The sequence below is a fragment of the Quercus suber genome, unplaced genomic scaffold (genome assembly GCF_002906115.3).
Source record: "Quercus suber isolate HL8 unplaced genomic scaffold, Cork oak 2.0 scaffold_149, whole genome shotgun sequence".
NCBI lineage: Eukaryota > Viridiplantae > Streptophyta > Magnoliopsida > Fagales > Fagaceae > Quercus > Quercus suber.
Genome location: NW_027069610.1, coordinates 442,279 through 512,815, shown reverse-complemented (window position 1 = coordinate 512,815; position 70,537 = coordinate 442,279). Strand labels below are relative to the sequence as shown.

General features: G+C 35.1%; 1 protein-coding gene and 1 long non-coding RNA gene across 3 annotated transcripts; both read left to right on the top strand.

Moving 5' to 3' along the window:
* Window positions 1–25,563: 25,563 nt before the first annotated feature.
* On the top strand, window positions 25,564–42,547 carry LOC112009977 (uncharacterized). 2 transcript variants are annotated; one of them, XM_024042337.2, is made up of 10 exons: window positions 25,565–25,994; window positions 27,056–27,215; window positions 31,225–31,286; window positions 32,458–32,617; window positions 32,718–32,838; window positions 40,523–40,604; window positions 40,712–40,815; window positions 42,038–42,116; window positions 42,203–42,253; window positions 42,343–42,547. In XM_024042337.2, exons 1-10 carry the CDS (start codon window positions 25,686–25,688, stop codon window positions 42,424–42,426), a joined length of 1,212 nt encoding a protein of 403 aa, XP_023898105.1. In that variant the 5' UTR covers window positions 25,565–25,685; the 3' UTR covers window positions 42,427–42,547. The 2 variants fall into 2 exon arrangements, with proteins under 2 accessions (XP_065633220.1, XP_023898105.1); XM_065777148.1 differs by lacking the exons at window positions 42,203–42,253; window positions 42,343–42,547 and having other exon boundaries at window positions 25,564–25,994; window positions 40,712–40,882.
* Window positions 42,548–57,608: 15,061 nt separating this feature from the next.
* LOC111986141 (uncharacterized) lies at window positions 57,609–59,428 on the top strand. The gene is made up of 2 exons (XR_002880123.2): window positions 57,609–57,967; window positions 59,268–59,428. It is a non-coding gene; the product is annotated as an uncharacterized LOC111986141 (long non-coding RNA).
* Window positions 59,429–70,537: the final 11,109 nt, after the last annotated feature.

Below are 70,537 nucleotides of genomic sequence, written 5' to 3'. Positions count from 1 at the left end.
AACCTTATTACACTTGAACCTTGAACCTTTTGTCTCTCACAACATGGCAGTCAATCTCTATGTGTTTTGTGCGCTCGTGGAACACTGGATTGGCTGCAATGTGGAGAGCAGATTGACTATCACTGAATAGTAAGCAGCCTTAGAGTGATCAACTTGTATATCTCTTAGTAAACTAAGAATCCACACAATCTCACACACTGCTACTGCCATAGAACGATATTCAGCCTCTGCAGATGACCTATTACTGTGTTCTGCTTCTTAGACTTCCAAGAAACTAATGAATCTCCAGAACATGCAATAACCAGTCACTGACCTCTCTCGTATCAAGGCAAGCAGCCCAATCTAAATCAACAAAGCCTTTAAGATGTAATTCAGATGCACTCGAGAATAATAATCCTTGTTCTGGACTACCTTTGAGGTACTGCAACACCCTATTGCTGCAGCCTGATGTGGTTTCCGGGCTTTGACATAAATTGACTCAATTTATGAACAACAAAGTTATATCAGGTCTTGTGATTGTAAGATACAAGAGTCTACTCACAAATCTTCTATAAGAGCTTGGATTTTCAACAATTCACCTTAACCCCTTTTTTAGAAAAGCCTGATTTGGGCAAGCAGCACCAGAACGAAGGTTATCTGCCTCGAGGGGCGACTCATCCAATCAAAATAAGAAAATCCCTTCACCCGGATTGAATATTATCGGAGTTAGAGACTGCAAATAAAAGCGTCTAGTTCAACCAGTGAAGGCAATCTTAGGAAATAACCGATATGTACTGATCTTACTGGTCAAACCGAGCATTTATGGGGAGCCGCAAGATACGGCCAAAAAGCAACGAGCGAAGTCGCTGTAGCCGTAGTTTATCTTTAAATCCGTTGTTGCCTATAGTGGAGATTGAATTGAACGAAAAGACTGGGAATTAAGCAATCAATTGAGCTTATGGGAATAAATCCATCTCTTTATGTAGCCCCCCGGGAATACACAGGAAATCAAGCTTCTTCCTTTCGCTTCTCCCTCGAGGTCTCAATCAAATAAGGTATGTGGTCCTAAAACAATTCTCATTGCCTCTCTTGCCTCATTGAAATAAAGGGTTTCACTACCTCTGAAGAGGCCCCCCCTTCCGTACTACTCCGCATGGTCCCTTCCTCCTTTTAGTTGAGTTAAGTACCCTTCCTCTACTGTAGGAAAGAAAAAGTGGGCATTTCCTTTCCCTTCGAAAATACTTTCATTAGATGTACGTTACCTCATGTGACATCTTGCACCTCAAGTGTAAAGAGTAATGGGCTAAATCACTACTCATTCCCCGATGGTACTAATTTCCCACTACCTCTTCGCCGAATGGTCCTGATTCTCTGAAAACAGCCGATTTTCCATTTCTTTCGGATGACTACTCCCCCCTTAACTCCTACCCTGTAGCGATATCTCTTTAATCCCCACAAGGGCTACCATTCAAGGGGAGACGGATTACTTCCTTTCTTTCTTAAATCTCCACCCTAGGTAAGATCCCCTTTAAGGCCCTACGGGGCACTTTCTATGAGATAGGAATAATTCCTTTATCCATCCCCTCCTGCGGTCCAATTTGAACCCTCGGAAGGGTATGACTCAGCAGCAGCCGTTGGAGACTTTGATAACATAATAAGTCTCTAGAATTAGCATCTGAAATGAAAGATCATAGGGGTACTGGAGGATTTGAGGGTCGTTTAGTCAGTAGTGTAATCCATGATTCTTCTACCTTTTACTTTTTATAATTGTCATCCATGGTTAATGGTATTGGTTTAGCTTTAGTACTTCAATACTTTCTATGGTTTTTTTTTTATTTAATTTTTTTTTATGATCGGTTTGTTTTCACATTAATTTTTTTAAAAAAATTGATTGATTTTTTAAAGTATATTTTTTAAAAAAATTATCTCATTTTCCATATTTAGTAGTAGGCTCAAAGTGAGAGAGAGTAGATTTTTATTTTATTTTTTATTTTTATTTTTGATACAAGATATAAATTCTACTTTAACTAAATCTAAGTGTATATGTTTGTGAAAACTCCCTCCTGGAAACTTTAACTCTAACCTTTACTATCTACACTCCACTAGCACTTATATTTATGGAGTGACCATTATACCAAGGGTGTGCGGTGATCAGAGTAGTTATTAATAATTTACATATTTCTTCTTAACTTTCTTTATATAGCGTGACATTAAATAGAGTTGTTTTTTTTGAAAATAATCTCTAAAAATAAGTTATATTTTTAGTAGAATTTTTTGTTGACCAATAATAATTTTCTTTTGATTTATTTTTTCTAATGCTAAAAAAAAAAAAAAAAAAAAAATGTTGACCAATAATAATTTTCTTTTGATTTATTTTTTCTAATGCTAAAAAAAAAAAAAAAAAAAAAACACACAGAAAACTATCTTCATAATAGGTTTTCATCGGAACAAATGAAGTGTAAACATATATAACTATTCCCTTATTAATGGTAGAAATGCACCTTTGGTCCCTACATTTTGAATCAATTCTAATTTTGATCCCTACTTTTTGAAACACCTATTTTAGTCCCTAAAAAATGAATACTATTACCATTTTAGTCCATGTCATCATCTCAGTAATGGAAAATCCTATGTGGCAGACGAAGTGCCCTGCTTGCTAACATAACCCTGACGTGGCCGTTAAAATAATATTAAAAAAAATTATTTGGGTATTTAAAAATGCCACATCAGGATTTTATTAATGAAAAATCTATGTAAAAAAAAATAATAATAACATAATTCTAAACTTCTGATTTTTTAACAAATAAAATAAAATAATTAAATTAGAAAAAAAATATTTTCATTATTATTTTGGAAGATTTCATATTCTTCCCCAACATGACTTTTCATTGTTCACGTTCTTCTAAAGAACTTTATTGTTCATGTTCTTATCCAAATAACATGTTTGGTTGCCTAGAAAATTTAAAAATCAAGATTTTCTTTTTTATTCTTGCATTTTCTTAGTAACCAAACCCATCAAATGACCAAAACACTGAAACCCAAAAAAACCGGGCAATCTAAAACCTCCAGCAAATTAAAACAAATCCTCAAGCAAATCAAACCCAAGAAATAAACCCATAAACCTAGGAAACCAAAACATTGAAACCCAGAAAAGACTTTGCAATCCAAAACCTCTATCAAATTAAACCAAAGCTTGATGCAAATTGAACCTAACAAATAAACCCATAAACCCAACAAGGAAACACATAGAACATGCACAAGTACAAAGATCTTCAACAAATTTACAAATAAAAAATTCAAAGCATAAAGGTCTTCAACAATACACACTTTCAATCTCCCTATACAAATCAATTCTTTCAAATGAAATCCAAAGTCCATCCGATTCTTTCAATTTCTTGATATAAACATAATGAAATGAAAACCCAACCAATTCTTTCAATTTCTCGGTACAAACATATCCAACTGAGAAGCCAAACCCACATGAACAGATCAAAGCACCCATCACCAGAAACCTCAAAGTCATGGTAGACAGTCCACCACCACCGATCGGTCACCAATGGACACATCAAGCTACCGCAACCCACACCAACAACAAACCCAACCAACAATCGACCCTCACCCTCCACTGGACTGACCACCGCTTCACAACCACTACCACCGATCTCAGCCTCTCTCTCTCTCTCTATCTCTATCTCTCAAACCTGATCAAAGCCATATCCTAAAAGCCTATCCCAACAAGAAGTGAGAGAAAGTTGAAAGATAGAGATTTTGATATGAGAGAGAGACTATGAAGCACGTGTGCGTTTCCTGATTTGGGTGTAGGTACAAGACTCGACAATTTTTGAAAAAGTAGGGTGCGGGTGCGGCAATTAAAAAATTATTTAAAATATTTTTATTTATATTTTCTATATATTATTAAGCATACTTTTTCATATAATTGTAAATATATATCAATTTAAGAGTAATAGTAGATAATAACTAAAAGATGATATTCATAAATTAGAATACAACCCACAAGTTCATTTTTATTATTATTTTTTACATGTATTTCGGCCATGATTTTGGCCAATTTCGGCCAGTTTCAGTAAATTTCGGCTGGAATTAGCGTTGAATCGACTGGTTTCTTTTGATTACGAACGGAATCGGAGTTGAATCGGTCGGAATCAATGCGAATCGGCTCGAATTGGCGCATGTTGGCGTGAATTGAAAAAAAAAAGGGGCAAATTGGTGCGTCGGACGCGGGATGGCGCCCATTTTGCCACGTTGGTGCATCATAGGAGAGAGAAAGCTTTAGACGAGAGAGATGGAGAGATAGGAAAATGAAAACTAACTAAAGTATGGCACTATGACTATAATGACTAAAATGTGTAGCATTATGGCTATTGATAAATTTAAAGGTTGATCACTTTAATTTTTGTGATGTTGTGTTTGATTTCTAAAAGCTCGAATTTGTGTGAAAATAGAAGAGCTGTTTAGACCCTTAAATTAAAATTACGGCTCGGTTGATTTTATTCTAACTTAAACTAAGTACGGAATAGAGTAAATGCGAGCGGATAAACAATATAACTACTCTAAGCCATATTCATCAAATCACAGCAGTAAAATGAAAGCTAAAAGAGTAGCAAAGAAGAATGCAAACACAAGATAACATGCCGATGTGTTATCGAAGAGGAAATCGAAGAACTCAGTGAAAAACCTCTCCGGCCCTCCAAGCAGTAAATCAATTCACTAGAGAATAAGTTAGAGTACATGAATAACAAAAGACTCTCCGAACCTAGTCTACCCCATGTACTCGAGCCCTCCAAGCTCCTGCTACCAACTGACTTAACGAAGTCTTGTCTTTTCTAGCTTTCCGGATCACGTAATTTAGCCCGATTGCATCCACCAAACAAATGGCTTCTTCCAATACTTCCCACCAGCACCAAAACTTCACTTTACACTCAGGATGGATGTGGTAAGTGTTTGGACTATCAACCTCTCAAGGATTTGGAAATGGAAAGGTAGGAGTTGAGGAAAACCATAATAGATTGTGTAAAAGAGTGTGGGTATGACAATCTTTCACTCTCAAGGCTAATGGATAGGGTTTTCTCTTTGAAAAAACACTTCTCTCAATATGTGGGTAATGTGGGTATATATAGTGTGGGTAAAGACTTGGTGTATTAGATATGACAAATTGGCAAAATAGAATGTTTCACGGGAATCTCACGGGAAAGCTTTACTTGTGAGACACTCGCGAAAACTAGCTGTCACCATCTGTTATGACTCTTCACATTCCAGTCATGTGCTGAGCACATGCTTCACTTTGCGGGAGGGCTTCTTACGAGCTACCCACGAAAACTTCTTTGATCTTCAATTTTTCTTGAGTCTTCATACTCTCTCTCACACACACAATCCTTACAATGAAATCCCATATAAAATACAGGGTACAGAAGATTGAACAAAATTACAATCAAATTTAGTACGGAATTAAAACCAATACAAAATAGTTGAGAAAGTTAGTACAAATTTTTTTCTCAATCTTTAAAATTGAAAAAGTAATTTATTTATTTATTTTTCAATTAAAATTAAAATTGAGGAATTAATTTTTTTTAATTAAAATGCTGATGTGGCACTTTTAAATGGCTAGATAATTTTTTTTAATAATATTTTAATAGTCACGTCAACGTTATGTCAATAAGCAAGACACTCTGTTTGTCATGTAGGATATTTTTGTTACCGAGATAATAGCATAGAGCAAATTGGTAACAATTTTCAATTTTTTCAGGGACAAAAATAGGTTACCTCAAAATAGTAGGGACCAAAATGAGAAATAACCCAAAATGTTGGGATCAAAAGAGTATTTTCGCCTTTATTAATTTAGCCTTGTATTATTACTTTGTTACCTTAATGATTGTAGTTATTACTGGGCACTTTTTTGTTTATTTATACTCAGATTACTTACATGATATCATTTTTATTTAAAAAAAAAATAATTACATGATGTATTTTTGATGCTGTAATACTTCATTATTTCTCATACGTTTGTTCTAATTAATCTTATTAAGAATTTATAGAAGAAATTATAATTTTTTCGCTCTAAACTATACCTCATTTTACATTTTATCCTTTGAACTATCAAAATCAGTAGCGAAGCCAAGATTTTAGTTTAGAGGAGGGGCAAGGTTATGATCAAAAACAAAATTAATCTAAAAAATATTAGTCCATATTAATAAAAATATATATAATAAATAAAGATAATCAATTCATATTAAATAAAAATTAATTGAAGAGATTAATCAAAGTATTTGTGGGGACATTTTTGCCTCAAGACCAAGAGTTACACTTTGTAATCTTTTTTGGCTTCAAGTCCCACACGGAAAAGAAATGCTTCCTCTTCATGCCATATAAGGGATGACTAAGTGGATGAAGAGTACTACTATTTTGGTTACAATTCAAGAAATTACTCAATGTACTTAAAATAAACTGTGAGATTAACTCAATATAAAAGTGTCAAAAATATAACAATATATTTGAAATGTTATATAACGACTCATTGGGCCATCGACTATAGGCCTACTGCTTTAAGCTGAAGTGGTGAGAAATTTTAAACTTGTTTTAGTAGAAGATTATAAAAAAGACTTAATTAAGAAATGAAGTGATATGAGAAAAATCAATTTCAATTATTGTGAAAGATCATGTATTGTGACTTGTGAGTCAATTTTTATGTATCTATTATCTTATATACATAAAACACTTTATAAATTTTTAATAGATAATAGTATATTTTTTTAATCTGAAAATTTTTCCTTCAATAATAATGGTACAATAAGAGCGCTAGCAGTTGTTATCTTACAACCAAAACCTCAAAAACATGCTTTATCAGGGTATGACTTTCTATAATTTTTTACAACATGTGAACAGTTGGTTCTTGGATATAGAACCAATGTAGCAGGAGATGTAAACACAAAAAATATTATTTTAATTTAAAATATCTGATGTTTCTCTCTCTTTCAATCACACATGTAAAGTTGTAATTTACAACTATATGTTTTGTTGACTTTTATTTTGTGCCAAATTTGATTGTAATTGTTTTTAATCTTTTATGCCCTGTATTATTTGTGGGATTTCATTGTAAGGGTTGAGAGAGAGAGAGAGAGAGAGAGAGAGAGAGAGAGAGAGAGTTTGTGTGTGTGTGTGTGTGAAGACTCAAGGCATGAAGACTAAAGCTGTTTTTGTGGGTAGCTTGCGACTAAGCATCTCGCGAAGTAAAGCACATGCCTTGCACATGACTGGAATGCGAAGAGTCAGTACATGATGGAGATAGCTATGTTTTGCGAGTAGCTCACAGGTAAGGCCTTCACGCAAGACACCCGCGAAACATTCTGTTTTGCCAGACTATCATTTCTGATACACATTTTCTGTGCCTACACTATTTATACCCACATTACCCACAGATGTTGAAGAGTGCTTTTGAGAGAAAACCTAGCCACAAACCTTGAAAGTTAGAGATTGTTATACCCACATTTCTCTACACAATTGCTTGTGAATTTTCCTCAACTCCTACCTCTCCATTTCAATACCATTGAGAGGTTGATAGCCTAAACACTTACCACACCCTTTTAGAGTGTTTAGTGAGGTTTTGGTGTTGCTGGGAAGCATTAGAAGAAGCCAGGCTTTGGCAGATGCAATCGGGCGTATTATGGGATCCAGAGAATTAGATAAGACACGATTCCTAGAAGCCTTGTTAGAGTAGGAGCTTGGAGGGCTTAGGTACATCGAGTAGATTAGGCTTTGAGGGTCTTTTACTAACCCATGTATCCCAACTGATTGTCTAGTGGATTGATTACCGCTTGGAGGGTGGTAGAGAGATTTTTTGCCGAGTTCTTCAGTTTCCTCTTCGATAAAGTGTTATCTTGTATTTGCATTCTTCTTTCCTACTCTTTTACCTTTCATTTTACTGTTACGTTATAATGATTTAGGTTAGAGTAGCTTGTTTGTTTATCCACTCGCATTTACTTTATTCCGCCCTTAGTATTAAGTTAGAGTAAAATCTATCGAGCCGTAACTTTAATTTGGGAGTCTAAATAGCTCTTGTGTTTTCAACGCATTTTCGAGCATTCAATTGGTATCAGAGTGGGTGCACTAGCTGTGGTTTAATTACCTTAGTGCGATTCTTAACCCCGTTTGAGATAGACCGGTCTCAATCTTTAAATGTTCTACCATAGTTTGATGGTAGCAACTATGACTTTTGGAAAGTCCGGATGAGGGCTTTCTTGTGTTCAATTGATGATATTTTTTGGGATGCAGTAGAAGTAGGATGGACTAGGCCGGAGGCTGCTAAATCCATTTGGGATAAGGCAGCACTTGCGGCAGCTAACGCTAGCAATAAAGTTTTGAATGCAATTTTTTGTGGTGTTTTTCCAGATGAGTTTCACAGGATTTCACACATAACAGTTGCTAAGGAAGTGTAGGAGATATTGGAGACCACCTGTGAAGGCACGAAGAAGGTGAAGGATACTAAGTTGCAGATGCTAACCACTCGATTTAAAGAGTTGAAAATGAGTGAAGACGAGTCATTCGACTAATTCCATAATAAGTTGAATGAGGTGGTTATTGGCAAGTTCAACTTGGGTGAAAAGACGGAGGACTCAAAGATAGTGAGGAAAATCCTTCAATCATTTCCAGAGAGCTTTTGAGCAAGTCACAATTATAGAGGAAAGTAAAGATTTGAATGAGATCAAAATCCAAGAGCTCATTGGATCTCTTTAAACATATGAGTTGGGATTGCCTTCTCATAAGTCGAGCAAATCTCTTACTCTTAAAACCATCATCGAGAGAATGGATGATTTCTCCGAAGAAGATAATGTGGAAAAGGAGGTAGCATTCTTGGCAAAGAACTTCTGAAAATTTCTGAAGATAAAGAACAGTGGGAAATCGTTCAGCAGAGAGAAGTATTCATCCTCCAAAGGTGATAGGAAGGAGTTTAAGAAGAAAGATGGGAAGAATTCTCAATCCCCTCAAGGCATTGTGTGTTATGAATGTAATGACCATGAACATCTCAAGAAGGAGTGTCCCAACTATCTAAGAGGGAAGGGCAAGGTGTATGCCATTACTCTTAGTGATTCAGACTCCTCTAATTCAGATTTAGATGAAAGCTGTGACAGAGAGGGAAACTTATCTGCATTCATGACTATTGCTTCTGTGGAATCTTTAGATGATTTGAGTGTGCTAGTGGAAGAACTTGGTGGGCACATTGAATTGAAGTCAATAGGGATAGTAGAGGAATCTGATGATGAGGAAGATGAAGGAATAGTGGGACTGCAAGAGACCTACAATTCACTCCTTGAGAAGACCGGTAAATATGTAAAAGTGGCTAACGCAGACATTAAAAAGATGAAGAGGGCAGAGGAAGATTATAGAAATCTTCTAGTGCGATACAAGGAGACCAAATGTGAAATGGAGACGCTGAATAAAAAACTGACCAAAGCTTACTCAAAGATAAAATTTCTTGAGCTTGAGGTGCTTCAAGCCAATGCTAAAGTAGAGCGAGTTTCCTCCAAGAAGCTTGATGAAGTCCTTTCTCATCAAACACCTTTCTTTGACAGAATCGGATTGGGATATACTAGAGGGAGTAGTTCAACTGTCAATATCTCCAAGGAAGTTAAGTTTGTGAAAGCCAAAAAACTGAAAGTAGTTGCCACTACTGCTAAGAAAGTAAAGGTGGAGAAGAATAGAAATGTGGTTGACCAACAGGTGTTGAATAAGCCTTGTAACCAATCAGTGGTCTAATTTGACCCTAAAGGGAAATCACTCCCAAAGTCACAAAGAGGTCCAAGAACTCAACATTTTTGCCATCATTGTGGACTTCAAGGAGACACCAAACCAAATTGTCATAAGCTTAGAGCATTGAAGAATGCAAGTGATTAGAGGTCAAGATGACCAAGAAATGACAAAAGGAATTGAGCTGTTGAGCAATCAAGAGGTCTAGATAGTGATTCCGGAGTGATGGATGTGATAAAGATGATCGATGCATTTACCACTTGTTTGACAAGCTTCTTTAGAAGGTTTGAAAGTCACAACACTCGTACCCAATCCTATAGAGATATCACCCTAAACGCACATGATGTATGGGTGAAGAAGGGTACTCATGCATAAGCATTACAACATATCCATGCATTAATACTTCTGATGTTTAGGGTCATAGGTTCATGCATTATGACATGCATAATTCAATTTGTGTCAATTGCTTCTAGTTTATAGCATGTTTTTTTTTTTACAAGTTTTGGTTTGTACCTATTTTTGTTGATCTAACTTATTCTGTTTTTTAGTATGTTCAAAAAATTCAAAAACCCATAAAAATTGAAAATTTTTTAAAAAGTTTGATCGCCTGTGTTATGTATATCACATATGAGTTTGATCTAGTATCTTTGTACTAATGGCGTAGTGCATTTACAAGCTTAGCTTGTTATGTATGCACATATATCTTTATGGGAGAAATCTTAAAAACTATGTGTGATTATTGGAAATAGATCTTCAAGTTTGTCATGGATGATTGGTCAATAGTCTTAATGGTCTTGATACTTGCATAGACTTGTGCCTATATATCTTTCCACTTTACTTTTATGTTTTTGCTTAAAGAGCTCACCAAATGTAGATCTCAAAATGAAAAAGAGATAATGAGTTGCAAAAGCTTGTCGCACATACTAGTATTTGACTAGGAAAAATTGAAAACAACTTTTGTATTGAAATGTATGGTGCTCAAAAAGCCAAAGGCTAACTCTCAACGTTGAAATATCAAAAATTTCAAGCACTGATCTCAAAAAGAGATGTATTATCCAAAAAGGATCAAATGTTATGATTTATGCAAAAGCCAAATGAAAAGCTTCTAAGTTTTGTAATCATTCTCTTGTGAGAAGTCATATATGTTCATTTCTATATTGAGATAGTCCATTTGACTCAGTACCAATTGTATATGACTTGATTGAATTGATCATTAAAGCTTCATTTTGGTTTAAGGACTATTCCACATTTGATACTCACCCACAATACACAAGACTTTGATTCAACTAATACTTATCTTCTTTGTGTGATTGTACATGTTTAAATGTGATGTGCATGCTCAATTACTTGTCGATCAAACTCAAAAATATTTTTGAGTGTTTTATACATTTTTGGAAAGTGATTTTATACTTTTGTGCTTTTAGTTTTTGTTCAAAATTTTTTTGTGCGTTTTTCTTCAAAAACTAGTTCAAAAGCTGTTTCATGAGAAGCTCGCGACTTAGAGCTTGCGACTTAAAGCTTTCCGCGAAATATGCTTAAGGGAAATTAAAAAGTCACATTTTCATACAGAGAGTGTCGCTACTACCTCACGAGTATTTCGTGACTAAACTCTTCTCGTGAAATGTTTTTAGGAAAAAAATTGGAAAATTTTCAATTTCATGCAAAGGCTATCGCGACTGTCTTGCGATTGTTTTGCTACTAAATGCTTCTCATGAAAGCTTAGTGTGTCTCGCGACTAATATCGCGATTGCAAACCCGCGAAAAACATGTTTCCAGTTTTTATGTAGTAGATGTGACATTTTTTCAAAATCACTTCACTTCCCTTGCACTGCCTCTCTTAAACCCCCTTCAACCTAAATCTCATTTTCTTTCAAAAACCCATCTTTTTCAAGATAATCTCTGCTCAATCACTTCAAGGTATGTGTTTTTAACACTCTTTTCATCTTTTCTACTTAGATTATGCATATTTTAGCTTAGGGTTTTGAAATTTGGGAATTTTCGAAAAAGGGGTTGGGGTTCTTATTTTTGTGAAAATTTTTCAAAATTTTGATTGGGCTGAGTCCCATTTGCTATGTTTGTATCTGTGTTGGCCCTATGAGGCATTCTAATCATGTATTGAGGCAGATTTCATCTTGTTCATGCATTATTCATAGGTGTTGCTCACTGTTGCATGTTAGGTGTTTGACAGAATGTCCTAGTGACATCCTTATGTTAAATTGGACTCAAATGAGTTCCAATACTTCGGTTTACTATTGATTGAACATGTTTAACATGTTTTGGTCAATGAGTGTGTGTTTTGCACACTGTGCTCATTTTGTGCCTCATAATGCCATGCCATGCCATGCATCACCTAGGCACACACTAGGCATCCTTTAGGCACACCCCTTGCACCTCTTGCTACACTCACATGCATCAGCTCATGCACACACATGCTCAGCACATGCACAGTCACATACTTCATGCATTATGCTTATGTTTACATGTTTTTAACACTTTTAGTACGTTGTTTTGAGTTTGTTATGCTCTGTTTTAAGTATTTTTACTTTTGTTTTGGACTAACTTAGATCTAATCATGTTTTGTGTCCTGTTTTTGTGTTTTTGCATATGTTTCCTTTCTTGGTAGTCTGTGTAAATGTGCAGATGTCTCCATTTAAGACTTCAGCAGTGAAAGAGGGCAGCAACAAAGGAAAAAAGGAGCCTGTGATTGATGTTGATAACCTCACACCAAGGCCAAAGAGGACTAGATCATCGATAGAAATTTTTGATCTGAACTATTTCAGATCCTATGTTGCATTTCAAAACTTTGAGAACTACTTTATGGAAGCTCCATTGTTAGTTGAAAGGGCTATTGATCAGCCATCTCTCCTTGACACCAAGATTCCAAAATGGTTTGTCACCAAGGATTGGAACTTTCTTCTCCCCAATCTTGATGACGCATATGAGAAATTAGTGAAAGAGTTCTATGCCAATGCCATTGTTGATGAAGAGGAGCTAAAGTGTTGGGTTAGAGGAAAGAGTTTCTCAGTAACACTGATTTATCTGGCGGAGATCCTACACATTAACTGGCCAATACTCCCTACACCACCGGTATATGATGAGCTGAATCCAGATGAGGATGTTCTTAAGAAAGCTTTAGGAAACAATTTGGAGTTCGCATCAAATGGAAAGTCAATAAGCGTGGCCTCTCTATCTCCCGAATTGAGGCTGCTCATGATGATTATGTTTAGCAACCTCTATCCCTTGTCAAGCATCGGGTACATGAATCTCAGTCGAACATTATTATTGCATGATCTAATCACTAACGAGGAGATTGATGTGTGTTCTCATATTTTTCACATCTTGGCAAAAACGGCTGAACAGGCTACTTTAAGGAACTGTTTTCCTTTTTGCCGTCTTATCTCAAAGATTTTGAAGCTCAAAGGTGTGCATCTTTCAAAAGACAAGCGTCCATATCCTCGACCAAGTCCAATTAACATCCGCACACTCCATGCTAGTATGAGTCACACCAAAAAGAGTACCAAGCAAGAAAGTCATGCTACTCCAGAAAGTTCAATCTCTACCCCTCATGCCTACGATAAACAGCTAGACAATATCATGGCTGCACTTCAAGAGATTAATACCAAAATATTTGGTCTAGCTACCATCATGCACTCCCAGCACATTCACTTCGACACAAAGCTCACATCTCTCCAAACTCAGATGGACCAAATTCAAAGGAAGCTAGAAGAATATGAAAACTAGTTATTCCATGACAAAAAGGGGGAGATGGTGTCGTTGATAGGGGGAGTGTAGTGATAGGGAGAGGAGAAGCTAGAAGCTGCTGTTTGATTAGCTGCATTTTGTTTACAATTTTTACTACTTTCTTTTAAAGTTTTAGTACTCTGTTTTTAATTTTAGTTTATATTCAGTATATGTGTTTATCTCAATGCTTTGTAGCATTGTTTTAGTACTTTTAGATGTTCATTATATATCTTGAGTACCTCACTCTTGTATCCTAGTAGGATATTGTTTCCTAGATGCAAATACTTCGTGTATTTTGCATTGATTGAGTGTTGGACATGCAATTAATCCTTGTGATTGATCTTAACTGCATTGCGTGTCTGGATGAGCATCTACTAACTAAATGTTCATTGTAGTCATTCTTTAATGACTGTTCTTGTTTGATCAAGATATGCTTACATGTTTTATAGTGTTTACAAACTTGATCGCAATTTACTTGCTCATGTACATACCATGTATTCAACTTTTCATAAGCTTAATGAAAGTTCTATTTGTGTGCGAGTGTTTCAGGTTACAGGTATATACGTGCAAGTGCTTCACAGCTTCTAGAATAAGTGTGAGTGAGTTTTGCCACTGTTCCCAAACTCATGTCAAAGTCTAAAGTCTGTTTTAGTGGTTTTGTCACGGAATAGCCAAAGGGAGAGATTTTAAAGTTGTAATTTACAACTATATGTTTTGTTGGCTTTTATTCCGTGCCAAATTTGATTGTAATTATGTTCAATCTTTTATACCCTGTATTATTTGTGAGATTTCATTGTTAGGGTTGTGTGAGAGAGAGAGTGTGTGGAGACTCAAGCCATGAAGACTAAAACTATTTTCGCAGGTAGCTCGCAACTAAGCATCTCGCGAAGTGAAGCATGTGCCCTGCACATGACTGGAATGCGAAGAGTTAGGACAGGATGGAGATAGCTATGTTTCGCGAGTAGCTCGCGAGTAAGACCTTCCCGCAAGACACCTGCGAAACATTTCTGTTTCGCCAGACTGTCATTTATGATACACACTTTCTGTGCCTATACTATTTATACCCACAATACCCACACATGTTGAGGAGTGCTTCTAGAGAAAATCCTAACCATAAACCTTGAGAGTTAGAGATTGTTATACCCACATTTCTCTACACAATTACTTGTGGATTTTTCTAACTCTTGCCTCTCCATTTCCATACCATTGAGAGGTTGATAGCCCAAACACTTACCACACCCTTTTAGAGTGTTCAGTGAGGTTTTGGTGCTACTGAGAAGCATTGGAAGAATCCAGGTTTTGGCGGATGTAATTAGGCGTATTGTAGGATTCGGAGAGCTAGACAAGACATGGTTTCGAGAAGCCTTGTTGGAGTAGGAGCTTGGATGACTTAGGTATATCGGGTAGATTAGGCTTAGAGGGTCACTTACTAACCTATGCATCCCAACTGATTGTCTAGTGGATCGATTACCGTTTGGAGAGCGATAGAGAGGTTTTTCGCCAAGTTCTTTGGTTTTCTCTTCAATAACACATTGGCGTGCTATCTTGTGTTTGCATTCTTCTTCTCTACTCTTTTACCTTTCATGTTACTACTGTATTATAATGATTATAGGTTAGAGTAGCTTGTTTGTTTATCCGCTCGTATTTACTCTATTTCGCACTTAGTATTAAGTTAGAGTAAAATTTATCGAGCCGTAACTTTAATTTGGGGGTCTAAATAGCTCTTGTATTTTGAACACATTTTTGAGCATTTAACACGTACTCTTCACCTCTCAATCTCATTTCTCATCTTCCTTTCTCTCTCCCCTCTCTCTATTTCGGTGTCTTTCTTAGATTAACCTCTCTCTCAGATCGGCGTTGACGATTGGCATCGACGACGTGGTGGTGGCGAGATTGGTGTTGATGACTGGATGTTAGCCTCACTCCAATTCTCTCTCTTTCTCTCACTCAGATTGGGTTTGGGTTTTGCTTTTGCTTTGATTTGTTGTGGGTATTAGTGCATTTGCAGGTTCATGGTGGTGGCGATGGGGGTGCTATGGTGATGGTGGAGATGGTTGGGTTTACGAAGGTGGCTGGGTTTACGGAGGTGCTCATGGGGCCGTTGGTGCTTGTGGGTGGCCATGGTTTTGCTCACCGTGGGTCGCCATGGGTCTTGGGTTTGGTGGTTGTGGTAGAAAATGGATCTAATTTGGTTTTGTTTTATTTTATTTATTTATTTTTTATTTGGGTTTGTGGGTATGGATTTGGCAATGGTGGTTGTGCTGGTGTTGTTGTTGGTTGACTGTGATTGTGATTGTGGTGGCGATGGAGGTTGGTTGTGGGTTGTGGTAGAGGTGGCTAGTTTTGATGGTGGGTGTGTGGTGGCTAGTTATATTTGTGGTTGGGGTGTGGTGGTTGGCTATATTTGTGGATGTGGATGAAGAGAAAAATAGAGTGAGAGAAAAGAGAGAGAAGAATGCTTTTTATTATTTTATTAGATAACTTATATTATTTTAATGGGTTGTACGTAAAAATAAAATTGAGATATAGGGTGTATTGTAAAGTGAGTTGATATAATGATAAAGTAAGTTTTTAGATGGTAAAATAACAACCAATTCCCATCCACAGATGCTAGTGCTCTAAATGTGCATTTGACTCTAAACTAAAAAGTCAATTTATTTTACTATTTAGCTTATTTTTACTACTACTTATGGGCTCCACTACACTTTTGGTACTATTTATGGGTTTCACTGTATTATTTCAGCTAACTTTTACTTTTATTTTATGGTACTTTTAGCAAAAGATTTTCAGTTTTAGCAAAATAAGTGGTGTACTCCCATTGCAAATTTATGGTGTACTATTTATGGGTTTTAGCAAAAAATTTTAGTTTTAGTAAGAACCATTTCAACGTAGCCACATTAATCCCATTGCATGTTAACTTTGAACTAACGCGTGGTGTACTCCTTGATTGCTGGCATTACAAGTATTGGATATATATTAGCTTAAACTAAATTCATTAACCTGGGACGAATATCATCTAACAAAACCCTCTATCCAGTCCTCATCCTCACCTAATGAAAATTTGACTTGCTTAAAAAACCCTCTGTTTCTAGACCAAGAAACAGAGCATAGCTCCTAACATGAAAGGCAAAAGCACCACTTGGATAGCCATGAACGAGTGTAAAAGTTGTAAATCAACTAAAACCCTTCCTCTCTTACTCACTAACATAGCTTATATATTTGTAGGGAGACAAACTAATCTAAATATCCAATAGTAAAGAAGTTTGAAATGCCCAATTGAACCCCAAAATTAAGTTTTTTTTTTTTTTTTAGAGTTTCAACTTATGACGGCAGCACCTGATAATAGCTTTTTATTATCAGACTAAGACACCAATCAGTTTTTAGTGTAGGCAGAAATTAAACTCCCGAATTAAGGTATAACTCTGTACAATAAACCATTTTTTTTGTTTGTTCAGAGTAAATTCAAATGAAATTTAACATTAAAATACCAATTTACCCTTCCTTTAAAAGGGTCAGTACATGATAAATTAATTGACCTTTTTAACATGTAGGTCAATTTAAAAGCCAAGTTACTAAACGAAAAAGGTTGACTGACTATTTTGTGAGTTTACCAAACTCCCACCTAACCTGATTATGTCCAATGATCAAAATAAATAGTTAAAACGCTTAACAGTAATAAATGTCAGGATCAGTCAAAAAGAAAAAAAAAAAGTCAGGTACAACAAAACACAAGTTCATCTACAAATTAATTGGATAGTAATTATTAATTAATATAACCAACTAATATTTGGAAAATAACAAAATAATTAAAACTTGACATACAAACGACATTTTATTTATTATGAATCACGACTTGAAACTTGACTTACAAAAGACATTTTTTTCTCCAAAAAAACAAAAATTTAACATTCTAGTACACCACATATATGATATAACCGAGCACATAATTCAGTTTTATTTTAGTCCCGGAAGTGGAGAGGAATAAAAAAGAGTAAAGAACAAGTTTATATATAATCAACCTTTACATACCTTGTGACACATTCCACCACGACTTTAAACTTTGAAGACACAAAAATTAAGCCCACCGTGTCAGCTTCGCCGAATATATATCCTCGTAACTAATGAATTGAATGGTTTGATTAAAAAGCAAGAATGCAGCGAGACCCAGATCTCCTGTGTCCTGTAATGTAAACCCATTGGGATGTCACCAATTGGGTCAAAAAGTGAATAGCACATGATCGAGAGTAATTAAGGCCACACCCACTGCCCATAAAACCAAACCAAACCAAACCGGACTTGCATGGACAAAGCTGAAGCGAAACAATAATATGCTATCTCCGTACACAACTTTTTTTTTTCCAAAGACAAATTTCACCAATGGTGATCAATCGTGAATGATGAATAAAAAGTGGTAGATTTATAAGTGTTGGTTAGTATCCACCACCCACAGACCACAGTTGACAACTGTGAAAATTGTCACAGAAAAAGTTGTGTCCGTGGGAAGGGTTTTATTTTTATTTTTTTATTTTGGGGGGAAGAAAAGAAGGGAAAAAAAGAAAAAGAAAAGTAACGAATGCGAAGCTAGTCATCTCCATGAATATACCAGCACAATAGCATGGTGGCACAGCGCCGGAGAACGTAAATTCTGGCTCGTTGTTCCTTAACCAAGGAGGAACACTTTCTTGTGAAGCTCTTTGATGAAGGGATTCTACTTCTACTAGCCATGATCTTATTGCTTAACTGAAACTCAACCATGGTTGATAATAATAATAGAGAGGAAAATTAATTTTGAAAGTAAACCGAGAGAGCTAACTAGCTCACAACCAGCTAAGGGGAAAAAAAATTTTATGTGGGAATAAGCTAAGATCTGGTGTATTTATACAATTATTATCCAAGATTAATTAGCTGGCTTTAGAAAGTGGGGGAATGAACATGGTCAATATCAAAAATAGAGTTGTAATCAAACTTACTTTACGGAAAAAGAGAAAGGTTGGCTTGCTTTTGAAGTGAGGGACTGAACATGGCCAAGTTGAAAATCGGGTAAGACAATTTCTTGGAAATTAAGCTGTACGTAGATTCAGCACAGTTTTCTTGGGATAATTCATACTATTTTTTTTTAGGGGGAGTGCACGTGGAATTTGTTTTGTCTTACTTCATGTACAACCTTAATTAAAGTACAGTTCAATTTTTTTTAGGGGCAGTGCACGTGGAACTTTTTTTGTCCTACTTGATGTACAACCTTAATTAAACAGTTAAGCCAATTGATCGGTTTAGCCAGGTGCGTGAATTATAGGACTAATCTTTCGATGATGCTAGTGATGTTGAGTTTTACAAGAGACATAATTGTCACAATATTTTCACAACAGTTTTTATAAGTCAAAATAAAATAATAAAACACTAGATTGAATCCATCACAATAAAAAATGATAGTGTAATAAAAATGTGGTAAGATTTTGTTGTCCAAAAAATTTCTTCTGTTATGAATTATTCTGCGTAAGCCTTTCAGTCGTATTAGCATTTTTCAAACACTTTTTTTAAGGGTTTAGAGGTTCTTTTCTAACTTAATAAAAAAATGAAAATGTTATAATAAATAAAATAAAAACAAATGAAAAATAGGAAAGGGACTCACATGCGAGCAGCCCGTATTTGTTCTAGTGAATCCTCTCCTAATTTTTGTTGGTTTATCAATTATTTTGGAGTTCCACACGGAGTAACACGGAAGCAAGTGATGAATTTACATTCTCATTTGTTTGTTTGTTTGTTTGTTTGTTTGTTTGTTTTTTTTTTTTTTTTTTTTTTTTTTATTTTAATTTAATTTAAATTTTTTTTTTTTAAGTAGGAAAAATAATGAAATGGAAAACACGACAATACACTGTCTTCCTCGGACAACATTCTTATTCCAAAATTTCATTGGAAAGTTTTTTTGTGATCCAAGGAATTTAAAAAACACTTCATTTCTTTGCTTAAGAAAGACAATTAATAAAGCAGACCTTTGAATTACAAAAAGTTATTGATGTGGTAGGAATGGAATCTAGAAAGGGCCAAATAGGGTTAGCAACTTCGAAGAGACAAGAACTAGGGTTGTCCACCACCCACCTACACCCGATGCTTTTTGACCCGATAATTGCCCGATTCGAGTGGTAATTAGATAGATTGTGGATTGTTGGTGTCAGGACCCAATCCCTTTGTTTCGAGTTATGATTTGGCCGTTTAAGAAATTGACAAATCCGACTCGCCCAAAGATTGGTTCTCTCCTTGTCACAAATTGCGAATTTTGGCTATAAATTCAGTGAGCTTGAACTTTATCTCCATCGATATATAGAGATCTCGGCCAGATTTGGTAGAATCTTAGCTAGATCTAGACCAGATCTAGCTAGATTTCAACTAGATCCAACAACATATCAGCCCTTATCTGCAACTTGACTCAAATCGATACTCACCCAACACCCAATGAGACCCGACTCGATTGATTCGATGCTCCTTTCGAGTCGGCTGCTAGTTTTGATTTTCCCCATCCATTCCGAACCGACCTGTGGACACCCTTAACAAGAAATATAAGCCAAGCTCTTTAAAGTCCTTCCCTAGCACTTTGGGATTAGGTATGGAGATTTCTTGATCCTTTAAAATGAAGGTGGAATGTCTTATTTATAAGCTTAGGGAAGTAAATGGGGGTCAGTCGACAATCTGCCTAGCTAGTTGACCAAATCAACCACAAAAATGGAAAATGAGTATTTCAGGATTTTATCTCTAAATGGTGTAAGCGGACTGTTCACGAGTCAAGCTGAGTTAGGTTTGTGTCCAACTCGGACTTGACCTGAAAAATTCGGGTGGATGAAAATATCACAGTTTTAAAACCGAACCGGGGGCAAAACTGAATTTTCCTCCGGTTCTCGATTCAATCTAGTTTTGACTAGTTTTTGGGGGTTTTCCTGGACTAAACTAGTGGCTGGTTCTTGGTTCAACCGGTTGGACTTGCCAGTCCGGTTCGGTTTGGAAAACCATGAAAAATATAACCTGAAACTAGACTGGATGATCTGATCGGATCTTCTAGTTTGGGTCTCGTCGGTTTCGGGTTTTATTGGGTCAGTCTCGGGTTTTATCATCGAGCCCGATATTTGGCCGAATTTCTTGATATCTGGCCAGATCTGTCGAGATCTGGCTAAATCTGTCAAGATTTGGCCTAGATTTCATTGAACCGGTAAGATCTCACTGGATCTCGAAGAATCTGGACCAGATCTTGATAGATCTCAATGAGATTTTATCGAATTTGGTCCGGAATGCTTAATAAATCGCGAAGCTTAAGGGCAGGTCAAGTTTCACGTGTTTTGAAAGAGGAAACCCGAAACCAACCCCTGGGGGTCAAGTTAGAGAGGTTGGAACCCGCATCCGACCATCGGAGTTGTTGGATCGGGTGGCGGTAGGTCGGATGTGTGCAGGTTGGCCGAGTTGGGCAAGCCGCTTGGACACCCCTATGTAAGCCAATTATAAGATGCATACTCAAAAAGGTCTTTGGTTCTTATATATGACTTTGTTTTATATTTAGAACCAACTCAATAAAATTTGAGGCGTTAGGTTTTACAAATGAGGGTTTTTTATATTTAATTAAAAATTTTGTATCTCAAGATACAAAATTATTAATTAAGCTTTTGTATTTAAATTTTTCTAACATGTCATTTCAATCGATAATATAGCTAATTTATGGTCTATTTGGATATCGCTTATTTTGTTGAAAATTGAAAACACTGTAGCAAAATAATTCTTAATGTGTGAATAGTGCCGTGAGATCCATTTTTAATGAAAAAATTGTTGAAAAAGAGGTTTGTGGGTCTTGTGAATTGTGCATGGGATCCACATGTCTAGGCTGAAATGCGCTTTTCCACAAAAAAAAAAAAAAGGGCAAGAAAGAAGGAAATGCAAACTTGGATACCGCGAACACTCACTTAGTCAATCTTAAGTAGTATTTTATCAATTCTAATTAAAAAATAATATTATACCAAAACAATTATTAGGATGGGTCTTTTTATTGGTGTGTGAATTTTTTTAGACCAATTATTCACTCACAGTAATTGGCTTTTTTTTTTTTTTTTTTTTTATTGAGATGGGCATTTTTATTTGGGACCTTAAGTACCCAACTGGCCTAGGCCTTGAGCAGTTTATTATCTTTCCCTGGCCTCTACTTTGTGGGTTAGTGATGGCCCAGGGATGGACCTAGGTGGGGGCCCGGGCCCCCCTGGTCCAAATTAAAAAAAAATTATATACATCATTTTTGTAGTTGGACCCCTTCCAAAACCTTAGGCCCATCTCCAACTAGTAACTATCCAATTAAAAAACTTAACAAAAACAATAAAAACATTTACAATGATGATTGTATTTTAGGCAAAAAAAAAAAAAAATATTTTACTGGTGTGTGAATTTTTTTAGACCAATTATTCACTCACAATAATTGGTTTTTTTTTTTTTTTTTTTTTAATTTATTGAGATGGGCATTTTTATTTGGGACCTTAAGTCTAGACCCAGCTGGCCTAGGCCTTAAGTGGTTTATTATCTTTCCCTGGCCTCCACTTTGTGGGTTAGTGATGGTCCAGGGATGGACCTAGGTGGGGGCCCGGGCCCCCTGGTCCAAATTAAAAAAAAATATATATATATATACATCATTTTTGTAGTTGGGCCCCTTCCAAAACCTTAGGCCCATCTCCAACTAGTAACTATCCAATTAAAAAACTTAATAAAAACAATAAAAACATTCACAATGGTGATTGTATTTTAGGCAAAAAAAAAAAAAAAAACTATTTTACCACCAAAGAACCAAAATACCATGTGTTATTGGAGAAACTAAATCTAATTTTTTTTTGCAACTACAGTAAATTGGTATAAATACTAGTTGACTGTAGCAAGTTGTTAAAAATAAAATGCAATAGTTTATTAGGATTATCTCTCTACCTTCAATTAAAAACTCAAATTCTCTATCTTCCTTTATAATTTTAATGAGTTGTTTATATTATTTTAAATGAAGTGGTAAAAAAAAAAAAACTTTTGATGTTGAGTGTATTGTAAAGTGAGGTGGTAAAATAGATAAATTAGTCTTTTGAGGTGCTAAAAAGCTAATTTTTTTCGCACCACTACTATGAATGCTCTAACTTTAAAAAAAATAAAAATTCTAGCTAGCATAGTATATAAAAAAAAAATTATTTTGTTTTGTTTTTGTCTTTGTTGATAGATGATTGCATCTTAATGTATTAAAAAAAAACGATTTTGTTTATTTATAATCTGTTAATACTATATGAATATCTATTTAGAGTTTTTTTTTTTTTTTTTCCTTATACTCCAGCCCCTTTTAGCTTAAAAACCTAGGTCCGTCCCCAAGTGATGCCATTGTTATATTTTAGAGGGTGGAAGAGGAGAAAAACAGAAGTGAAATTTTATGGGTTTAGAGCTACTAAAGAGAGAGGATAGAGAAAAAGGAGGCCTTGAGAGATTCGGTAAGGTAGGGAATTTTTGTGCATATCTTTTCAAGAGGGAAGGGGGGTATTAGTACCCAAAAAAAAAAAAAAAAATGAGGGGAGTGGGATCCCCAGGGGATGTGCGCCTACTGACATAGGTAACTCCCCTTGAGGAATCCTGCTGTCACCTCAGCTTTCTTCTATAAGGCTCTCCATTCTTCCTTTTCTAGATTTTTTTTTTAATTTTTTTTAATTTTTCCTTTTTCTGACCCTATGTGAGAGGTCTTAGGGAGCTTGAATTTCTTCAAACTTGATATTTTTGAAAATTTTTAGATATCTAGTTTCCATAAGTTCTAACCTCATACAATTTGAAGCTACGGTTATCAAGATATTGTGCTCGAAAGGGATGTGATGTAGTGTAGAAATTTGTGTGGCATTTTTCTTAGAAAATTAATTCCTTTTAATTTGAAGGGGATATCACTAGTTCGCACCAGTTGTGGCTGAATTTGTATAGTTTATTGTGCGAAAATGCCCCCCAGAACAACCATTTTGCCTAAAAAATAATGACATTATTTTTATTTAGGATTTTGATGTTTTCATGATATTTCATATGTTTTAACTCCTATTTTGGCCCGTGAATTATCATTATGAAGGAAATTTTATAATGTTTAAGATGGACAAAATTTTATCTCGATCAAATGATCAAATTTTTGGTCAACTTTTTGACAAATCCCAGTTAAGGTTAGTCAACGTTGGTTAAACTTAGCAAAAAATGACAAGTTTGGAATTTTGAACTCTTGAATCATTAAAATGTTTTATCCAACATCCGATTAGAGTAAATAGAATTTTTCCATGTAATTCCTTTTTTTCTTATATTTAAAGACAAGATTTTTGTTATTTAAGACTTAAATCAGTATTTTGGCATGCTAATCAAGGATGGACAAAAAAGGGTATCAACATTGTTGGCATGGCTTAAAATGTTCTTCTCTTATTTTCCAATGCTAAATCCCCATAAACTTCTACTTCTCTCGCCCCTAGTGTGCATAGAGCTTCTAATCTTGTGATACAAGTCTCATACTTTGTCATACCTTTCGTAACTTTGAAACTTAGATTGACCGCTATTTGTATGTGAGATCCGTCAAGGGTAATAAAAATTATCCCTATGTTGTTTTCGAATTAGTTCACCACTCCATTGAAATACAACCTCCATACTCCTTGCCCTATATTCAAACATCCGTATCGGGGAACTCTTCCTTATAATACTCACCTTCCATAGGGTTTTCAACACAAAAATCTAATATAACACTTTTTTTTTACAATTTTTTTATTTTTATTTTTATGGTTTTCCTAGCCACATTTTTCAAATTGAATTAAGCTAATCAAACCAACCATCTTGACAATCTTCCACTCAGGGTGGACATTCTCAATTAAATATTTTAAGGGTTACATCCCGGTAATGACCCAACCACTAATAAAAAGATGACATCTGTTGCACATGATTTGGTTGGGTTAAATAAGAATGCACCTTACAAGGATAATTGTTATCCTTTTATTGGTGATTTTAATTGAAGGCTGCAAACATGTTTTTTTTTCTTTGCTGAATAGGCTGCAAACATGTTTGAAACCAAATTTTGTACAGAAAGAATACTATGACTGTGAGTATAAGTTAACTATTTTTTTTTTCAAAATAACACCCATTTTCAAACAATTTTGTTCATTAGCAAGGTTTACAAACTATTTAGAAAACTAACATCTTGACTCTTTTAGACTCGAGTTCACTGTAGCAACTCGAGTCTCTCAGACTTGAGTTCCATATGGAACTTGAGTCTTACAGACACAAGTTCCCTAAGAACCTTGATTTCCCTGAAGAACGAAGCAAGAAGCAAACCAGAAACTAAAGAATGAAGCAAACCAACAACCTAGAAAAACAAAAAGGGTGATGCAAGAAAAACAACGAAGCAACAGCCAACTCAAAAACAATGAAGCAACAATAACCCCAATTTTGCAACCCCCACGAACCTAGATCTCCCTAACCCAAATCCCTCAGTTTGGACTGCGGTGAAGGCTCTAGGCAGTGGTGGCGAAGGCTCCAGGTGAGGAAAATTGGCTCGAACTAAAATTCCATTCCCTCTACTCTCTTAACTTCCATGGCTGAACCTCCTTGGCCTCCGACAATCATCGCCACCATTGGCAATGGTCCGATCCTAACCTCTGCTCTCTAAGTTTCCATGGCCAAGCTTTTGGGTTTGAACATTTTTTGAATCCTTGATTTGGTCTGGAGAAAGAAAAAAAAAGAAAGAAAGGAAGAACGTGAACATAGTTTTTGCAAAACCTAGAACTCGAGTCTCTAAAACTCGAGTTCCACATGGATTTTAATCCAAACTCGAGTATTAGAGGCTCAAGTTGCTACAATGAACTCGAGTTTAATAGACACGAGATGCTAATTTTCTAAATAGTTTAGAAACATTTGTAGCTAACGAAATTATTTAAAATTATATTATTTTGAAGAAGAAAAAATCCATAAGTTAACACTATCCATTTTTAAAATAAATAAATACAGTACTCGTCTATTTGGCGAGGGATGGGCTTAACAAGGGGTTTGTGGGCAAAGATATGACACTTGGAATAATCACTCACACTCAATCCCCGCTCCACACCAAACCCCACCCAATCCAAATGGCTTCTCTAATATTTGAATGACTCTCTCTCTCTCTCTCACTCACTCTCTCTCGTTTCCATTTTCTTTCTTCCGAAACAACAAAAAAAATGCCAATAATCAGTAGTACCACAACACTAGGATCAGTCTCTGGCCTGAATTCCCTTCTCTTCACCAGCGATGCCTCCTCCTGCCACACTCCTTCTTCATTCCCTTCTCTCCTAAACTATTCCAATTTCTCAAGACATTCCCACAAATGCAAGAAAAAGTTTTACTCACCTTTTCAAACTCCCAAAGTCTCTCTCTCTGGCAATCCCAAAACCGAGCAACCAGCCTCTGCCTCTGCCTCTGCCTCTGCCAACGCCAACGCCGACGCTACCCAACTTCTTGACGACTCACCAGAATCTGTTCTTAGACGGGTGTGTGTGTGTTTTGTTTTTGTTTCTTTATATATATATATATATATATTCTCAATTGGTATTTCTAATTTTAATGACGATACATTATGGAATTATTCTTTATGTTTTTTTTTTTTTTTTTAAATTTTAAATTTTGGCTTATGAATGAGAAAAACTAGTTGATAGGATTGGTAGGTACATCACCATGTATTAAGACACTGATATAGAGAAAGCTAAATTATGATACGCAAGCTAATTTGACTAGTAAATTCATGTAAGTATCATTTGAATGTACGAAGGGATTTGAAGAACAATTGCAAGTAGAAATTGCTTGATACAAGTTTAAAAACGCATGATCATTTGGGTTATCAAGATTTTGCTCAAAATAGAAAGAATTACGGAAATCAACCTCTCCAAAAAAAAAAAAAAAAAATCAACTCTTCCAGACCTTTAAAAACTGGGAGCGATGTGCGCTGGGTGTGAGCTTTTCGAAACAATAGTGATATGATGGATTTGAAATGACATTTTATTCCTAGTCATTTCAAATCTATCCATAAATTTCATCAATAAATATTATTAAAAAAATTGTCATTTCATACTCTATTCAAGTAATTTAAATTAAAACTTGAAATCTAAATTCTTCTCTGCAAATATCTCAACCCAAACGAACCAGTTTTAAATTTCCGTATGTAAGATGCCAATAGCCTTGTCCCATATGGCACTTCCTCCTCTCACAACTGTAGTTGGAGGGCGACTTTGTTGATTTAAAACCCATTGAGTGCGCGTATAACTTATCAATCACAAAAAAATAAAAATAAAAACTGGTATGCTAGATAGTTTCAAGAAAATGTATATACCATTTATCATAGACCAACTTGAAGCCGTAGTTATGAACTAATCAATTAAGGTGGCAAGAAACTCCATTTGGCTATACATACCTGAAAACTTAGGTGTGACATAGACCTATATCGCATTAGTGAAAAAAGCTTCATTGTTTATTTATTGCATAAGTTTTGTGTCCTGATTGAGTTCACTTTACTTTGTAGTAATTAATCCCATATTTATTTTCTGCAAAGAACTAGAGATCTGCTGATTGGAAGACAGCGACAGCTTATATTGATAGTGGATTCATCTACAAAGGAAGGATTGAAGGTTCTAATGGTGGAGGTTTGCTGGTCCGGTTTTATTCTCTTGTAGGTTTTCTTCCATTCTCACAGTTGAGTCCATCACATTCTTGTGAAGGTACTATTTTTCTTGGTTTCTGGTGGTACTTTGCTCTTGAAAGTTCTTTTCATTTCCCCTTCATTCTCTCTCTCTCTCTCTCTCTCACACACACACACACACACACACACACATTTCATTTAAGATGTGAATGGTTCAAGTATGTTTCTTTTTTCCTTTAGGTAAGAGAAACCTTTTTAATGCATATACTTTGACATGACATGTACCATAAATGGGTGAACTTTCCTCCATTTTTTCTTCCAAGCTTCCACCTGTTTAATTATTGCTACTTGGATCAGATGGAAAGGAACATATGTTACTTATGGCATTGATAAATTTTTCCATTAGATTGTCTTTGCTTAGAGTAAGACTAGATCAACATGTGTTAGTAAGGTGAATGATGCTTGCTGAGGAGATAGAATTCAACGTGAAATTTTATTAGTATTATTTCTTTCCCTTAGGTTATTTTTATTTTTATTATTATAACTGATGCAATTTTATAAATCAAAGCAAAAAGAATCTTTGAGTTCACAATGATGAACACAAAGGTACAAAGGATACAAAAAATAATCATATGGAAGGTCTAAGAGAAGCTAGGATTTTGAAAGTGGAAGAACAATCAGTGAAGTTAGGAAGCACAGACGCTTTATTTGGAGTGTCATACCCATGTTAGACATGCATCAGACACTTGAAATTCCTCAGACACTTCTGCATGTGTGTCCCAACCATATCCTTTTTTTTAATTAAAAAAAATTGCAAGACACAGCCGGGACAAGACAACATGAAAAATCTAATACCCTTTCACAAAAAAAAGAGAACATTCATGCTCTGAATAGTAATAGTGCATTTGAAAATTTAATAAATATCTTTATTCTTGAATTTTATTCTAATTCCAAACATCCTCTAATAGTAAAGGATTTGCTTTATCATCCATTATTACTATTAGTTTGATATATAGATATAAATAAATAAATAAATATATATATATATACACATTATATGAAAATAAAAGATTAATAATATATAGAAATATAAATAAAAATAAATTTAATACTTATTTAATAAGCGTATCTTGCTGTACTCGTCCTATTTTTTCAAAAAATTGTTGTGTCGCTGTTTCGTACCTGTATTCGTACCCGTATCCGTGTCCGTGCTTATTAGGTGAAACCCCAACACCTTGACCAATCAAAAAGAGTTTGTTGAAACACAGATTTTTATTGATCCAAGGAGCTCTCAGTGTTTTCAAAAGAACGACAATGCTATTCCTTCCAAACAACTCACATTATGCACCACGAAATTAAGTTCCAAATATCCAATCTATGCTTCACAAGCCAATTCCTCCACATCATTTATTTCCCTTAGTTATGGAAGACATTGAACAAGTTACTGTAATCATTCATCTCACTTTAATAATTTTCTTTTGATTTCTTGTTCTGTCATTCTTATTGCCTTCTCAGTTACTTTAAATGGCCTATTAGAATTTAATACCTATATTTTATGCTTCTTATTGCTGCCAAACTTGAGAAAGGGGAAATTTTGCATTGAATCTTCTTTCAGAAGTTTCAACATCTATCAGCTCAAAGTCTCATTTATGGAGATAAAATAAAACTATTATCTCTGCCTCCAAATAATGAAAATGTACCAAAATTGTGTTATGTAAACATTTGTAGAAACCCAAAAAACCGTTTATGCAAACTCAATTGCTTGCCAGTGTAACGGTATCACTCTACTTGTTAAAAGGTAATGCTGTTTCATTGTTGTAAAATTTTTACAAATAATCAAATGTTTAATATTGGTTTTGTCTAGACATGACGCATTGTCGTTGAGGACTTTCCTACTTAAAACATCTAAGGCTTAGAGCAAGGTGATGCCATGATATTAGTTTTGATTAAAATATCAAAAAGATTTGTGTTGTATGTGATAAAATACCGTATATAATGAATTAAATATATCAGGAAATGTTCTCTCGATGGACAGAATATAATTGAACTAAAAAAATAAATAATAAATTGGCTATCAAGATGGTAATAATAACTGAAATTACATTTGAACAATTGACAAATAAAAATGATAATGCCTTGAATTTTTATGGCTGAAATACAGATTTGCAGCAGTATAACAGCTAACAGCTTCTCTCATTTTCTTATTCCCTCCCACTCCCCCCCCCCTCTCTCTCTCTCTCTCTCTCTCTCTCTCTCTCTCATTTGGTGTGAGGCATTTCCTTTAAAAAACAATTTCCCAGAATTGTATGGTATAGCTCATAATAAGGATTCTTAAGTGGCTGAACTGGCATCTTTTTCATAAAATAGTTTCAGCTAGAATATTAGATTTATTCAACCAGTTCAAGACTAGGAGTTAGAATCGGTTACCTCTTTTATGGACCTCATATATTCTGGCTCATTGAGACGAAATGGGGAGGATAAATTATGTTGGAAACTCTCTCCTTGGGGGTGTTCGAAGTCAGATTTTATTATAGAGCTCTATAACCCTCTCTAACTCTTGATCTTTTCCATGGAAGCCATTGTGGAAATCAAAAGTACCTACAAAAATTAGTTTCTTCGTTTGGACTGAAGCATTGGATAAAATTTTGTCTGTTGATATTTTGCAGAGGCTGCAAGTGGTGGTGGTGGTGGTGGATTGGTGTTGTATGTGTAAAAGGAATGGGGAGAATATTAATCACTTACTTCTACATTGCCCTGTAGCTTGTGAGTTATGAAATATAGTGTGTTCACTCTTTGGGGTGCATTGGGCCATGTTGCATGGTGCTGTGGAGCTTCTTACTAGTTGGTCAGGCAAGTTTAAAAGACAAAGCTATTGTGATTTGGAGTATGCCTCATTGCCTCTTGGGGTATTTGGATTGAAAGGAATGCATGTACTTTTGAAAGGAATGAAAGATCGATTCACAATTTTAAGCTTAAATTCTTTCACTCTATTCAAGTGGCCAAATGCTTCGAGTGTTTCTACTTTCTATTCTTTGCAAGATTTACTTGATTTTTTTTTTTTTTTTTTTTCTGTAGCTTCCTGTGTGCTTTATTTTCATTTTATTGTTCTCTTTTCTTTATCAATGAAGTTAATTACTTATCCAAAAAAAAAAAAAATTTGTGNCTCAGGAGTAATCTACTCCAAGATCTTTGCATGCTCTGTCTGTCATTAATTAAATCTGAACAATTGTTTGGAAAATATTTTGTAATTTCAAGAAGAGAAAGAAACTTGAAAAATTAAACTCTGAACATCTTTTATTTTTTTTTTTGTATGAATGAAAGAATATTTAACCAAGAGGTAACTGATTATGAATCTGACAAAAAAGCAGTACTAGCTGTAAAAGATGACTCTGACTCAAACTGAGACCTTGGCTACTAGTTAGCCAATAACTCAAACTGAGACATAGACTATGGGTTAAGCACGTCAAAAATGATAGTCTACTATGACATAATTTTCTATCCAAAGCAGATATTCTGATTTTCTTGCAACCAGTAAGCTTCAACCAGAAACCTCTATTATGTTATGGAAAATGGAGTCCTCTGTTCTATAACGACCTGAGTGAATTCTCCCATTCCTTTCGCCACTGTTCCTGGTACCAACATGTCTCATTCAATAGCCCCTCTCAAATTATTTTTTGGAAAACCATATTCCTAATACAAGCGATGTAAGCTTTCCTTGCTATCCCATAGCACTTCCATAGAAAATACAAGTATTGCGTTACCTGGTCCCTATTAGCCAATCTGTTCTGCATGATAAGCCAAGCGAAGAAGCTTTGTCTTGGAATTTTCTTAATACAATTTCATCATCTCCTTCATGCATCTGCCTTGTTTCTAGTTTTTAGTAGTAAAGTCTCCTTTAAAAGAAAAACAGATCCCTGAGACCAAATCTATTTTATTTCAAACTTTTTCAAGTTATCTCTCCCCTTCCCCCAAGTGGATATATGTTTACTGTTCATTTCAATGGATTTTGTGTTTCTAACTTACTATAGTGGCAAGTGAACTTTAAATTGCTAACATACTGTAAAATTTCTTGATGACATTTAATGTAGATCCAAGCAAAACTATACATGAGATTGCCAAGGGTTTAACTGGTTCAGATATTTCCATGAAGGTAATTAACTCATTTACCCATATTACTTGTAATTTTCTAAAATATTAATGTTTGCCTCCTATATCAATTGTCTCTAAGTATGCCTCATATATAACGAGTGATATATAATGTTTAGATTCTTATTGTCTCTTTGTGAATATTTCTATGTTCTTCAAGATGAGTGTTCATTAAGTTTTAAACCATAAAGAGGGGTAAAATCTTTGCTTACTTGTTAATTCAAAGGAGGTGGGTAGTCTTCAAAGCTGTACGATCAGTCCTCTGACCATAAAAAACAACAGGCTAAACTGTGAGGTTCTATGAAGGCAATAAAATAGCAATTAATTTTTGTCAAAATTTAAGGGGTTCCCTTTGGAATGGTAACAATATAGAATAGGTTGTGGTTTAAACAATATATACCATCTATGGACTTAGGATAGTGGTGAAATAGTTTACTTATCTGCAGATGATGTGCATATTAGACATGTAGCAAACTCATTCTTTGTGCAGATGACTTTTATTAATATTAATATCTTACGTTGATTTTGGTGCTTGCAATGTTCCAAAGGTTCTCACAGAAAAATTAGGTGTCTGTTGATCAAGATGCTCAGCTTCCAGGTTGAGTTTAGAAGTGTGCTGTTTTTTCTTTTGGTGGTTGAAATCAAGGGAGGAGAATAAAAGAGAGTATAGAATGGATAGATTGTGTTCCATTTTCAAGTGTTAATCTTTTTGGTTGACTGATAGATGCAGCATTACAGTAGCAACAAAATTTTCCAGAGTGCATCTCAACCTTATACTCTCATTATTTGGGACATTTTGTTGAAAATTTCAGATTGCTTTTGGCTCCTTAACAAAATGTGCTCTTGAGCTATGTACTTGTAATTGTGCAACCATATACTCTCATTATTTTCCCTCTCTCTAAGATAACTGGCAGTTGGTTGAGTCTTCATCTTATGTCTGCCAATCATATTTGCTGCTTTTGAATGCTCTTAATTCAATTATTTCTATTCTATTTGACCTTTCTCTCAAACATAGAAAAACGAATAAAAGAATAGGATTTTCCTTAGAAAATGTCTCTTAAGGTTGGTTATTCTCTTACAGTGATCAAAGATTTTTATCTTTCTACCTTCTTCCAGTATAGTAATTAAAGAATTGTTCTTGATATAGATACTACCTTAGTTTCTTGTTATATTAGGTAATCCAAGCGGATGAGGAGAACAAGAAACTGATATTCTCTGAAAAGGAAGCTGTCTGGTCTCAGTTTTCTGAACAAGTTAATGTAGGGGATATTTTTGAAGCAAGAGTGGGCTCTGTTGAAGATTATGGTGCCTTTATCCATTTACGATTTCCTGATGGTATATTCTATTTTGATACTTGTGTTTCTTGTTTTCCATTGTATTTCTATTGGCAAAAAAGTTGTAAGTGGCAACGTGGCATCTTAAAACTATGATGCAGGTTTGTATCATCTCACTGGCCTAGTGCATGTCTCAGAGGTTTCTTGGGATTTAGTTCAGGATGTAAGAGACATCCTAAGTGAAGGTGATGAAGTAAGGGTGAAAGTTATAAGTGTTGATAGGTTAGTTTGCAGCACTTCTTTCCTGATTTTCACCATTTTCTCGTTTAATTAATGGATATATCTATGACCAAGTCTCAAGTAATAATGCCAAATCCTAATGTACTAATGCAGATTCTTAACTTAGTTGTATTTTCTTTTATACCTAATACTTACATGCGCATTTTCAACTCCAAGTTAGGCCTCGTCATAAAAGTACACATGTAGCTTTTTTCAATTGTGAATTTGAACTAATTAATTGAGCAAGCACTTTCTTTCTCCAGCTCTCTGAGGTCTTTCTACTCTCTGTTTTTTTTCTTCTATCGGCTTCTATTTTTTTCTATTGGCTCCTCACTCTTTTTTTTTCTTCTATCGACTTCTATTTTTTTTTTTTTCCAGAAGCTCCTCACTCTTTCTATTTTTTTCACTCTTTCTTTCTCCAACTCTCTTTTCTTCTATTGGCTTCTCCCAGAGGTCATATCGGCTTCTATTTTTTTCCCTTGTTCTTGATTAGTTGTTGTTTCTGATTTTGGATTTGTTAGATCGGCTTCTATTTTTCTTGATCATTTATTATTGTTGTTCTTTTTATTTTTATTTTTTTTATTATTATTTTTTTTTCTGTTCTTGATCTGTTGTTGTTGTTGTTGTTTTGATTTTAGATTTGTAATTTAAATTATATCAGTTTTATGAGAGCAAGAATTTTTTTGCTTTTATTGTTGTGGTTTGATTAATTTTATTGCGTGAGTGAGCTTTAGGGCAAAGGGCAGAGCTGAGAGGAGATGAGAGGCCTGAGGGAGTTGGCTTGCGCAGAGTAGAGAGATGAGATGAAAAAATGCTGAGGCTATGCGCGATCTGAAGAAGAGACCTTGCCCTTTATTGAAGGGCAATTTTGGTAATTAAACTCACCCCAATGGATATATATCAAACGCCCACTCCAGCTTTTACAAAATGGACCGAAACACGTCCATAACTGAAACGCGCATTTCTTCACAAATATAAAACGCAACTTTTGTCAAAAAGTTGCATTTTATACTCACCAAACACTGAACTTGGGCTGGCTTTTTTAAAATGCCAATTTTTGGGCTCAAAACGCCCAAACAAATGGGCACTTATTCCCTTAATATCTAAGATCCCAAATATCAATGCTATCCAACTATACCCTGGGAAGATTTTTCAAACACAAAATGGGAAGGTTTTTTGGATAACAGGCAAACATTTGTACAATCATCAAACATATTGTCTGTTTCTGAATATTGCGAGAAATAGTGAAAAAAAAAAAAAAGATTTTTCTGTCTTCCTCTAAAAGAGCTTCCACTGCACATGTGAAATTTGCATGTCTCCATAAGTGCCTTCTTGACAAACATGTTCTTCAGCATTTTTCTGACTTTTGTCTTGAGTGGTCACATTTAGGAGGCTATATTGCTGGGTCATCTTTCTTGAACTTCCTGTGCTCTGATCCTTTATGCAGCTAATTGATAAATCAATAGATGGCGCAATACAGTAAGAGTGCATGATAATATAGAAGGTTTCTGAAGGTAATTTGAAATGCACTGGGTAATGGAAGAATTTAGGTTGCTTTATTAATTATTGATGTAGGAAAATTGGGGAAATTAGTCTACGTATATGATGCAAGGAAATTTCAAGTAGCTATATCCTAATTCTCATGTAAATAGTTAGTCAGTTAGTTAGATGATTGCTTAAGCATTAGCCAATAGGATTTAGACACTTGTCAACCATCTAGAGGTTGCCAATGCCAAAAACCTAGTATAAGCAGTGGAATGTATGCTCTTTGTAAATCAGTTTTGATAATTGAATAAATTGTTAGACTTTGTGTGCTATTTGGAACTGTGTGTTCTTGCAGAGGTACTTAACCACCTATCATTGTGTTCTAAGCAACTCAGCTCTTTCATTATTTCTAAACCATACACAAACAGCCCATCATATTCCCTGCATCAATTTGGTATAGTTAGGCTTTGGCCAATCACGTGGCAGCCACATGGTTAAGGGTGTCCACGAGTCGGGTTTGTGCCCAACCCACAACCAACCCGATGACATCAAGTTTCTGGTGAGAAGACCCGCTGCCAACTGCAGAAACCCACGGGTCAAGTTGGATTAGACTCGGTTGGTCAGCGGTCGGGTCGGTCAAAGCTGAGAAGATGTTGCCGAAGGTTCAAATCGGTGGCAATCTGCATTTTTTAGCCAATCTTCGTCGGATTTAAGCAAAAACCACTAGATCTGAGCAAAATAACACCGGATCTTTACCGGATTTTAGCAAAAAACTACCAAATTTTCGTTGGATTTGAGAAAAACTCACCAGATTTGTGCCGTATTTGAGCAAAACCCACTAGATTGTGGCCGGATATGAGTGAAAATGATGAGATCTGACCTAAAACCACAAGATCTTCATTGGATTTGAGCGAAAATCAGTATGTTTTTGCCGGATCGGGGGTAGATCTAGCCTCTTAGCTGATCAGATTGGGTGGCTTGGGTTTTGGAGAAGGAGATCTGCCACCCTACCCATCGACGTCGGTTTTGGACCTCTGAGACCCGCCACCCACTGCCTTTATCCTTAGATTGGACTGTTTTGGTTCGGGTGGCTCCAAGTTGGACGGGTTTTGCGGGTCAGAGGTGGGTGTGGACTGCCCTACACATGGTGGGTTCTTGTAACTAACTCAGCAGCTTGCTTATGTAACTATAAATAAGTAGGGCTGCCCTCATTGTAACTAGTTGAATTTGAATCCAAGAAATCTGCCTATGAGGTATTATTCCAAGAGCGTGTCTCTTGAAGAGCTAGTTCATTCTTTCTTTTCTCTAAGCAACTTAGCTTTCTAAATCATCTTTCCTTTTCACCATTTTTTCCTCCATCAATATGCTTGTGATATGCTTGTGGTGGGATTATAATTACAATAATTTTTGGGTCTAGGGTTTATAGTTTTAAAATGGTTATGGTTCAAATTGACTATACTTGGATAATATGGGAAATCCTGAAGCAAACAAGCTAAAATATAATTATAGACAGGACTTGTGTTTAGGAATTAAAGGGTATTTTGATGAGTTATTTGATGGCTATTTGGTAGATAAAGTATTTGGGGTTTTAAGGTTTTGATAAGTGAGAGAAAGGGCGTGATTTGGGGTGGTTAGGAATAAGGAAATGAGGGAAATTTACAGTGTAAGGGATGTGTCAACATACCCGTGAATTCTAAGAAGCGTGGAGACACGTCATGACTTTTCTTGAAAAACTAGGACCCAAAAATTAGTCAGGATTCACAATGGGTGGGGAGCCCATGGTGTATAGGAGGTGACTTTAATGTCACTAGATTTCAAAGTTAGAAAGTGGGAGCTATAAGCAGAACCTAAGCAATGTGGGACTTTTCATATTTTATTTCTGAACATTGTTTGGTGAATCTTTCTCTAGAAATGGGATTTTTCACTTGGTGAAAAACTCAAGAATCTCCGTCTCTATCCACAGGCAAGTATTCTAGTTTTGCTTCCATTGAATTCACCTATTAAATATTAATTTAACTGTTTCATGGTCTTATCTGTTCCTCTATGGTTTGGGAAAAAAGCCTTGAGCTTGGAATCTATATTTTAGTCAACATGATCTTGGAAGAGAAATTTTGTAGAGATGTAGTAGGATTTTGACTTCGCTACCAAATTGGAGAAATACATCTACACGTGCTAATGGTGGGTATTGGGTTACAACAATTTGTGCCTGGTTCAAAATGGGGGTTTCGGTATCATGATTTAGCTCTTGGGGGGTGTTGGTGTTCAAACAGAGTGCAGGGGCCTTATGGGGTAGGTATGTGGAAATATATCAGGAAAGAGTGGACATTATCCAAAAAAAAAAAAAAATTTGTGGGACTAGGGTTTAGAGTTTTAGAATTAAGGGGCATGGTTCAAAATTGATTTAATTTTGATAAGATGAGGAAAAGGATCAAGAATACTGTTTCCATAAGCAAAAATGTTGTTAGGAAATTATGGACAACAATTATGTATAGGAATTAAATGGCTTATGAGTTATTTGATGGCTACTATGGAAGGGAAATTAAAGGCCAGGGCCTCGAATACTAAATGTTCCTTATCAATCAGCTCTATCTTATTTAGGGGGCAAGCCTTGGTGCGATGGCACGTGCCTTCCACCAAAAGCATTAGGTCACGGGTTTGATTCCAAGAATCAGCCTCCAAAAAATTTTGGGGGTAAGACTACCTACCAATCACCTCTCTTAGAGCCTGCAAAAGTGGGAGTTTTCTGTACTAGGTACGACATTTTAGCTCTATATTATTTGAGTATAATAACAAACTTATATAGACTCAAAATCTAGACTTTTACTATAGAACTAAACTTCCTACATTGTTTTGTACACTAAATCGTAATTGAATTGAACCAAAATCCACACATAAAGACCCATAAGCCAGATATGACTTGCCTATATATAAAATAAAGCCCAAGGCCCATAACTATGACTCACAACTTACAATGACAATTAAACACAACAAAAAAAAAACCTAGACAATTGACTAGAAAAATCAAATAAAATGTGAAATAAAATACTAAGAACCAAATTTATTACCATAAGCACTATTCTTGAGGCTTCCAAGGAGGATCTTTTTTCTCGGGAAAATAACACTTTACCACTCTAAATATACCTCTAATTACACTTTGCACCTTAAACTTTCAGAATGCATGGTTACCACCCTAAACTGTAACTTATGTCTCACTTTGCACTCCACTGTCAATTGGGCTGTTAACTTGGACAAAAAAGCATGGTACCACGTTAAAAGATCTAATTACCTCTCTTCTCAATCCCTTAAAAACAAAAGGAAAATTACATTTTACCATCCTAAACTATACCCCCGACTATATTTTGTATTCTTAACTTTGGTATTTCATCCTAGATATCAGCAGAATTGATGGCATGGTGCAAAGTGTAACATAGGTTATAATTTAGAGTGCTAACCGTGCATTTTGAAAGTTTATGGTGCAAAATGTAATTTGGGTTATAATTTAGGATGGTAAAGTGTAATTACCCATTTTTCTCTAATCACACTTTGATTATGCCATCAATTGCGATGCTAGGTGTTTGGTCTATATCTAGCTATTAGGATCATGTTAGGAACTCAAAATAGTTCAAAAGAAAGCAGAATTAGGGCAAACATAGGAAGTGTCAATCAGCACTCAAAGTGTCCCAATTGGCATTTCAAGGCCTCCGATTGTTACTATGTGCCTTTATTGCCCAAAATGCATTCCAACTCAGCCCAAGCCAAGTCCAAGAGCCTCTTGCATGTGGGAGACAGCTAGCAATCAGTTTAAGGCTGGAATTAGAATTTTAATCCGTGTGGAAATATGATTGGGCATATTTCCAAGAGTTGGTTAAGGTTTGAGTTAGTTAGAAGTTAGTTCGAGTTTGTTTTGCAAGTGCACATGTAACACATTAAATGCATTTTGAGGTTCTATATAGCATGTCTAAAGAGTGATCCAGTAGTAATGAGCCATGTGTGGTCAATGAGAATGAGGCAAGGAGTGTATAAAAGTAGTTATGTAACCCTCATAAACAATGAAGTCTAATCAATTTGTTGCTGATGCAGGACAAAAATAAAAGAACAAGAAAATTAAATGCTAAACCTAAGAATCAGCACTTAGGTCGCTTGGAATCAGCATCAAGCTAAACCCTTAGGAATCAGCATCTAAGGCGTTAAGAGTCAGCAGCTAACAATTGGAAAAAGCATCCAATCTGAATGTCATTAATCACATCTATTCTCAAATACAAATAAACTAGACTCTTATAGAAAGCTAGAACTGGGAAAATAAAGAGATAAAGATAACAACATACCAAAACTAATCCTAAGCGAACTCAAATACTAATCTCTATCTAATCTCAAATCTAATCCTTATCCAAAGATAAATACAAAAATCTGAAAATATAAATTTTAAAATAATTTTCGTTTTGCTCCTGCATTAGTTGCCTTTGTGCATGTTTCTCTCTAGTCTTTTCTTTTTCTTGGTGGTAGAGATACCCTTAAAGTAGTCTCATCAAGTCTTATAATTGGAGGTCACTCTCTCAAAGAAGTCACAAGTTCAATTGATCTTCAATTCCATGCAATCCATCATCCAACCCAAAACAAATTGGGAGTAAGGTTGCCTACCATGATCTCGCCTAGACCCTACAAAAGTGGGATATTTGTGCACTGGGTACAATCATCATCCAACCCAAAACCCTAATCAAGCACTCATTCAAAGTCATTACCAACCGCAACCCTAGAACTCTCTAAACACTGACCCTCATATTTCCATCATCAAGAACAATTAGAAATCCCTCATACCCAAAACCCTAAGCCAATCCAAATCCTAAAATCCTAAAGAAGCCTACCTATCAAAAATCCTAAAGAGACCATTTGAATCATCAAGGAACCCTAATCCTTAATTGTGCTCCTTATAATAGCTCCACTTGAACCTCAACCTTCTTATGCCAGATAATCCACAATGTTCAAATCATGTCATGATGTACGGATGAACTTTGCATCCACCACCAATCCAAATCTCTATATAATGAAATTGCCCATGGGGTCCACATTTTCAATTCCACTATGAAAGTTCCTTACAATTGATCATCTTTTTCCATAGTTAGAAACCTTGGTAATTTTAATAAATGCCCTGTTGGGGAAATGGTAATGGAGATATGCTACAAAAAGAAATCTGCTTTAGAGAAGAGGAGTACGGCTAAACACAGGAATGGGGTTAGTGATTTTCTGCTACAACGAGGGGACCCAATGTAGTGATCCTGTAGAAGCATATTCGGAGTGATTGGAAGAACAAGCATCCCTGATTTGAAGTTGGAGATAGTATTTGCATTCATTTTGGTATGATTTATGGTGTGGGGATTTACCTTTGAAGTCCTTTTTCCATAGTTATTTGCATTGCAATGGATAAGGGTGTAACATTTGCATATTATTAATGGTGTGTTCATTGGTGTCCCAAATTTTCATGAGCATTGCAAGACTACAAAATGCAATCAATCAATCAATAATTTCTTTGATTTATTATATTCCAAGCAGGGTACTATGATAGAGTTAGAGACAAACAGTTTGGAGTTTGTATCTTCATATTATCAGGTTGCAGGTTGAGTGGTCTGTAGCATTCCATTTGGATGGTAAAAGTTCCATCAAAGCGGGATGGTTTTCTCCTTGGTCGGGACTTATTTCAGTTATGCTGGAGTTGGTTGTGGGTTTATAGTGGAGTTGGACAAATTGTTTTGAAAGGCATTGGAATAGTATTATTTGGAATTCCATCCCACTTTGTCTTGTGGTATATTTGGAGGGAGAGAAATGCTTGTTCTTTTGAAGAAATGAACTCGTGGTGATGGATTTGAAGTCTTAATTTCTCGGTTCACTCTATTAACACAGGCTATAGTGGATTTTGCTTCACTGCCATTTTTAGTGTTGGGATCTTTGTGACTTAGATCCTAGGAATTTGTACTCTTAGATCCTAGGGATACACCCTTTTTTCTTGAATGAATTTATTACTAAATTGCTAAATCTCATTTCATTTGATAGAGGAATCATAAGGCTACTGTATTTTGAAGGGGAAAAAGTTGTTAATTATCAATAGTTATCAATAGCTTGCTATACTTTTCCTATTGCCTGTCCTGTTATACAACGAATTTAACTTTTTGCTGCAACCTTGTGGGTTTTTGACTAAGAATCTATGCAGAGAAAAGACAAGGATTACCCTGTCAATCAAGCAATTGGAGGAAGATCCACTTCTAGAAACTTTAGACAAAGTTATACCTCAGGTTTGTAATAGGATATCATCTTATTTTTCCTTGATCATGCTCTTGATTGCACCCATATTTACTGAAAAAAGAACCTTTCCATTATTAATGAAAATTAAATTGTACAGGATATCTCTGCTGTTCCTGATTCTTTGAGCAATAGCAATATCAGTGACATTGAACCTCTTCCAGGCCTTGAAACAATTTTTGAAGAACTACTACGGGAAGATGGGTATGAATTCATGATTGCTTGACTTATGAAGAAATGTTTATGAAGGTTCAGTGGCTTTAATTGCTGTGTATGTCTAAACAATTTTATTTTATTTTATTTTTTTTTTATTATTATTTTTTTCATGTTGAATGAAAATTGATTACTTAAACCCTTCCATTGTTGATCTTATCGTTATAGTGGGTGTTCTAAATTTTGGTACATTAAATTTATCCCCTGTATTCCAGCCCATGTTTACCTCAAAATAGATGTCTTAACTCCACATTTCTGAATTGTTTTAAGAATGTTGCCGTTTACAACTAGAATGTGAGCCAATATCAAACTTTAAAGATTTAATTTTGCATTAAATCTCAATTCTTGGTTTTTTTTTGTAAATATTGCTAGATCCATTTTGTCAGTGGGCTAGCAACCTTTGAAGATTTAGTTTTGCTATGCAGAGAAGAGTCACTAGAGAAGGGATATCCCTAAGAGAAGAAGGGATGTTTGTCAATATCAACACACACACACACACACACACACACACAAAAGGAAGAAGAAGAAGAAGAAGAACCGTATTTGCTTACTGTTACAGTTAGGGAAATTTTTTTTAAATAAAATAAAACTTTCTCAAAATCAAATTTATGCTATCTTTTATGACATAGTTTTCATAGGTATGAGTTTTGTTAGTATTAAGTCCTGTAAAGTTTTTTTCATTTGAAACACAAATCTAAATGCAGTGAAGAAGATAGAGAGATTATGCTATTTTTTTAGAGCAGTTCTATGTATTTAAACTAGAATCCGTTTTTGAGAACTTTTTTGTTTTTTGTTTTTTGTTTTTTTTGGTTAGTATCACTCACTAATGGTTTCATAGTTGGTCAAACTGATGTATCTTGGATTTTTGACCAAGAATGGTAAGAAGGCAGTTGGGGCTCCTTTAAGACCTTGATTTATTGTGGTTTTAGGTCCCGTATTTCCATATCAAGCTAACTTTCTTTAGATGAGTAGACTCAGAAAACAAGCCTATTTGGGGCTATGACTTTGGAGAAATAAAATTTGGTGGGTACTTATGCCCTCTTTCTCTCTCTCACACACACACAAACCCAATCACTGGCTTAGACAATGAATTGTGCCTTGATGCCTATAAGTCAGAACTTGCTAGCCTGTTTTCTTCTTGAATTTTTGTGTAAAGGGAAGGAATTTTTGGTTTCAGTAACTGAGTAAGATTTTTTTCCTGCATATGGTATAGTATAGATGATGTGAGAATCAGTAGACAAGGGTTTGAGAAACGGGTGGTTTCACAAGATCTGCAGCTTTGGCTTTCAAATGTAAGACACTTGTGTACATGAAATAATCTCGTTTGTATACATCTTCATTTTAGTGTTTACGACTTTGTCATGTTGCATTATTGTAGGCACCACCCACTAACCAGAAGTTCACTCTCCTTGCTCGTGCTGGAAGGCAGGCAAGTTTCATTGTAGCTTCCTTCCCCCCACCCTCTCTCTCTCTCTCTCTCTCTCACACTCAGAGTCCTTTTATCTTCTGTCTGTTCAGGTTCAGGAAATACATCTAACAACATCGCTTGATCAGGATGGCATCAAAAGGGCATTGCAGCGAGCATTAGAACGTGTGCCTTGATTTTAAATTGTGTTCCATTCTCTGATTATTTAATCATTGTGGTTTTTCTGTACAGAAGTTATTGTCAATTTATAATTTGGCCATTTTAAATTATAATGTTCTGTTAGTTATATTCCCAAAACACTTTCTGTTTTTCATACCTTTCCTTAGAGCTAGAAACTGACAAAAAATTCTACAAAATTTCACTCTAAAACTTTCATCAACGTACTTCATAGAATAAAGACTGCATAGCAAATATAACACAAAAGAATTCAACCCATCTTGGTAAATCATAAAACAAATTCTATGGTTAATCTCATATATCTAATTTTCTTTTACAACTTATAATGGAGTATATAGGGCATTAGATACTGCGTAGTTCTAATCTAGTTATAAAGGCAAAAAAGCAGATTGGAAAATAAAATTTAGCCCTAGGCCCTTATCATTTTGGCTTAGACATTTTCTTGTACACTTTGAAGTTTGAAGGTGATCCAAAATTAAGCTAAAATTTAAACCATATAAACTATATCACAAGATCAAAATGAATCCTAATATCCTCTAGAATGAAGTGCAATGGACACCAATTAGAACATTCTTATATAAATTCAAAATTTTTTTCTACATTACAATTTCCATCACAATAAATTAATACTTTCACAAACTTCAAAAGTAATTCTTACAAACCCCAAAGTTCATAAACATATTCTAGCATAGAAAGCAAACAAAAAACTACCATTTAAGCTGTGAAAACTCATTTACTGCAAACCAAAGCAGTATACTTCCTCGTCAAAAAATTGACCTTCTATAAGACTAGATAAAAGAATTTTAAAGCACCGTCTCAAAAAAAGTCAATTTGATGTAAGCCTACCAACTATAATCCAATTTTTATCTTGTCTTCAAAATTAATCTGTCAACCTTGCCTAATTTTGTAATTTCAAACCTCAAATATGCAATTCAATATGATTTCCAAGTGAAAATCCTTCATGAAAAAATTTTAATTATTCCAAATCAAAACCTAAAATTCTAAAAAGTATAAGGTTGAGCACAAAAAAGCTTTGCATAAATTTGATTGCTCAAGAATAATGCTATAAAAAAAACTGTAAATGCATCTGTCCACATAGTCTGCATTGATTTGATTTCACCAGTGCAGTTAACTTGTAACCACTAAATCCCTTTCACTAACCTTTTATTAGAGTGTGAGCATAAAAAAATAAATAAACTGCAATTCATATGGAAATTAAATATAAAAATTTAAATAGCATCAAAGAATATTTCAAACCATTCAATTAGTCATATAAAAAAAAGTTAAAAGCTCACTAAAACAACACAAGTAACCAACTTGATTTCTTTTTAGTCTTGTGCGGCAAAGTATGTGTGGGGACATAAAAACTGGTCCTCGGGGAGTTTCTTCACGGATTCTCTCTCAAACTATTCAAACAACCTATATATAAGTAAACAATAAGGGAAAAACACTCCACAATGAGAAACTCAAGCAATTGATTTCTCTAAACTCAAATATTACAATTTCACGTTGGAGAATACAATAGATAACTCTCATGTTCCTGTGGTGTTATTTTTACTCTCTCTCTCTCACCCTCTTATTGATTTTTCTTCTCTATCTTCCCTTTTTCTTCTTTTTTCAGCTCCCCTTTCCTTTTACCTCTCCTCTTCCTTCTATAGCTTCAATTCTTGCTCTTATCACTACAGCTGTCTTGTTGCCTACCTGAGTCTCAGAGATATTTTCTTTAACTTTATCGGTTTCCTCCCCACCTTTATCTTGGAACTCTGACTTTTGAGGGTTGTTTGTACTGTTTAGGCTGTCGTACTTGTATTTAATGCAGTAGAGGTTAGGTAAAAACCCCGTCATTAATGCGGAGGTAAACACCTTTAACCTTCTTACATGTTTCAAAAGTTTCACGCGGTTTTGGGCACTGTCGGAGAGCTACATGTGGATCATCCGTGCACTTTGCCTCAAATAAGGCTTGTCCCTCTCTCTCCACGGGAAGAGTTTTCCCTGGTATTCTCCTTTCTTGGGTGTGGAGGATGGGTCAGCTTCTTCTTTTTCACAACTTGTTGCCCTTTGGAACTCCTTCAAGCATAAAGGCTTGGCCCAATTCGCTCCCGTGGCCTAGTTAATTATTGGGCCTAAGGCCTGGACAGAGATTCTTTTACTCCCCACAGTATGAAACAACAAATAACAAATCAACTATTTATACCAAGATTTTCTATTTTCTATTTGGACTCAAAAATTGGACTACGAAATACCCAAAAACAACTAACCACTTATGATTTATTGTAAAAATGTTGTGTTGTAAAAATATTGTAGACGTAGCACTTTTTCCAAAATAATAATGCAATTGTCGAAGTACCAAGCAAAGTGTGAAATATTTTATGGTGGGCCTCCAAGAACGCCATCCCTCCTAGTCAAGACTAATCTGGAAGATGTCTGTGAGCAATGCAAAGGCCATCCCAATTAAAGATGTTCTACTTTAACATGCTCTGTGGTTTTGTTCGTGTGTCTGGGGATATGACTGACCCCGCATGGAATTTTCGCCAATCTACCCAGTTTTCCAAGTTCATTAATTAGCTAGTTTAGTAGTACTAGTACATCACTGATAATGGAATGAGTTTGGAAATTTTTGCAATGGTGATCTGATCTCTCTGGTATAGTCAGATCTCCTTTTGCACAGGTATGGCCGAATGCCCAACAAGCCCTGGACGATTTTGGTCGAGCAAACCCAGCCAACACCTGATCCTTCCCAACTCCTATCCCCCCAAGTTCGGCTTTTATGTGGCGTTTGGTACAGGGTAATGTTATAGGATTCCTGGGAATGTTTAAAGATTCCCATGTTTGGTTGCAAATCATGCGAGGGAATCAGATGCCAGGGGAATCCTTAAACCCCTCTCAGTAGGAATGTGGATTCCCTTTAAAACAGGTGGGAATCTAGATTCCCAAACTTAAAGGAAATTGTATTTTTTATAAATTGACAATTTTAACCCCTTTTTTTTAAATGACTTGGTAGTTCACATTCAAATCTAAGGATAGAATGAGAAAAATAAATAATTTATTTAAGATTCTTAGGAATAAACCAAACATAGGAATAACTACATTCTTAGGAATGTGATTCCTAGGAATCACATTCCTAGGAATCTGGATGCCAAGAGTAATGTGGATTCCCCCGTACCAAACGCCACCTTATAGTTAACTTTGATGGTGCTGTGCTCTCTTCAAACTTCAAAGACTCTAGTGAGGCAGGGATTGGATTGGGGTAGTCATCTGGAATAATCTTTGGAATTTTTTTTTTTTTTACATTTAGCATTATTTTTGTAATATTTTAGTTAGTTGTCTAGTTTACAAAATCATTTAGCAAACTAGCATCTCGAGTGTTTAAAACTCGAATTCCAAGATAGAACTCGAGTTTCTAATTCTCAAAACGCAAGTGATGGCATTTGACGTGTAAAAAAATCCGTGTAGAACTCAAGTTTTTAAGACTCGAGTTCCACCATTTTCTTTCCTAGCATCTATTCTTCTTCTTCTTCCTCTTCTCCAACCAGACAGTCTTGCTCTTCTTCGGCCAGATCATCTTGCTCTGTTCTTCTTTGAAGCTCCAGATCGTCTTCCTCTTCCTTCATTCTTCTTCGGATTTGCTGATTGTCTTTCTTCATTTGTCTTATTTCTCAATTCTTCTTCGTATTTGGTTCTTCTACTTCTAGTTTTATAGAACTCGAGTCTAAGAAACTTAAGTTCCACATGGATAAATTGTTCCACCTTAGCAGTCCGAACTTGAGTCTTTGGGGCTCGAGTTTGTCACCGAACTCGAGCTTCACGAACTTGAGATACTAGTTTCCTAAACGATTTCAAAACCGTGCTTACTAACAAAATAGTCTCTGAAGATTATGCTAGATGGCAAATATCCCGATAATCTTGGCTTCGTTTTAGCTTCCTCCTTCAGTAGCAAATGTGTAGTCTTTGGCTACAATGAAAGCTCTATCTTTCGCTCAAGATATTGGGCTATATTATGTTAAGGACATATTTTATGTAGTTGGCTAATCCTTTGACAAAACGTACTTTACTTGTATTTGGGTAGATCTAAGTTGTGTTTAATACTTGAAGAAACATGTTGTTCAAGTCTAGTATTAAAGCCATGAAGATTGGACCAAGAAACAAGTGAAGAAAAGGTGTTCAATAAAGCTGGACAGATAGCTTGACACCTGCGGATAGATAAGCTTCCTTCCCCCCACCCTCTCTCTCTCTCTCTCTCTCTCTCTCTCTCTCTCACACTCAGAGTCCTTTTATCTTCTGTCTGTTCAGGTTCAGGAAATACATCTAACAACATCGCTTGATCAGGATGGCATCAAAAGGGCATTGCAGCGAGCATTAGAACGTGTGCCTTGATTTTAAATTGTGTTCCATTCTCTGATTATTTAATCATTGTGGTTTTTCTGTACAGAAGTTATTGTCAATTTATAATTTGGCCATTTTAAATTATAATGTTCTGTTAGTTATATTCCCAAAACACTTTCTGTTTTTCATACCTTTCCTTAGAGCTAGAAACTGACAAAAAATTCTACAAAATTTCACTCTAAAACTTTCATCAACGTACTTCATAGAATAAAGACTGCATAGCAAATATAACACAAAAGAATTCAACCCATCTTGGTAAATCATAAAACAAATTCTATGGTTAATCTCATATATCTAATTTTCTTTTACAACTTATAATGGAGTATATAGGGCATTAGATACTGCGTAGTTCTAATCTAGTTATAAAGGCAAAAAAGCAGATTGGAAAATAAAATTTAGCCCTAGGCCCTTATCATTTTGGCTTAGACATTTTCTTGTACACTTTGAAGTTTGAAGGTGATCCAAAATTAAGCTAAAATTTAAACCATATAAACTATATCACAAGATCAAAATGAATCCTAATATCCTCTAGAATGAAGTGCAATGGACACCAATTAGAACATTCTTATATAAATTCAAAATTTTTTTCTACATTACAATTTCCATCACAATAAATTAATACTTTCACAAACTTCAAAAGTAATTCTTACAAACCCCAAAGTTCATAAACATATTCTAGCATAGAAAGCAAACAAAAAACTACCATTTAAGCTGTGAAAACTCATTTACTGCAAACCAAAGCAGTATACTTCCTCGTCAAAAAATTGACCTTCTATAAGACTAGATAAAAGAATTTTAAAGCACCGTCTCAAAAAAAGTCTATTTGATGTAAGCCTACCAACTATAATCCAATTTTTATCTTGTCTTCAAAATTAATCTGTCAACCTTGCCTAATTTTGTAATTTCAAACCTCAAATATGCAATTCAATATGATTTCCAAGTGAAAATCCTTCATGAAAAAATTTTAATTATTCCAAATCAAAACCTAAAATTCTAAAAAGTATAAGGTTGAGCACAAAAAAGCTTTGCATAAATTTGATTGCTCAAGAATAATGCTATAAAAAAAACTGTAAATGCATCTGTCCACATAGTCTGCATTGATTTGATTTCACCAGTGCAGTTAACTTGTAACCACTAAATCCCTTTCACTAACCTTTTATTAGAGTGTGAGCATAAAAAAATAAATAAACTGCAATTCATATGGAAATTAAATATAAAAATTTAAATAGCATCAAAGAATATTTCAAACCATTCAATTAGTCATATAAAAAAAAGTTAAAAGCTCACTAAAACAACACAAGTAACCAACTTGATTTCTTTTTAGTCTTGTGCGGCAAAGTATGTGTGGGGACATAAAAACTGGTCCTCGGGGAGTTTCTTCACGGATTCTCTCTCAAACTATTCAAACAACCTATATATAAGTAAACAATAAGGGAAAAACACTCCACAATGAGAAACTCAAGCAATTGATTTCTCTAAACTCAAATATTACAATTTCACGTTGGAGAATACAATAGATAACTCTCATGTTCCTGCGGTGTTATTTTTACTCTCTCTCTCTTGCCCTCTTATTGATTTTTCTTCTCTATCTTCCCTTTTTCTTCTTTTTTCAGCTCCCCTTTCCTTTTACCTCTCCTCTTCCTTCTATAGCTTCAATTCTTGCTCTTATCACTACAGCTGTCTTGTTGCCTACCTGAGTCTCAGAGATATTTTCTTTAACTTTATCGGTTTCCTCCCCACCTTTATCTTGGAACTCTGACTTTTGAGGGTTGTTTGTACTGTTTAGGCTGTCGTACTTGTATTTAATGCAGTAGAGGTTAGGTAAAAACCCCGTCATTAATGCAGAGGTAAACACCTTTAACCTTCTTACATGTTTCAAAAGTTTCACGCGGTTTTGGGCACTGTCGGAGAGCTACATGTGGATCATCCGTGCACTTTGCCTCAAATAAGGCTTGTCCCTCTCTCTCCACGGGAAGAGTTTTCCCTGGTATTCTCCTTTCTTGGGTGTGGAGGATGGGTCAGCTTCTTCTTTTTCACAACTTGTTGCCCTTTGGAACTCCTTCAAGCATAAAGGCTTGGCCCAATTCGCTCCCGTGGCCTAGTTAATTATTGGGCCTAAGGCCTGGACAGAGATTCTTTTACTCCCCACAGTATGAAACAACAAATAACAAATCAACTATTTATACCAAGATTTTCTATTTTCTATTTGGACTCAAAAATTGGACTACGAAATACCCAAAAACAACTAACCACTTATGATTTATTGTAAAAATGTTGTGTTGTAAAAATATTGTAGACGTAGCACTTTTTCCAAAATAATAATGCAATTGTCGAAGTACCAAGCAAAGTGTGAAATATTTTATGGTGGGCCTCCAAGAACGCCATCCCTCCTAGTCAAGACTAATCTGGAAGATGTCTGTGAGCAATGCAAAGGCCATCCCAATTAAAGATGTTCTACTTTAACATGCTCTGTGGTTTTGTTCGTGTGTCTGGGGATATGACTGACCCCGCATGGAATTTTCGCCAATCTACCCAGTTTTCCAAGTTCATTAATTAGCTAGTTTAGTAGTACTAGTACATCACTGATAATGGAATGAGTTTGGAAATTTTTGCAATGGTGATCTGATCTCTCTGGTATAGTCAGATCTCCTTTTGCACAGGTATGGCCGAATGCCCAACAAGCCCTGGACGATTTTGGTCGAGCAAACCCAGCCAACACCTGATCCTTCCCAACTCCTATCCCCCCAAGTTCGGCTTTTATGTGGCGTTTGGTACAGGGTAATGTTATAGGATTCCTGGGAATGTTTAAAGATTCCCATGTTTGGTTGCAAATCATGCGAGGGAATCAGATGCCAGGGGAATCCTTAAACCCCTCTCAGTAGGAATGTGGATTCCCTTTAAAACAGGTGGGAATCTAGATTCCCAAACTTAAAGGAAATTGTATTTTTTATAAATTGACAATTTTAACCCCTTTTTTTTAAATGACTTGGTAGTTCACATTCAAATCTAAGGATAGAATGAGAAAAATAAATAATTTATTTAAGATTCTTAGGAATAAACCAAACATAGGAATAACTACATTCTTAGGAATGTGATTCCTAGGAATCACATTCCTAGGAATCTGGATGCCAAGAGTAATGTGGATTCCCCCGTACCAAACGCCACCTTATAGTTAACTTTGATGGTGCTGTGCTCTCTTCAAACTTCAAAGACTCTAGTGAGGCAGGGATTGGATTGGGGTAGTCATCTGGAATAATCTTTGGAATTTTTTTTTTTTTTACATTTAGCATTATTTTTGTAATATTTTAGTTAGTTGTCTAGTTTACAAAATCATTTAGCAAACTAGCATCTCGAGTGTTTAAAACTCGAATTCCAAGATAGAACTCGAGTTTCTAATTCTCAAAACGCAAGTGATGGCATTTGACGTGTAAAAAAATCCGTGTAGAACTCAAGTTTTTAAGACTCGAGTTCCACCATTTTCTTTCCTAGCATCTATTCTTCTTCTTCTTCCTCTTCTCCAACCAGACAGTCTTGCTCTTCTTCGGCCAGATCATCTTGCTCTGTTCTTCTTTGAAGCTCCAGATCGTCTTCCTCTTCCTTCATTCTTCTTCGGATTTGCTGATTGTCTTTCTTCATTTGTCTTATTTCTCAATTCTTCTTCGTATTTGGTTCTTCTACTTCTAGTTTTATAGAACTCGAGTCTAAGAAACTTAAGTTCCACATGGATAAATTGTTCCACCTTAGCAGTCCGAACTTGAGTCTTTGGGGCTCGAGTTTGTCACCGAACTCGAGCTTCACGAACTTGAGATACTAGTTTCCTAAACGATTTCAAAACCGTGCTTACTAACAAAATAGTCTCTGAAGATTATGCTAGATGGCAAATATCCCGATAATCTTGGCTTCGTTTTAGCTTCCTCCTTCAGTAGCAAATGTGTAGTCTTTGGCTACAATGAAAGCTCTATCTTTCGCTCAAGATATTGGGCTATATTATGTTAAGGACATATTTTATGTAGTTGGCTAATCCTTTGACAAAACGTACTTTACTTGTATTTGGGTAGATCTAAGTTGTGTTTAATACTTGAAGAAACATGTTGTTCAAGTCTAGTATTAAAGCCATGAAGATTGGACCAAGAAACAAGTGAAGAAAAGGTGTTCAATAAAGCTGGACAGATAGCTTGACACCTGCGGATAGATAGCTCGATAGCTTCTCGACACCTCCTCGACACCTGGCTACCTGTCGAGCTCTTCAGCTGATTCTTATCGCAATCTCGATAGCTTCTCGATAGCTAGTCGATCGATCGAGAAAGTTTCTGTCCCCTCGACACCTTCTCGACACCTCCTCGATAGCTGTATCTGTTGAGATTCATTAAACCTCGACACTTGCTCGATAGCTGCTATCTGTCGAGGTTACAAAAAATAAGATTTTGATTTTTGGGCCAGGCTTATGTATTTGAGTAGGGTTTTTTTTCTCACAATCCTAGACCTATAGAAGGCTTATTTTAGAGGCCGTCACATAAGAGAATACAAGGTGAACATATGCAAAAGGTGATTGATGCCTTATTCTCTCTGAAAGAAGCTACTGCGTCTTTACGCCTTAGAGTTTTGTAACCAAGTGCTTCTTGATCTTCATTATTGATGAAGTGAAGAACTTTGCAGCCAACATTCTTCTTCTTTAAGTTGGTAAGTGAGTCACGTACTGGGATTCGTGCAAAAGAGTGAGTCACGTATTGGGATCCGTGCAACATCAAAGGGTGGCGTTCATATATTGAAGAGTTCAGAGGTTCTGAAGCGGTAGAAGGTTTCTGCTGTGAGTTCATCTACGGGGATTGTAAAGTCTAGGGACAAAAGTTTTGTACTAGATCTGAAACTTCTCTTTACTATAGTGGATTGCTTTTTGGGAAGGTTTCCCCTCAGGTTTTTTACTGTGAAACTGGTTGGTTTCATTAGTTTTCCTGGGTCATCATATCTTGTCTTATTTATTATTTCCGCTGCATGATTTTGATATGATATTGATGTTTATTTGTTTTAACAAAGTTTATTCGTAATAAATCTAATTAACAACTTGGGTTTAAAACTTGTTAATTCTATCAACCGGGGTCTAAATTTCCCAACATATTATATTCCATCAACCTTGAGGGTGATTGAAGCTCTAAAGAGTGACGATGAATACTCAGCATCTTTTGGTCTCCTTATTTATGATGCTAAATTGTATATTGATTCTTTCACTTCTGTTATTTTTTCTTATACTCATAACCTAACTAAACATGCAAAACGTGTCAGTGATTTATTATTTAGATGACAGTGGCTGCTTTAGTCTTGCATTGACTATGGCAACTCTAGGGTGAAAGCAAAACTTGGACTTTGCTAACAGTGGCCTAATGTTCCTAGAAGTCAATAAATTAACAACAATATTTTTCGTTGAAAAATCATAGAAAAAAAAAATTACCAAAGAGAAAGAAGCAACCATAGAAGGAGTAGTCAAACCACTAGAGTATCAAATTAGGTTTAGGGTTTGTGGCATTTTAAAGCCCCTTTAAACCAAATAATAAAGAAAAATAATCCTAAATAAAATAATAATAAGGGGAAATTGCAACTTACCCACCTATGGTTTGACCCGTTTTAACAATGCCCACCCGTGTTTTGAAATTTGTCACTTAACTCACTTGAGGTGGCCTCTGTTAGACCCCCGTTACCTATATTTGCCATTTCCATTAGAAAATCTCATTTACTATATAAGCCAAAAATTAGAACCCAATTAAAACGCAATTAGAACCCTAAAGGACCAAGCTCTCTCCCTTTCCCTACCTTCGAACCCTCATAAATCCCTTTCCCTCTGTACTCCGATTGCCAAAGTGAAATCTGAACATGTCTTCTTCAAGCTATTACTCCGGTTCTAGTCACCATTCATGCTTTGCTGACCATTGTCTGCTACGCATTGTTTTGACTTTGATTAATTTTGGGAGAAGGTTTTATGGGTGTAGCTACTATGATGTGGTGAGTAATAGTTAGGTTTCATTTTTTTTTTTTTTAATTATTACTTTTTTCTGGTTTTGTTGGTTTTTTGGTTTTGTTGGCTTTATGAATAACCTTAATTTGATTTTGTTTGCAGGATGATGAACCTACTTGTAAATACTTTAGGTAATTGGATGGCAAAACCTGTAAGCGTGGATCTGAAGTTACACCCATTGTCCTTGCAAGATTTAGTATGTACAAGAATCAAGCAAGAGTTACAGAGGAAAAGGAAAAGGAGGCTAGTAATAGGGAAACATCAGCTATTGAGAGGGAAAACAAAGCCAAGCGAAGGGAAGAAAAAGCTAGGGTGAGAGAGAGGATAGCTAAAGAGAAGTTACAAAAGTACAAATTTGCACTTCTTGTGTCATGGGGGTTTTTTGCTATTTTTTATGCGTTTTCTGGTAGGATGGAAGAATTTGGAACAAATCCATTGTGTCTGCCTTGAAGGCAAGTTGTTGTAGTTATTGTATAATTTTGGGTACTACCACTTTTAACAAGTGCATTCCATATATTTTTGGCACTATGTAATGTTGTTGTTTATTTGAATATAGTATGCAATGTGTTCTTTATGTGATGTGTTCTTCTTTATGTAATTTGTTCTTGTTTATGTAATGCTGTCTTGTTTATGTAATGTGATATTGTAATTTGAATAAGGTATGCAATCTGTTATTCTTTATAAAGATTGTGTATGTTGTACATCAATTAGGCAGGCAAGGACATGCACCCCACAAGATTCTGTTTACATCAATTGAAGAAGCATAAAGAAGTGTGTTTTAAAGTAAGACCATTCTATACATATATAATACTGCCAAATATTAATGGCTAAACACTATATATAATACTACCATACATATATAACACTGCCAAGTTTCATCTAAGCAAGAGTACCATTTCATACATATATAATAAGCATTGTTCAAAACAAGTGAACTCCACCAAACAATAATGGCTACACACTACCAAATTTCATCTACATAATAGGTTGTTTTGTCCCCACTAAGACAACAACAAAATAACTTTACAGTATAAAGTTCTGCACAATAACAAAAAAAGAAAAAAAAAGAAATGGTGACATGCCACTATCAGACCTTGCCCTTGTCTTTGCCATAATAACAAAAAAAGTAATGTAAAGTTTTTGCTTGCACATTCTCCAATCTTCATTTCCTAAAGACCTTGCCCTTGCCCTTGTCCTTGCCTTTGCCTTTGCCTGTTGAGAACATTGCACCAGATGTCTCAGCTCTTAATCCACCTCCTTTCCCAATGACCCTTGGTGGTACCAACCCCTTTCGAGGCTGTAAAATACATAGAAACTCCATATCAAGATCTAATTATGTAAGTATAAAGGGTGGTGTTTGTGTTTGTGTATATACCTGAGATAGAGGTTTTCTTGTGTCCCATCTTTCCTTAGGAGTATGAGAGATAGGTTGGCTGCATGAGAACCATTGAGCAGTGGGTACTTTACTTGGTGGTGGTCTACTTGAATCTGCTGCAGATGGTGGTGGTCTGCTTGAAGCTAAAATAGATGTTTGGGCTGGCTGTGTGTAGGGTTTGCCTGTTGGCTGCCTCAGTGGTTGCTTTTGTGACTAGTTGACTAGTTGACTTGCTTGATGGGTGGTTGGCTTTCTTGTTGAATGGCTAGCTACCCCACTTGTTAATTTATTGGTTGTCTGCTGCTTTGGTTGACTGGTTGGCCTTGGCCTTCTTGTTTGCTAAACTTGTTGATTGCCTTGCTTGCTCATTGGTTGCCTGGTTAGCTGGCTGGCTGCCTTGCAAACCTCCTTGGTGGTTGCTGATGGAAATAAGCATGTACGCAGTGGAAAATTAACGGAATTACTTCATTCTTAATCTATAACATGCACTATGTAAATTTCAAAATTCGAGTATAAGAGAGTGTACCTTGAAGTGATGAATTTCAAAACAAAGATCGAAGCACTTGAGAATACTTTTAATCTTCACTCCAATTCCACTGACGCCCAAGAAGTGTGGACTCTCAATCAGTTACAAAAGGAGAATTAAAGAGTGACTCACACTCACATACACACCATTTTACAATGATATTTTTCTCTCTCTAAAAATTCTGTACGTTTTTCCTTTTGTATCTAACCAATTATCTAATTGGACTGGCCTTTTGGGCCTTTCCAATTGGGCTTAAGTGTGTGGCTTGGAGTGGGACCAAAAGGGATCAATAAGACACAAGCTCCAATGGGCCTTGGGCTTTTCTGTCAACTCTTGATAAGTCCAAAGTTACCATTAACTATATTTAATATCACTATATAAATATAGTTGCACTCTAGGTCTTATCTACAAATTATATCCCAAGACTTTATTGTACATGCAAACCCCTTCATAAAATATTCGTAGTAATACAAAGTTATAAATGTGGACTACCACTTTGTAGATTACTACATCTTAATCCTTGAGTACATGGTTTAATCCTTTTAAGTTATTCATTATATATTTATGAAATCCAATTTCATAAATATATACTTTAGTAATTTCTTACCAAAGTGGTTAGGCCTAACTCTTTGAATAACAAACCTATTAAACTTATCTCAAGGGAATATTTTATATCTCCGTTAAGAGACTATAAATTCCATCTTGAGAATATATGTTCCATCAACACTAAATGTGGCTACCCAACATACTGAGGCTTTGACCGTTACTTTAGATATCACTCCTGATATATCAAAGTTACCTATACTTCATGATCAAGTCCATTATTTTCTCAAGATTAAGAGTTCATGCAAATATAAGTCGTGAGATTTATTATTCATGTGACAGTCCTTAGGAGAATAATAAATCTCGCAGCGGTCCAATTCAATATGTCTTAACTCTCAAAACATATCAACACATCAATTAGAAGTCTCCATTTCCATGATCAAGATAAATCATCATAGTTGATATGTTATAGTTTTTGCAGATGAAATGCCCAATTTCATCACCGACTACAAACTATAGTTCTGAGTTTACAAATAACTTGTGACTTATATTTTCTGTAACTAAATCACATACTATGCATCTCATGGACTATGTGATAATGTCCGAATATTCATATTACAATTATTTCAGATAATAATAACAAAACAAATTTATTTAACACAATATTAAGTCATGCATAATGTCACACTTAATATCATACATAGTATCNAGAGGAAAACTCAAACTTCAGCACTCCTCCTTGCTTGCAAGTGTTCGGGGAAGGATTTCACTTTGGCAATCGGAGTACAGAGGGAAAGGGATTAAGGCTAATGGGATTTTTTAGGGTTCGAAGGTAGGGAGAGGAAGAGAGCTCAGTCCTTAGGGTTCTAATTGTGTTTTAATTGGATTCTAATTTTTGGCTTATATAGTAAAGGGGATTTTTAAACAAAAAGGGCTGAGGTGGGTAACGGAGGTCTAACAGAGGTCACCTCAGGTGGGTTAAGTGACAAATTTCAAACCACGGGTGGGCATTGTTAAAACGGGCCAAATCACAGGTGGGTAAATTGCAATTTCTCCTAGTTTAAAATAATGCATAAAAGATGAGTTTATAGATCAAATGGTGAAATATATTCGATTGGCATGAAACTTGGCATGCATGTTAAGATCATATAGAACATGTAATTCAACGGTTAGATTTTCAAAATATAAATTCAATAATAAGTTATTATGTGGTGTAATATTTTTTAGAATTACGTCAGGTGTAACTTGAATCCAACTCTATATTTCTTAATTCGATGTGAAATTTTGACAAATCTACCGTTAGATTACATTATCTTCATATATTTTTAATGTTTACAAAATTTCAAGATGATCAAATATCAATAGTGATGTCATCAATCAATTGTCTAGATTCAAGTTTTAGTAGTTTAAAATAATGCATAAAAGATGAGTTTATAGATCAAATGGTAAATTACATCCGATTGGCACAAAAATTGGCATGCATGTTAAAACCATAGAGAACATGTAATCCAATGGTTGAATTTTCAAAATATGAATTCAGTAATACATTATTGGGTGGTTTAATAGTAGACCTATTATGAAACGAGTTCTCCTCAAATCAAATGCCAAGAGCCCTTAAATTTAAAAATTTTAATTTACTGTATATGATTTAGCTCATTGTAGGGATTACATATTTTTCTTAGCTCATTGTGGAAATTATATATTTTTCTTTTAACATGTGACTTAAGATAATTAATATTTTTAATTATCTATTTTTGGCCAATTATTCAAATGTGTGAATTGTATCTAATTTATTTCATTTTTATTTTATTAATTAATCTATGTATTGCATAGACATGTTCATACAACATCGTTATATGCTTCACCCCATATTTTTATTGCCGCACAAAATTCCCCCTATTCTTCATTGGACAAAGTTTAGCTACAAAATTGGTTGTAGCCTTAGACTATAAACTCACTCAATAAAAAAATATTACTACATATTTTGAAAATTTAACGTTGAATTACATGTTCTTTACGCTCTTAATGCATATGTCAATTTTGTATCAATCAGATATCATTTACTATATAATTTATAATCTTATATTTTATGCATAATTTTAAATTACAAAAACTTACAATTTAAAAATTTATTGATGACATAACTATTGATCTTTAATTTTTTTGAAATTTTACAAACATAGATGATATAAGAAGAAGATGCAATTCAATGGTGGATTTGTCAAAATTCACCTCCAATAAGAAGATATTGAGTAAATTTGTAGCCTAAGTCTACAATTAATTTTGTAGCTAAACTTTTTCTTTTTTCATTTCCAACCTTTTTTTTTTTTTTTTTTTTTCGCCCAAAGCTTTTTTCTTTAATTTTTTTTTTCTTTCTTTTCATTCGGCTCCCCCTTCTCAAGCTCTTAAAAGTTAAAAACCCATTTTTCCTTTCCCATCCAACTCCATTTTCTTTTTTTTTCTTTTTCTTTTTTCTCTCTAACCCGTTTTCATTTTCACCATGCGGAGCTCTCTCTCACCATTGTTGAGCTCTCTCTCTCACATCTCTGCCGCCCCTAGCCACCTCCCTAGCCCTAGCCGCCGTCACCTCCATCGCCCTAGCTGTAGCCGCTGTCGCCATAGATCTACTCTCTCTCACCTCAGCCACCACCCACTGCCACCAATCTGGTCTTCTTCAGTACATCATCTCTCAATCCCACACTCACTGTAAGTTCTTCTTCTTTTCTTTTCTAAAGGTATTCTTTTTTTTGGTCATCTATATAGTTAGATGATTTCCACCTTTCTTTGGGCATATTATCTGAAATATCACTGTATGTACTTGACTTTCGATTTATACAGTCCCCACCAATGGATATTAAGTTCCTAGAGGGTCTTGTTGTATTTGAATATGCTTTGCTTTGAATGCCGATGCTGTGATTATCAGACCATAAAATCCAAGGCGTACTTTCCAACCATGTTCTTTTCTTTGGACTGGTTAAGCAAATCATGGTCGGCAGTGTGGATACGGATGTGTTAATAGTATTTACTATGATATAATTCCATTATATATTAAGAAAACCCTTATATTGTTTTCAATGATGATTTTTTCTTGTAATTGGCTAGTTGTTTTTTCTTTGATTGTCTAAGGAAATTTTATTTGTGTATATACACTGCATGTGTTAAGAGCTAGATTAAATAGTGGAACTGTGGAAGATTTGCATTAGAATAATTTTTTTTTTTTTTTGAGTAATATGCATTAAAATCTTAAATGTAATCTAATTGTTAATTTCTAGTTTTTACTTAGCAAAAAATCTGATCTAATTTAACCTACCTATTTAATTTTATCTATAATGTCAAACTCTTGTCTGTTCACAGAATCACATGGCACAGAAGTTACAATACTCATCAACAAAATCATTTTTTTCCATTTAAATAGTATTCAGCATTTTCTCTTTTTGTATTGGCTGATGTTTCCAATTATTCAAAATCTATGTTTATTGTAAAAATCCTAAAAGAGCTATTACAAAATTGTGGAAATAATTGAGGAAAAAAAAGAGAGTTGATATTGGGGGGAAGAGGATTCTTCTTTTTGGGGAAGGATAAGCCTTTTTGGAGAGGTAAAGGAGGCAATTGCCCCTCCTTACCCATTTTCAAGTGAAAAAAGAAGAAGCTCTCTTAGTCAATTTGAAAGAGGCTATCAAAGTTGAGTTTCCTTTTTCTCCTTGCAGTGAACCAACTCAATTGCCCTGGTTTTTGTTCTGTTATGTTTCCCTGATACTTAATTGGCTTACTTATTGACTTATAAGTGACTCGAAAGTGTTTTGGATCACCATGTTGTGGAACATAAGTGTGTCAAGCTTAGGATTTTACATTACTTAAACTGTGGATCTCTAGCATTGTTAGAATTTTTGGTCAGAGGATAAGGCAACAAAGTGATGGTTAGGATTTCTAGTTTGCATAACCATTGGGTTAAATCTGTTCTAGGAAGTTCCGGTTTGCATAACCATTGTAAATTCTTTTTGCACAGGACATTGCAGAGGCCAAAGAATTCTTGAAGCAAAGAGGAGTTGATGTGGACTATGATTGAAGGCTCTCTCTTATGGCGCTTTTGAAGAACCAAGGTGATTTTAAGACAGTTTCAATTCTATATGATCACAACTTGAGGTACAAATTGGATGATAAATTGTGTGGGAGTGTTGAATTCAATGAGGTAGAATTTACTTACAGCTCTCTAAAATTGGTTCGGTATTTGAAACTATAGATGCAGAATATGTTGTGAATTTTGTGAGTTATTTTTTATTATGCTGAGTTTCTTTTCTTATTAAACCCATGGACAAGCCTATTGATAGGTCACAATCTGAATGACCCCTTGTGATTAACCCTAATTAATTAATTTAGCCAAGTAATTAATTAATCAATTAATCATGCAATTTTTATGGAAGCACAAACAAATCACCAATCAACTAAATATGCAGTGGAAAATAAATAACACGGTGATTTGTTTACGAATGGGAAAAACCCTAATGGCAAAAACCCCACCGGGTGATTTTCAGGTCACCACTCCCGAAACTCCACTATTATCAAATCAAGCGGTTACAAGTAAAGGAATCCCAAGTACCTTACCAACCTACAGTTGAACTCTTACCCCAATACCCAATTGACTTGATTTGTAGTGACAGTCTCCACCTTTGATGTACGGCTCCTAAGTACGTGACTAACCAATGCGCGGATCCAAGTACGCGACTTCAGAACACCAACTAAGGAAGAATGGTTGGCTGCAAAGTTCTTCAGATCATCCTTTATGATGAATAGTAGGAAGATGCTTGGTTACAAAACCCTATGGTGCAAATACACAGCAACTTCTTGATGGAAGATGAAGTAGGTTAAGAACTTCGTCTGTTGATCACAATTTGCTTAAACAGAGATTGCTCAATGATCACGCAACTTGTGTCACCCAAAACGGCTCTTAAAATAATCATTTTATATGTTTAGGGTTAGAAGAAAAGAAGGCCCAAAAACATATTCACGGATCCCAAGAAAATCAGATTGGAAATCTGACTTTTTAAATCTCGACAGATAGCAGGTGTCGAGGTAGCTGTCGAGCGGTGTCGAGATTTATAAATTCTGCACTTCAACTTGCTTTCTCTTGGACAAACTTGATGACTTCAACACTTGACCTTGAAACATTGTTTCTTGAAGTATTAAAAATACCTAGAACTACCCAATTACAAGCAGAGTGCGTTTTGTCAAAGGATTAGCCAATTTACATAACTAAGTGACATATGTTCTTAAACAAGTTAAAACATATATGTCCTAACACCAATGTTACCATTGATTGGCACTCTACTGTTCTACTAATTTTATATATTAGTATAATAATAGGCTTGTATAGCATCGGAGTGGGGCTCATCAAAGAACTAAGAACCCACGAGGTTGCCACTGCCAAACTCAATAATCTTTCTTCATCTAGGTAACCTTATCAACCCCTCTTTGTTTGTTACTCTTTACTATAATACCATACTACTTTTGGTTCTATGTTTCATCTTAGTAATCAAATTGGTTCTACAAGGGTCTTTTGCTAATGTCTTTTTTGTTGTTTCCATAGAGGCAGAGTATGCATGCCAAATGTTTGTAAAAATTACCCGAGAGTCAAAAATAAATAAATTAAGAGATTTGTGGACGCTAATTAGTTAATGGCTTTAGGATGGTGCTGAACATGAATATGACAGAGCTATATCTATATGCTAACTTTTTTTTTTTTTTTTTTTTTGGGTTTAATACTATATTTTTGCCCATTTAATAAAGATGTGTACCGTGACCGAGATTGAGCTTTTTGTGAAAATTTGGTCAAATTTCTGAATATTAGATGAAAAGAAACTAAAAAATAAGTGGAAGTTCATTTGTCCAATACAAGCACTAGTTTGAATGATCCATTCTTAGGATAAATTGCACTTATGAGAAGTTTTTGGGGGAGGGAGGTATTGCATAATTAGTGAATAATTAGTAAAGGAAAACCATAGATAAAATAGCGGTTATTGCAAACAAGTGAGGCAGCTAACCTAATAGGTAAATGATTCAATGCATCTTAGATTAAAGAGTACTATCATTTTCATAAAACTTGTGCATGTACAAATGATTTTATATCTTGAAAATTCTAATCGTGCTTCTCATTTGACAGAATGGTCCTTCTTTCATTCCTACACCCTTTTGAAAAAAGATGGTGGGTAGATGGATGAATGGAGAATGAGGAGTGAGTATAATTGAAATACATTTCATAAATTCTCTCTATCTCTCTTGCACTCTCTCTAACCATTATTTGTGGTTTACATTTTTCACAATTGTTATATTATTTTAATTTATATTTAATTTTGATAGTGGTTTAAGTAATCAAATTAAGTTATTATTATTGTTAAATTAAAAAAAAAAGTTATTACTATTGTTTGTGATATATTATATGATTATATTTGATATAGTAATATGTGTACTTATTTATTGAAGCATTGATACTAATACAAATTCACTTTAATTGTTTCATTTTAACTCATGTTTAATGCCTTTTTATTTATTTATTTATTTTAAGGATGGTGCTGGCAGAGAAGAAGAGGACAACTCAAACATTAACATGGAGGTCAAAAGCAACTTGGAGGGTGACCTAGAGGAAAACTAATATAGATCTTTTCATAATTCTAGTTGTTTAAAACAATATTTTTATGTCATGGTTTAATTTTAGGATTTCTTTGTGTATTCTATATTTTAAAGTTTGAACTTACAAGAATTTTTATATTTCAATGGATCAATTTTTAGTAATCATTGTACTATTGTAACAGGATAGTTAAACAAAAATGATATAAAATAAACTAAAAATAAATAAATAAATAAATAATAAAATATTTAAAATATTATCACTAACATAAAAATTTGGTCATAAATAACTTTATAGTGTCAACAAAGTCCCTCGCAATTTATAGAATAGCGATGCCACTTAAGCCCTTGCAAAAACGTTTTAAATGACAGCTTAACGTCATCATTATTATTTCTAGCTAATTGTGAGAGGTCAAAAGCCCTCACAAATAAATTTTAGTGATGACACTATTTGTCCCTAAAAAGTATGTCGTCAATTTAGAATTCGCAAATAATTAATTGAGGTATGAAAGTTCTCACAAATAGTTATTAATGGCGATTGCTTTCCCTTGCTAAAAATAAGTCTTCGACTTTTTTCGTCGTTTGGTAATATATTTGTGAGGGCAAATTTGTTCAATAACAACGGTAGATTGCTCTCGTAAATTATATATTTGCGAAGGTATGGTCGTAAAATCTCTTTTAGTAACAAGAGCAAATACGATGGCCTTCAAGGGCCATATGCCCTCACTAATAACCTTTTGCGACGATATTTGAATTTCTGCGAGGGCATTTTATCCTTGCTAGTAGACTTTTTTCTTGTAGATGTAGTTAGAGGGATTTTAGTATATTATGTCTACAATAGTTGTACAACAAATCTTAGATGCCAGACTGTTATTAGTTATAATCTGAGCCTATCATTAACATAACTTTTTTATCCATCAATAATAGCATATCACATAGGATTTGTTGGCAAATTTATTAAAAAGATATGGAAGTTTAAAACGGCAAAGGAGGAGTTAGTGTGTGATCAAATTTGAAATCTCACCTTGATAAGGATAGAGGCTCTTTATTGATTTATAAGTGTGGAAATTTAATGGGCTTAAGTATAATGTAAGAAAAAAATGGGCCACATGCGTACAAGGGAAGATGAAGGAAAGAGGTATGAGAATTTGATCCTCTGTCCAATTGTGTTGAGATTCTTTAAATAGATTTTTTTTTTTTTTTTTTGTAATTTTTTTATTGGATTGCACCAACAATACTTTTGGTCCTTAAATTTTATGGTAAGTTTCATTTTGGCCTTTCCAAATTTTACAATGTGTTAGGGTCATATTTACTATGTATCCTTTGACAAAATTCACTTTGCTTGTAACTGGGTAAATCTAAAATGTGTTTAGGATATCAAGAAGTGTTTTGATTAGTCAAAACAAGTTATATCATTGAAAACATGAAGATTGATCCAAGAAACAAGTGAAGAAAAGCTAAAATAGTGAAGCTTGATACTAGTCTCAACACAAGCATCTATCGAGACTTAATGAAGAATTCTTGACACAAGCTCAACACCTCTCGATTTATCGAGCTATGCAGATCTAGAATTCTCAATTAAGAATTTTGATCGATGATGACTTGGATTGCTAGAGTTTTGTTCACTAAACTCTTAGAGGATGTAAAATTTTTTAAAGTCATCAAAGACACAAAGACTCAAATAAGAGAATTCATATATTCTTGGAGAAGGTACTGCGTTCTTATCCGCTTTAGGGTTTTGTAACTAAGTACTTCCACATCTTCAACATCCTTTGAAGTGAAGAACTTTGCATCCAACAACAAACATCATTTGTTGGGAAGTTAGACACATATTAGGATCCATGCAAAGGAAGAATTCTCTATAATATCAAGTACATTTGGGTATTCAGATGAAGGTTCAATTGTAGTTTGATATTTTGCGATAGACCTAGGTAGTAATAAGATTTCTTATACTTATCATTTGATTATTGATTAGTAGATTTTTGGAAGTAGTGACTTGAAACTCACCCAGTAGGGGTTTTACCTTATAAGAGGTTTTCCCCATTTGTCAATAAATCACCATGTCAATTTAATTTCTGCTGCACTTTAGTTTATTGGTGAATTTTGTATGCCTCCACAATTTGCATGTAATTTGACCTAATTAATCAGTTTGGGTAATTGAATTAATTAACCGGGGTCAATCTATAACCCAACAGTATGTATTAATTGAGTCTATACTAGTTTTAAACATGTTTTGACGTTGCTCTTACTATGATACTACTCATTATGAGAGTAATGTTAGAGACACCCACACCCAAATTCACGCACTGTGCTTATGTGTCAACTCTTGATTGGATATCAACTTTTTCTAGTACAAATGGTGGACCAGTGTGACAGTGTTGAAATCCAATCAGAAGTTACACATAAACCTGGTGTGAATTTGAGTGTGGGAAAAGTACATTCCTAGCATCACTCAATGAGAATTGTTGACATGTTTAATAGAGTCCTTACATGTCACCCAATTATAATAAGAAATATATATATATATATATATAGATATAGATATATTGATAATTAATTATAACAAGAGATTAATTGACTTTGTTTTGTGGCTGTGTGGCTTGAATTGGTTGCCTAGCCAAGATTTGCATATGGTTTGACTCCTCCTTGTAGTGCAATGAAATACTAATAAATAATATTAATTATGGAATTTATCAAGATGTATTACCATGGGTAATTATTGAGTACTCTAAGAGTACTATAAATGTGTACTCTCACCTCTCGCATAATTGTGGGTCCCATTAATTAAATTTATGATAAAAAAAAAAAAAAAAAAAAACACTAGGATGTATTAATTGTGATACAAATTGCGGTTCGCATTCAATAAGAGATTCCGATCGCTGTCCATGAAAAAAAACCCTAGAATAGGAGCATCTTAGCCTCTAGCTACATTACCTAAATAAGCAAAACACCCAAAAAGCAAGTCTCACCATTTTGGGCCAAATCCTAGAAACGATATTCTAGGGTTTTTTTGCTGTCAGACCTAGTCCTTTTTATATTTTGCTAATCAATCCCTTATCATAAAAATTCCTCACCCATCATGCTATTTTTAGCCCATAAGTTTGTCCCTTATTTCAGAAACTAGCCTTTAGTCCATAAATGCTCATATACACTTACCCATAAACATCACATTCCATCTTCTCAGAAAATCCCAGCACCTGAAAATAGTCATAAACAGCCCCTCTTTACACCATACAAAAAAATGGCTAAACACCACTTCATCTCTCTTCCATATTTCCATATATTCACTCATACTTTCCATAAAGTCATTCCCATCACTTACTATACACATATATTCATCATTATGGGCATGATATGGCATATGGAGATCTTGTTTAAACATCTGCTACACTAGATGGACACTCTCTTTCTCCCTTAATTCCATCATATTTTTTCCTCTTTTACTTGTAATTATGAAGCCTTTAATCCTTGTTTATTGTTATTATGATAAAAGCCATAATGTCTTGGATACTATGGAAGTGTTCCTTTATGTTGACTTGATAATAATAAAGAAACTATATGATATTTTATCATGTGAACACATTTATTGACTAATCAAACTTACCGCTAGAGGTCTGTCATATTCACTATTGGACCATTTTTCCTCTTATATATTTGTTATAACGGGCACACTTTTATATTAACCAACTATGGAAGAAATGCATAATTTTTACCATGCAAATACATTTATTAATTTTCCAGACATCTACTGCTAGACTACTGTTGTACATTGAGTAAAATGGGCCTGTCACACTTCACCGATAGCCTTTGGGCCATGTTCTAAGCCTAAAGTTGAGTCCCAGTCTTAACTTCCCAAATATAATGTGAGCAATGAAAGAAACGCCCCCAACATTCTAGCGACTCAATTGGGGAGTCCACTACAAATGAAGAATTTTCATGCCTCCTAAGTTGCGAAACATCCAGCAATAAGGAACTCAAAATATCAGTAGTCTAGCAGTAGCACTCCATAGTTGCACTTGATGCCAAATTTCAAAAGTAGCAGCCTTCACTGCCCAGTTGCACCAAATGCTGATCTCTAGCAATAACAATATGCATTATCCAGCTGTACCTAATGTTGAATTCTAGCAGTAACCGTCTGCACTATCTAGCTGTATCTAATGCTGAACTCCAATAGTAACAATCTACACCTTGCTGCACCTGATGTTGAACTCCAGCAGTAACAGTCTGCATTATCCAGCCGTACCTGATGCTGAATTCTAACAATAACAATATGCACCTTGCTACACCTGATGCTGAACTCTAGCAGTAACAGTCTGCACTATCTAGCCAAACTCGATGTTGAATTCCAACAGTAACAGTTTGCACCACATAGCTGCACCTAATGCTAAACTCCAACGGTAACAACCTGCACTATCTAGTCATACCTGATGCTGAATTCTAGAAGTAATAGTCTGCACCACAGCTGCACCTAATGTTGAACTCTAGCAGTATCAGTCTACACTATCCAACCATACTTGATGCTGAATTTTAGCAATAACAGTCTATACCATAGCCATACCTGACACTAAATTCTAGCAATAACAGCCTTAGTCATCTAAGCCCCTTGAAGAAAGCTCGTAATCCGCAAAAGCAACCATAATAATTTGATCAAAAAGAGAAGAGGTCAACAACTGGAGATTCTCCATCTAGTGTACAAAACACCTCTTCTTAGCAGTTCGCCACTCTCTTTGATCTCATTATGCTGCTAGAAAGAGAAAGAGACAAACTTCCAAAAGATGCCCTATCATTTTGTCCGTAAGTCACCATATCAAACTAAGTTGCTCAATAATCCATGCCTAGAGAAGTATGAAGCTCTTACCTCCACTCCCTATATGGTGGATGGAAAGGAGATATTTTAGAACATGACAACAAGTTTTTGAATTGTATGGGTCCTCATGCAAAGAACGAAGAACTTTGTCTAAGGAGATTCTCAAAGCCCCTCACCAACCATGCATATACTTGATATGCAACACTTCAAACCAATTCCATTGCCACGTGGGACAATATGCTTGAAAGTTTCTACTCAATGTTTTTTTTTTTTTTTTCCTATGAAAGAGAGAAATCAACATTATCACCCACAACACCAAGCAAAAGCCTTCCAAAAGACTTATTGATTGCATCCATCGGCTTAAAGATACCGCTCTTGGTTTTAATAAGTAGTATGAGAGGCATAAACCTTCATCAATGACATGCTAAATCATTATTGTGCATACTTGGAAAATCTTGATATCCCTTCGATCTGGTCCACTGCTCCAAAAGGCCCACAAGACGGCTACATCAGTAAAATCATTCACCACTAGAGAGCCCTAAAAGGAGCATTCCTCGAGCTCTCATTATCTCTAATAGAGAACTAATTATTGGAATCAAGCAAAAAGAGACAATGAAAGTGAAAAAGTAAGCTATCTTCCTACTCTATGCACTGATGAGGAGATGAATGCAATTTTTGATGGATGCCTACAGGGTGCTTAAGCCATACAAGCCTAACCAAGAGCTCATTCTCGAAGACAAGCAAAATCCATTACATTGTTGACTCCATCAACATGTGCATCACTGGATCTAAAAGCATTCCGAAATATATTTTATAAAGAGGTTGCAAGCGGAACCATTGACCTTACAAAAGGGTAAGAGGTCCAACGAAACCCATTGTCACAACACAATGAAGGGAATGTCATGTTAGTGGTAGGCATTCATGTTTGGAATGATGTCCAACACCTCGAAGATGCTACCAACAGTTGTCTCCACTCCTTAACGAGGCCTTATTTTGTTCAAACAATCGAGGCTCAAAGAGGAGTCAAGGAGAGCAGCATTGAAAGCCTCAGTATCAATTATTGTTGAATTTGGTACACATTCTCTCACTGTTGGAACTTATGCTAGACAAACATCCCGGCTAATCTCACTCCATTTGATCCATCCGAAGCTTATATAATGAAACTAGTCTCTATGATGAACTTATCTCATATGGGGAAAGTTCTATCACAAGTCTCATTGAAACTCCACTGCCAAATTGAAGGGACATCAAGCATAATCCCAAAATAAGTTTAAAAGCAATTTTTGATCCAAAAGAAAAGAAAATAAAGTACAAAGAAGCATCCAATAGCAGATCATAGCCGCAATGTGAATAGATCCACCTACCAAATGGTGGCGTACATTGTTATTCATGAAAATATGTAAGGCTTAGGTGCCTCAAACAAAAGGGTCCTAGATTGAATGAAAACTTACGGTTGTATCCAGAAGAGAACACATCTAATGGAAGAAGAATTCTTGTCCAATGGTATAGCTGAACCATTTAAGGAACCTCTAACAGTACCTAACATACCTTCTTCATCTAATAAAAAGTACATTGACATCTTTGCTTAGGAGTACAACATGATGCTCAGTTTAGATCCTAACTTGGTGATACATGCTCTCAATGTCAAGACATGGAGAGATTTATCATGGCATATGGACTTTCCACTGCTGTACTCATGTGATTGTGCTGCTGGATTGCCATAAATTCACTGACATACGGCTGGAGCCATGAACTATCCAAGATAAGTCATCACATTACTATCTTTAAATTTATATTGTATATGTTACTCTACTATCACTATACCACTTAATACAAATTACTTTGATACTATATCACATACAATCAAAGTTATCACACTAAATATATATGACTTTATCTCAAACATTATTGCGATCGTTTATCAAAAATATTACATAAAATATATTACTTAATTAAATCATCATTATGATTCTTAAACATTGGGCTTTGTCTATTTTGTAGGCATAAAACCCATGAAAATTTTCTATCCCAATATAGGAGCTCGAATCATCCAAGAAATTCAATAACTTCTCACAGCTAGAATCATCAATCTTATTCCAATCACTAAAAGAAAGTTTCTCAGAATCATTTGCTAAACCAAATAGATTGGTAGTCATCCCTTAAAGAAGCTTTATTATCACCATCAAAGTTGGGGTAGCCCCACACATATTCAAAGCCATGATGGTAACCACATGCACCCTAAAGCCATGGTGACCCCATGCATCGTATTACTAGAATCATCAAATTCACATGTACCATATCATTGGAACCTTTGGAATCTTGAGTATCATCTAGGATGTTAACTACCTCACACTTGGGGCTTTGATCTAAAAGCCCAATAAATCTAGCATCCCGACACCCAGAGACATTTATCTTGTAAGGGAGGTTTATGATAGTGATTATTATTGTCTAGCCATGGTGGAAGGCGAAAATCTCACAGAACCTATCAATGGTAAATGGCTGGAGCTATATCATACTTAACTCAATCATCATATTTCATACAAACTACTTCGGAAATAGAGAGTAAGCATTATCTTTGTTCTAAAACAAGAATGTCTTATGTTTATTTCAAAACTATAATTATTTCAAGATACTTTTCTTACATAGATATTTATATTTCAAACTTACTCACAATAACAACCATTTATTACTAGATATGCTCAAAATAAACTATCTTGAGTCCAATAAGTTATTTTACAAAATATATTGTTTAACTTCCATGACTGTATTTTGGCTCAAGCATATCAATCTCTCAATGATCAAAACATGTTTCATACTTCAAACTTACACATATTCAAATTTGATAACAATGTCTATGGTTGAATCTCTTCAAAATAAAATGGCCATGCATCTAGCAAGTGATTTCAAAAATAAATATTGCCTCCATGACCATACTTTGATTTTTTGAGTCTAAGAATAGTAATTTTCTAACAATAAAAGTATTTTGACAAAAGAAATTTATGGCTAAATGAAACACAGCCTATACGGCTCCAGTTTTAAGTCATTATATAAAACAAAGTCCATACGGCTAGACTAATTTTTAAAACATCACATATAATACAACATTTATGGCTGTATAAGCTTACAACATACTTCACATTACATTACATCACAATGCATCACCAAAGCAATTTTTTAAAAAAATACACATAAGCAAATATAAATATCTACTCCAACAAAGCCATTGTCAAAGGTCTCCGCACCACTGGAAGACAAAGACCACATGATATCATCCCTTTGATCAAAGGATGAACTTCAGCCATCTTTGATGCAATATTCTCCTCAGATCAGCTATCTTCATCATCACAAACAATACATGATTCAGCAGCACAATTGATAAGATATAGCAACTTACTGCTAGAACAATAGTCCTCTCCTACCAACACCAATCTTGCATCCAACCATGAGGCCAGGATGATTTTTTTACAATGCTTTCAAGCATTCTTGAAGATCAATCTTCTTATACTACAAGAAAAATGCTTATTAGCGACCAAGAATTTTTGATGGACCTAAAAAACCCTCTTAAAAATCTTATTCGTGATGGTAAAATAAAGTCCTCATAAATACTTGGTAAAATGTGAAATATTTGTGACCAACAAAAAAAGCTGTCGCAATTATGTGTTTTAACCGTCACAAATACTAATATTTTGGCGGGAAATTTTCCCATCATATTATTTGCGAGAGACAATTAAAAATCTCTCACAAATAGTGTATTATTTGTGACAGTTAAAAAAAAACCGTCACTAATACTAAATTATTTGTGAGGATCTAGGATCGACCTTCACATATAATCATTAAAATGTCAAAAT

What these genes read in the sequence shown, in the direction of transcription:
- LOC112009977 (XM_024042337.2), top strand. Translation starts at nt 25,686, where the DNA reads ATGCCAATAATCAGTAGTACCACAACACTAGGATCAGTCTCTGGCCTG. An exon ending in GTTCAGATATTTCCATGAAG is followed by an intron (nt 31,287 to 32,457) that starts GTAATTAACTCA and finishes TTGTTATATTAG; the next exon opens with GTAATCCAAGCGGATGAGGA. An exon ending in AAAGTTATAAGTGTTGATAG is followed by an intron (nt 32,839 to 40,522) that starts GTTAGTTTGCAG and finishes GAATCTATGCAG; the next exon opens with AGAAAAGACAAGGATTACCC.